The 71,940-nt window shown below is 35.6% G+C and overlaps 6 protein-coding genes across 15 annotated transcripts in view; 3 read left to right on the plus strand and 3 right to left on the minus strand.

Moving 5' to 3' along the window:
- Nucleotides 1-9,563, minus strand: part of LOC116167863 (centrosomal protein of 135 kDa) — a 66,806-nt gene extending 57,243 nt beyond the window's left edge. For all 6 annotated transcript variants that reach the window (XM_031483447.1, XM_031483445.1, XM_031483448.1 and 3 more), the window contains exons 1-5: nt 9,152-9,563; nt 8,972-9,098; nt 8,778-8,921; nt 4,691-5,204; nt 4,428-4,630 (exon numbers count right to left, since the gene is read on the minus strand). In XM_031483447.1, coding sequence (XP_031339307.1) covers nt 4,428-4,630; nt 4,691-5,204; nt 8,778-8,921; nt 8,972-9,098; nt 9,152-9,316 — 1,153 coding nt within the window. In that variant the 5' untranslated portion in view covers nt 9,317-9,563. The remainder of the gene's footprint in view (nt 1-4,427; nt 4,631-4,690; nt 5,205-8,777; nt 8,922-8,971; nt 9,099-9,151) is intronic.
- Nucleotides 9,564-12,217: 2,654 nt separating this feature from the next.
- LOC116167877 (malate dehydrogenase, cytoplasmic) lies at nt 12,218-13,575 on the minus strand. The gene is made up of 2 exons (XM_031483475.1): nt 13,347-13,575; nt 12,218-13,228 (listed from the first exon to the last, which is right to left on the minus strand). Exons 1-2 carry the CDS (start codon nt 13,347-13,349, stop codon nt 12,221-12,223), a joined length of 1,011 nt encoding a protein of 336 aa, XP_031339335.1. The 5' UTR covers nt 13,350-13,575; the 3' UTR covers nt 12,218-12,220.
- Nucleotides 13,576-15,446: 1,871 nt separating this feature from the next.
- LOC116167872 (zinc finger CCCH domain-containing protein 11A-like) lies at nt 15,447-30,545 on the plus strand. 3 transcript variants are annotated; one of them, XM_031483462.1, is made up of 7 exons: nt 15,447-15,609; nt 17,304-17,394; nt 17,447-17,566; nt 17,621-17,774; nt 26,093-26,200; nt 27,541-27,675; nt 29,639-30,545. In XM_031483462.1, exons 1-7 carry the CDS (start codon nt 15,572-15,574, stop codon nt 30,415-30,417), a joined length of 1,425 nt encoding a protein of 474 aa, XP_031339322.1. In that variant the 5' UTR covers nt 15,447-15,571; the 3' UTR covers nt 30,418-30,545. The 3 variants fall into 3 exon arrangements, with proteins under 3 accessions (XP_031339322.1, XP_031339323.1, XP_031339324.1); XM_031483463.1 differs by lacking the exon at nt 15,447-15,609 and adding an exon at nt 16,810-17,101 and having other exon boundaries at nt 29,639-30,544; XM_031483464.1 differs by lacking the exon at nt 15,447-15,609 and adding an exon at nt 16,811-16,981 and having other exon boundaries at nt 29,639-30,544.
- On the plus strand, nt 20,917-22,014 carry LOC116167878 (tubulin polyglutamylase complex subunit 2-like). The gene has a single exon (XM_031483476.1). The coding sequence runs from the start codon at nt 21,096-21,098 to the stop codon at nt 21,996-21,998; it is 903 nt and encodes a 300-aa protein (XP_031339336.1). The 5' UTR covers nt 20,917-21,095; the 3' UTR covers nt 21,999-22,014.
- Nucleotides 30,546-31,074: 529 nt separating the features above from the next.
- Nucleotides 31,075-40,845, plus strand: LOC116167867 (protein claret segregational-like). 3 transcript variants are annotated; one of them, XM_031483457.1, is made up of 3 exons: nt 31,075-31,221; nt 31,279-32,334; nt 39,713-40,845. In XM_031483457.1, exons 2-3 carry the CDS (start codon nt 31,317-31,319, stop codon nt 40,738-40,740), a joined length of 2,046 nt encoding a protein of 681 aa, XP_031339317.1. In that variant the 5' UTR covers nt 31,075-31,221; nt 31,279-31,316; the 3' UTR covers nt 40,741-40,845. The 3 variants fall into 3 exon arrangements, with proteins under 3 accessions (XP_031339317.1, XP_031339319.1, XP_031339318.1); XM_031483459.1 differs by having other exon boundaries at nt 31,311-32,334; XM_031483458.1 differs by having other exon boundaries at nt 31,075-31,217.
- A 5,648-nt stretch (nt 40,846-46,493) lies between these two features.
- On the minus strand, nt 46,494-55,304 carry LOC116169004 (paired box protein Pax-6-like). Its single transcript, XM_031485035.1, has 5 exons — nt 55,280-55,304; nt 52,195-52,362; nt 47,708-47,978; nt 47,413-47,660; nt 46,494-47,365 (listed from the first exon to the last, which is right to left on the minus strand). The coding sequence occupies exons 1-5, from the start codon at nt 55,302-55,304 to the stop codon at nt 47,280-47,282; spliced, it is 798 nt and encodes a 265-aa protein (XP_031340895.1). The 3' UTR covers nt 46,494-47,279.
- Between the last annotated feature and the right edge of the window lie 16,636 nt (nt 55,305-71,940).

Below are 71,940 nucleotides of genomic sequence, written 5' to 3' on the forward strand. Positions count from 1 at the left end.
CTAACAGGGAAATAAAAGTTGGTAGCGCCTGAAAAATAATCGCACACAATCATACCTACAGTCTCTCCGTGAGCAGCCGCAGCCGTGGTTAGGGCTATTAGTTTCCTTTTTTTGGTTTGTTTTGTCTATTTTGATTTATTATATGATACAATGGTATTATTATACAGTATGTGATACCACTCATGTATGACAAGCATGCATGGAAATAACCTCATCAGTTTATCTTGTTAGCTGCTGTTATCATTTCAAATGCTAACGCTACGCTACACTTTAGCTAACAGGGTATCAGCTGGATACGTCACATACAGTGTAGCGTTTAGCGTTAGCGGGCGCTAGCGCGCGCCGACTTTGAATTTTGATGACCCAGCTAACACATTTTTCCACGTTGTCGTGTCAGCTAACAAGTGGTATCCTTTTTTTTGTGCCATAAACTGATGAGGTACTCATTTCCATGCATGCTGATGTCATATTATTGGAGAAAAATATGATTGAAAGAGAATACATGCTCATCTTCCTACGCCAACGTTGTCTTCGCCAACTGATTTTGGATGGGAGGAACAAGGCGATAAATATATTTTCAAGTGGTTTGAAGGCGAACAGTTGCATGAAGTATTCTTTTGATTTTATTTTATATTAGGGTTATAATGTTTAGTGTTGTATAATTAGAGAATTTATAATATATAATTTATAATTATAAATAAATTATTTTGAGACCCGCTCATAGTTTGGGGATCTAAATCATCAATTTATACACGCCCGCCGTCTTTATTTCCAAAGATATTTAAACAATCTTCCACTGTTTGTCTTATTTTCTCCTTAGCTTCCTCGACCACAAGAGGGCTATTTTTTAATTTTTGGGCACGGCTTCCTAACAGGGAAATAAAAGTTGGTAGCGCCTGAAAAATAATCGCACACAATCATACCTACAGTCTCTCCGTGAGCAGCCGCAGCCGTGGTTAGGGCTATTAGTTTCCTTTTTTTGGTTTGTTTTGTCTATTTTGATTTATTATATGTCCTTAACGCACGTTACAAATTATAAAATACAATGTTTCATGTATAATATTATTATACAGTATGTGATACCATTTTACTCATGTATTCTCTTTCAATCATATTTTTCTCCAATAATATGACATCAGCATGCATGGAAATGAGTACGTCATCAGTTTATGGCGCAAAAAAAAAGGAAACCACTTGCTATCTGACACGACAACGTGGAAAAATGTATAAGCTGGGTCATCAAAATTGAAAGTCGCCGAGCGCGCTAGCGCGCGCTAACACTACGCTACACTTTGGACGCCCAGCTAACAGGTTTTGCCACATTTAAATATCAGCTGACAGTTATTTATGCTCTTTTTACATTGTACACTATTATACAGGGTGATTCCTATAGTACCTGCCACCGTTTGGGAGCGTGTAGGTGGTGCGTAGGGGAGTATTTTGATATAGGACACTTGGGGTCGGAAATCTAAAATAAGAGTGCCAGAGCCAAATTTACCTTCTGGAATTTCGCGCCTGTAGGTAGGCAACCCAACCGGCCGGCGGTGCACACGGAGCGATCTCAGGCGGCGATGTGTGGCTGACACTTGATCAGAATTTTGTTTAAACCCACGAAATCCCGTCTGCAACGACGCGTATCAAGTGAATAAACACTATGGCAATAGTATAATAATAGTTGGCTAGATGTAGGAAGTGCATTGAGAACAACGGTGGCCACGTTGAACACTTGTAAACGTTATTGCTTTTGACTGTCGTTTTCCCTCCTTCCCTCCCATGTCGCTTCCTCGCGCTAACTCGCTCTGCATCGCTCCGCGCGAAACGTCGGTCGGTTGGGTTGCCTACATACAGGCGTGAAATTCCAGAAGATAAATTTGGTTCTGGCGCCCTTATTTTAGATTTCCGACCCCAAGTGTCCTATATCAAAATACTCCCCTAGGCACCCCCTATACGCTCCCAAACGGTGGCAGGTACTATAGGAATCACCCTGTATATACCATTTTCAGCTTTGCGAAAATGGTCCGAAAAACAATTTTTTTTTACGTCTTTCGCAGTCTCTCGCCATCTTAAGCCACGCTTTTGAACCAGCTGACGCCCCTATCGTTGATAGGTTATGGATCAAAAATCTATAGTAGAAAGATGAACTTTGCGAAAATGGTCCGGTCAAATAGGACGCTACCTCCCGTACTATTTGGAAGATAGCAGAAATTTGGAAAATTGGATGGTGGAACAATAAAATCGGACCTTTTTTTATCGCCAGGTGAAAATTTGGTTACTCAAAAGTGAGTCTCGAAAGATGGTTGACGAGTTTGAATCCACAACAAACCGTGTGCCTCAAGTTTCTCGCAATTTATTAGATGAAATTTGAATGATTATTATTCTATTGTTACCCTTATCATTTAGGGTTTTGACAACCAATAAAATCAAAAATAAGTTGTCTTTAACCTTTTTGCTAGTTGCCGTTTAATGTAGATCTAATAACGCGCCGTATACACAAGAGAGGTGCACAGTTTTGATTGATAAACTGTTTTTTAACGTAACTAGCCACTCCAAAATATAGAGCAATGAAACGTTTTGCACCTTGGATCTCAACGCTTTCGTGGTAACAATTTGTTTAGATGAGACTACAAATACTACGAAACGGGACAAGCTTTATGTGAGAGTTTTGACCAATCGGGGATCAAAATGCAACAAGCACGTTATATGCGAAAGGTGAAGTGAATAAGAAATGAAAAAATATTTTTTGGTCAAACATTTTTTGTAAGTGCCACACAACCTGACCTGAGGGAGGGACAAAGTTGCCACAATAGCGGATTCTTAGAAACACGCTACAAAATAGTTTTGATACTTATCTGTATCAGCGGTGCTGTGGACAATCTCTCACCGGATCTCTAAACGATTTGGAAATTTCAATTAACCTGCAGGAAATACCCCCACATACACAATTTACTACTAATTAAAGATTTTTTGAGCCTCTGTACGACAATCAACATTCTGCTAAAAATCAAATGGACTATTTCAAATACACAAAAACCTTTAACACCTTTTTTAAATGCAAGGAAATTTCAAACGGAGAGAACTGGCAAAATGCTTGCTCATTACATTAATCTTAAGCCGCATAGTAGGTATCTATCACGCAGAATTGCCGATATATATTAAATTTTTAAGTGGGCGGAGTTTCAATCAAAACTACTCTACCAACCCAACCCACAATACCTTCCATGTCCGAACCCCAATTTGAAACAGAGACCCTCAGTATCGCAGTCGAACTCTTACTTAACTACAGCAAGTAGACTGGAAAAACCTCGGGAAAAACTCATTAACCTTCTAATAAGTACAAGAATTATTAGCATTTTTTTCTTTTCCTATTTGTTCCATCATTCTTTATTCCTTATGCCATTCAAAAAAATAGAAGAAACAAGAAGTAATTGACACAATTAGAAAAAATAAAATCTAATTTAAATTTAAAAAATCCAATTATAGTATAAAAACTCAGTACTCGGTACTGGTTAAAAATGACATTTAATTTTTTTTTGTCTCTATCGGTTGATCTGGTTCTAAATTTTTCGCCCATGCGCAAAAGCAAATTTCTTGCTTGTAGTCCAGGGAATAGAGGGTTTTAACTTGCAAAATGAGAAGTAGTTCCGATTTCTTTTGCATGTCATAGACAGTCATCTGGTGGTTAAGAATCTAAGTTTTCGACCTCCCATCCCTTGTGCTTCCCCCGTACCACCCCCAAAACCTCTGAAATTTGGTTGGTTTCTTAGTTTTTCAATCATATCTTTTTAATGGCTCACTTTAGAAAACATCTGCATACAAAGTTTAGAATTCTTCAAAATATAAGCAACTCTGAAGCTCAATATCGTTTTAATAAACACTTCACAAAAAAGTAGTGTATATCAAAGTTGTGTAGAATTTTATAGTCTACAATTTCTGATAACAATATTTTTTTGTAAAGTGAACCCGAGAGTGAACCTATAAAAAGGTAAAACTGAAAAACAAACCAAATTTCTTTGGTTTTAAGGGTGGTACGGGGGAAGCACAAGGGGTGGGAGGTCGAAAACTTGGATTCTTAACCACTAGATATTCTTCCATGACATGCAAAAAAAATTGGAACTACTTCTCATTTTGCAGGAAATGGTCCATTTTCAGTCTCTATTCCCCGGACTATTGATTTATTCAATTAATTTGCAGGAGTGTGGTGCTAAGGGTCCCTGGTTCGAATCCGGGTTTGGGCATGGATATTCGTAAATGTATAGTAGGTTGGGTTGGTAGCCTTGGCTGAAACCCCGCCCACTCAAAAATAAAGACAAAAAAAAATAAAAAAATAATTTGAAAAATGTGTTAAATCTAATCACTGATTGGACGTTTATCATTAATTATTCGTCGTGACATCCAACGACCTTGATGGCTGTACGCCATTATCTCACCTATAATTGTAAGTTGATTGAGTCGATCACTCAGTCGCTTCTTTTCATCCAACGCCGTTTCTAGCACGCTTTGCAAATGTTTCTTTTCTACCTTAATCGCATCAATGTCAGACAGCAACTCCTGTTTGTCGCGCTTCATTTCCGAAAGCTCCTTCTCCAAACTTTGTATTTGCAATCGCAATTCATGCACCTTGTCTTCCAGCCTGATTAATTAAAAAATGATTAAAAAAAGTATTCCAATGTACCATAGATTTTTTAAATACCTGCTTACTTTTTCTGTTGTGGATTTCACGGCCATATTACAATCCGCTTCGACAGTTAAGGCCATTTGATCGATGTCGCGTAACTCGTCTTCTAAATGCTTATTTCGGTCAGCCAGCGAGAGTGCGCGTTTCATCGCCTCGTGCTGTTTTCCGAGCGCCTCCTTCAAGCGAACCTCCAATTCCGCCTTCTCCTTTTGCAGAAAACTGGCTTGTTTCTGCAGCTGCGTCACCAGGCCCTCGGATTCCTTCGGACAATAATCCTTGTACACTGCGGCCATCGGACGACCGCCTTCCAGCATTTGTGTTAATCTTTCGATTTCTTTATCTCGGTTAAAAATCTGCGACTTGTGCGATTCGTTTATTTCGTACAGGTGGGATATCTCGTCTTTTAGTTTGCCAATCTCTTTGGTCAATTTGAGAATTTTTTGATCGGCGAGTGCCATATCGGTATCACTTTTAAAAGTCAGTTTACTTTTAGAACTTGTTGCAAAAGCGTTGGTCGAGGATTTTGATCCTGGAAATCGAATACAATAAAGAAATTTGCATCTTGGATAACTTATAGATGATCAACAAGGGGTGCCACACTTCAAAAACTAGATATACAGCCATAAAGTATTCACCAATTAAACAAGGACGATAAGTTAAAGTAAATTACGATAAGGTCATTTTAGTTTACGTAATTTTATTTTTATGAAAAAAACTGGGTGGTTCGTTTTCTTGTTTAATTATGTATGTCAAATAAAATATGCGAAATTATTGGTTTCATGTAAATTTTAGCTGATAAAGTTCGTAGATTTTTCTGTGTGTACAATTTCTTTATTTTTTGAGTTTATTTTTGTATAAAATGGATGTGTGCTAAAAGTTAATAGAATTGAATAAGCCAGTAATTAACAACAGTTTGTTTACGTTGATAAGTGTTTAATTTCGTGAAAATAGTGCGTCTTAGGAAAAGTTCAAATTTCAATTTTATTTTGTTGTAGAAAATGGTATATGTATAAGTACATCGAAATATTTTTGGATTCTAAAAGAAGAAACAATGTTGTAGGGAAAGTGACATTACATTTTTGTAGATTGGTGTAGAATTCATTTCTAACAGTTGAGTGATTGTTACACTCCAACATAAGGTGTTGCATTGAACCTACACTACCACACAAACATATTGGAGTGTCTGCTAATTTTATTTTATGTAGATGTGTAGAAAATCTACCATGATTGGCTCTCAATCATGGTTGTTTGGCCCGGGTCAAATTTTGGCAATTGACCCAGGGTACAAGGTCAAATTTTGGCAGTTGGTCCGGGTGCAAGGTAAAATTTTAGCAGTTGGTTCGGGGTGCAAGGCCAAATTTCGGCAACTGGTCCAGGGTTCTTTGGTAGTTAATCAGGAGTGCGAGATAGTAGGTATTCCGAAACTTGACCCTGGGAAATTTTTTGGGAACATACCTACTCTTGACCTGGGGTGCGGGGTCAAATGTTGCCAGTTGGCCCAGGGTACAAGGACAAATTTTGGCAGTTGGTCCAGGTGTAAGAATACATTTTGGCAGTTGTTCCATCAGGGTGCTATGGCAGTTGGTCGGGATGCGAGATGCTAGGTATTCCGTCACTTCAGGATGGGAAAATTTTTTGGACAATGGGAAAATATTTAGGCAGTTGACTCTGGATGCAAGGTTAAATTTTTGCAGTTGGTCTGGGGTGCAAGGTCAAATTTCGGGAACTGGTCCGTGGTTCCTTGGCAATTGATCCAGTATATGAGATAGTAGGTATTCCGGCACTCGACCTTGGGAACATTTTTTGAACCATGGAAAAATACCTACAGTTGACCCGCAGTGCAAAGTCCAATGTTGACAGTTGGCACGGGATGCAAGGACAAATTTTGGCAGATGGTCCGGGTGTATTAGCAGCTGGACCAGGGTGCGAAATAGTAGGTATTCCGGCACTTCACTGTTGGAAAATATTTTGACAGTTGGTCCGGGTCAAATTATGGCAGTTGACCATGGTGCTTTGAAAGCTGGTTAGAGGTGTAATATAGTAGGTATTCCGGCACTTCCACTTGGAAAAATTGTTTGCACTATGGGAAAATATTTCAGTAGTTGGCTCGGATCAAATTTTGGCAATTGGCCCATGGTGCACGGTCAAATTTCGGCAGATGGTCTGGGGTGCGTTTGACAGTTGATACGGGGTGCAAAATAGTAGGTATTCCTGCATTTGACTGTGGGAAAATTTTTTGGACCTGGGGGGGGGGGAATTGACGAGAGTTTGAGACGTATTTGACTTGAGAGAAACAATGAAGTTTAGAGAAACTTGATGGGAGCAAAGCAAGATATAAAAATTGAGCGAATGTTTGTTTCGAATCCACATAAATACAAGCTTTGACATATAAAGGTCTACTGATAAAATCAGTGGCGTAGGGTCTATTTAATCATATTTTGCTTACATAAACAAGCATAATAATAAGGTCCGTTTGAAAATAGTCAGAAAAACTTAAAGAATCCAAAGATTTTTTAAAGATTTTTAAACTTTCAATTGTCTCTTTACTGTTTGAGCGATACAGACAACACAACACGTTTCCTATCAAAACATCTCAGACCAACTAGCAATCGAATTCTTATTAGTTTTCGCCTTGAAACGATAATGTTGTTTTCTGATTTCAGTTTTATAATTATACATTTTTACAGTTTTCTGAATTATCCGCTCAGTCCACTCTTTTGTGTCAGTTGATTTCCTTCTTCCAAATTTCCCGAATATTTGAAATACATATTTTAAAATTTGACCAATTTTCAGAATTTTAGAGATCTTACTTTCGAAATTCATACCAGGGAGAAAGTAGTTTTCCAATTTTTCTAGATTTTCTAGATATTGTTTAATTTTTTTCATTTTTTAATACAAATCCTGAATTTCCGAATTGTTTTTAGTTTTTGGAATTTTTTAACGTTTCTAATTTTTTTACATTTTTTTTTTATTTAAGTCCCTTTTTTTGCTAGATATTTTTCGCGATATTTTTTAAATAATGTTGACTCTATTTTTAAGGCTCTTTCTGGATTTTCTCAATTCTAATCGTGCCGCCTTAGAGAATTTATTTAAATTTTCCTAGTTGTTCTGAAGTGTTTGAAATTGTTTTATCTTTACTTTTTTGCGTTTCCAACTTTTTTAAATTTTTGCCTGAATTTGTGATACTCTATATTTTAAGACTTGTTGAATTTTCCCAATTCTATTAACTTTTTTTAATTTAGGGAATTTTTTTTGTATAAGTACAGTCTGGTCAATCTAAACTGAAGAATCGGAAGATAAAAATTCAAAGAAACTGAAAAACCTGAAGTATCTTGATCTCGATCTTGATAACCTAAAATATCTTATGGATCCTAAGAAACCTGAAAAATCGGCAGAACCCAAAAAAATGAAACTCTCGGCAGAATCATAACAATTTTATTTTATGCATCTGAGAAATATGAAGAATGAAAAGGATTCGAAGAAACGGGAAGAACTCGAAGAATAAAGATGAATAATATGAAGAATCTGAAGAAGAATCCAAAAGGTCTGAAACTGGAGAATGAGAAAGCTCCAATCAAATAAAAATTTTTGAAGAATCAAAAGGAATCCAAAGTGTCTCAAACTTCTGAAGAAATGAAAGCATAATTTGTTGATATATAAAGAATCTGTACATTAAATTCCAAAACAATTGGACGCATTTTTTACCAATCTCTAATGAAACACACTGTACAATAATATAAGGTGTATGGACTCCTTATCCGCAGCACAGTCAATCCTGTTAACAATCAATCCAATCTAAGATGAGAAACATCAGCACAGTAGTCTTAAAGAGTTTTATTTCGAAAATCACAATCGCGTGCATTTATTTCAAAATTTGGCAAACTGAAATGGATAGAAGATAAATTGTAGAGGACTAAATTATCCACACAAAAAAAACTGTGGAATGGCATGTGGCTATTTTAAACCGTGCGTGTAAATGTATTCCCCTTTGAAATAGTACCTAAGTAAAAATTACATCGTGCGTTAAATTTATAGATGTACACATTTTTTTGAAGTGTTACACCCCTCCTTACATTTTGCAAATTTTTCCTTTCGGACACACCTGAATTTTTGTTTAACGACAACAAATGATCGGTTTTCTTTGCAGATTCGTATTCCAAATCTCGAATCCGCTTTTTCAATTTTTCACATTCAGCGCCGATTTCGAGACCGTCTCGTTCAAAGCACAATATCCGACGTTTTAAATCTACAATTTGCAAAGTTAATCTACGTAATAAGTACACTAGATCTAAAGACCTTTCTGTAGCTTTTCATTCTGCTCTCTGAATTGTAAAAATGCCAAATGCAAATCATTACACTCCTTCACAAGTTTAGCGTTATCGCATCTGTAAGGTTCAACTCCATACTGAAGGGTGTCACGTTCCTGAAATGAAAAAAAAATTAAAACTGACAGTTAAACCAAAGCACTCTTTGTACCTCAATGGTTTCCTTCGCAAGTTCTTTATACTTTTTTAAGCTTTCGGTTGTTTGTATTAAGTCAGCAGTCAGCTTTTCCACGAGTGGCAACGATTCCGGAATTAACACTTGCATATAGCCCAAGCTGTCTAAGTGTTTTCGAACACGCCTAAAACGTTCTTCCATTTTGTTACAATATTTGGTCTTAAGATTAAAAAATAAAAGCACAAATATGCAAATATTATAAAATAGAGTTTATGTTAATAAATCTAAAATCTCTTCTAATTGCCCATGACGAATATACAATAAACTGGCTTCGTCTCATCATACTCATTTATTTAAAATAGAATAAAATCAATTCGTTGGAATGAACAATACAAACAAAAATTTTAAATTTCTTTGGACGGTTTAAAATGTGGTTAGGTTTTTTTCGCGTCTAAAGAATCACTCTCTCGTAGCGGTGGTTACCTAAGCACACTTTGGTAGCGTCCATTGTCAAGTCCGATTTACTTACGGATGTAAAGAGTAAAAGCTATATGTCTTTAGTTTATGGCCGTTAACACAGACAAAGTTAAGCTGAGCTTAGCTTAAAATCCATGGCAACAATTGTAGTAATAATTGTTGCCAAGGATTTTAAGCTATGCGATGCGTAAGCTTTAAGGCCCTCTTGAATTTGTCGGTGCAAACGGCCATTATGCTGGACAAAACTCTATCAAAAGCATACGATAAAATCGCTCCAGCTAAAGCTGTCGGGATTTTACCACAAATGTATACAGTGATATAGGTACGTACATACTAAGTACGTAATTATTAATTTTATCAAAATGCCCTAATGTTGCGTACTCAATAACAAATTGAAAAAAAATGTAACCCGGTCGCATACTCCAAAATGGCACTTACAACACATCTTTTATGTGGGCCATTATATCAATATTTATTCTATCTCTACCAGGGATTTTCAAATGGGATGAGTGGGAGAGAAAAAGGAGTAGAAAAGAGATAGACGCAAGGAGGACGGAGAGAAAGCGGTAGCGGGTGATAGAGATTTAATAAAAACGGAGATATTAGAGAGAAAATAAAAGAGGAAGTAGCAAGACGTGAGGAGAGTGAAAGAAAAGATATCAGAGGAAACGAAGGGAGAGAAAGATATATTTGTATGTACGATATGACCAGTATAGACTAAAAATAGTACAATAAGGTCGCTACTTTTATGGTCCAGTACCAATTAGATTTATCGGATCTATTAATTGGAACTTAAAAGCCACATAAATTAGATATACACTCATATACCTAAACCTAAACATTATAGCTTGTTTAACCTTAGTAAAAATGTTTACTATTGATTTACACAAAAAAAGGGTATTCGAAAAATATCGCATTGGTCCCTCCACAGGTCGCATTTATCTACCGATTCGAACCGTTTCAAAACCAATACGCCCCAAATGTTATCCGGTTGGGGCCAATGCCTTTTCTGGTTTCTATCATTGACTAATACCCCAGTCAATATTTCTATTAAGCTTCGATTTGGGAGCTTTAACTTCACGTTTGGTTCATCCCAAAGCGCCGGTTCTGTTTACCAAAAATGGCCCACTTGGCACTCTAGATCCGATCTTGCGGTTTCGTATGTCGGGCAAGCCGGAGATCTCACACATTTCTCTATCTATTCTCCCCTACGAATAGATAGAAGGTGAAACGAAACAACTTCGACTTATTCTCGACGGTAGGCCCACGGACGTCGGTCAGAAGACCTCGCTAAATCGTTCGATCGGTAGTAGCGACGGGTGGCGTGTACAAAAGGGCAGGGACGTAATCAACGCGAGTTTCTGACTCGCGCTTACTGGGAATTCCTCGTTCATGGAATAAGAATAGAACGCCTATTTCTCCACCTGCACGTTAGAAGGGAGGTAGATATTCCATTGGAGTAAAAAGTGACGCCTCCACTTTTTTGACGGAAATACACGTCTTGAAGCATCAGGAATCAGAATCAAATAAAATCTTGATGTTGTCGGTCTGTACTCTCATTTCCGGATAAACTGATTGGAACCCAAATTGCTACCTACACATTCTTGGACATAAAAGGAAGAACTGAAAAACTTTTGGGCAGAATCGCGCATGCGCAAGTGTGTCAAACTTTCATTTCCAGCTAAACGACTGAACCAATAGGATTCAAATTTAGAACACATATTCTTAAAAGCCGCTTTACATTAGGCAATTTTCGTGCAATGCAAGTTAGAGATACGTTACTGCGCATGTTCATACGCAATTCAGGTGCAAGAAAAATAAATAGAGAAAGTTCTATTTCACTTGCAAGTTTGGCGCAAGTTCTAGTAACTTTTCTAGTAATTTTGTCAATACCACAATTTATTTGGTTTCGCGTGTGTTATTTTGTGTGTTTTTTTTAATAGCAAGCGCCACCACATAATAAGCTGTAGCCAGCTTAATTTCCTTTTGTTTGCTCATACCTAATGGTCAATTTTATTAAGTTTCAAGAATAACCTTCGGTGTAAACAAACTGAAAAGTTTCAATTTTTGAAAAATATGTTGTCAGTACTGCAACACTTTTCTGAACTTGCACAAAAGTTGCAACACAATTGCATAAATGTAAAACCGTAATAAGCAATGCAAGGCAATTTTAGATTGCATAGCACAAGCCTTGCATTGCACTAAAATTGCCTAATATGTAAAGCGGCTTTAAGGCAGGAATAGATTGGCAAGTCTTCTCACGCTAGTTGCTGTTTGACAACACTGTTCAGGTATAAAACCACTGTCAACTTGCAACACCTGAACAAAATCGCGCATGCGCAGGTAGCATCTAATCTACCCACAGCAATTTTTTATGGCATTTCTTTACAAAAAATATTGCAAAATAATACTATGTAAAACTGATTTATTCGTTTTAGAGATTAAATCTAATTATAGTAGGTAATACATAGCAATGACTACACCTCCCTCCAGCGGCATCCCGAATTGACTATATGCATAATTAATGAGCATTTCCTATTATCATCTATTAACAGCATCTACTAATAAGAAGTAAAATATTGCTGAATACCGTGTGGTTGTTTATACTTATAACTTATTATTCACTAGTCATGCTTGAATAACAGCCATTGCTTCAGCACGTTCTTCCTCAAGCTCTTTGCCAGTTGCTGCTAACATGTCAAGGTAAAAGTCATCAATCTTAAGACCTTGCACAATTTTCCATTGCCCATTACTAATAGTAACGGGAAAAGAAAATACGACACCTTTTGGTGCACCGTAACTGCCATCACTTACTACACCCATAGAAACGAACTCATCCGGATCGGTTCCCAGGAACCAACTACGCATATGATCAGCAGCGGCGGTCGCCGCTGACATCGCAGATGACATTTTACGAGCCGCAATTACGGCTGCACCTCGTTTCTGCACGGTTTCGATAAACTGCTTTCTTAACCAAGCTTCGTCCTTTACAGCTTCAGAGGCCGAAACCATTTTTCCATTTACGTTAACTTTAGCATGGCTAGCATCAGGAACTTGAGTGGATGAATGGTTGCCCCAGATGATGACGTTGGAAACACACGGAACCGGTACATTGGCACGAGCCGCAATTTGCGCTCTCGCTCTGTTATGATCAAGTCTGGTCATTGCTGTGAAATTTTCTGCCGGAATCGAAGGTGCATATTTAGAGCAGACTATCGCGTTTGTGTTTGCCGGGTTACCAACAACCAAAACTTTAACATCTTTACGTGCGTGTTTATCTAAAGCTTCGCCTTGAACTTTGAATATTTTCACATTGGCAGATAAGAGATCTTTACGTTCCATTCCCTGTTTACGGGGCATTGCGCCTACTAAGAAAGCGGCCGAGACGTCATTGAATGCAACAGCCGGATCTGCGGTAGGAACAACTTGGCGTAGTAAAGGTAGGGCACAATCCGCCAATTCCATGACGACACCTTCTAATACCTCCATCATAGGGGGTATGTCTAATAAATGTAAGATTAGGGGTTGATCTCGACCGAAGACATCTCCTTTAGCAATGATGTACAGGAGGGAATAAGCGATTTGTCCAGCAGCTCCAGTTACAACAACTCGGATCGGTTGTTTATCCAAATGAGACTGAAAATGCAAGTAGTTATATAATAAATCAATTTGTAAAGTTTTAAATGGCCATGATAGGAAATTGGAAATATGAATAAGCAAGGCCACATTAAAAATAGCATATTTACTTACTTACCATTTTTCAAAACTTTCTGAATAGGCTGTTTGCAGAAAAATAGAAACGTAACCGATAATGGTTGATAACTGAAAGAAACTTATAAAAATCTTTAGCCAACTCGACCCGACTTTCAATAATCAGTTAAAGACACTTTGAACCGTTTCAAAATTACTTGAGATTAATTTATCTTGTCAAGTGTCAACTTGGTTCACAATTCTCATTTAAAGTAGTGTTTGTGTTTGCCCTTGGTAATAAAAGGTCGTGCCGGTCCTTAAGGGGGGAAGAATGGTATGAAACGGTCATATACAGGGTGTTCTCATGTTTGTCATTCATATTGTAATGTGACATTTTTTATATTATTTTTGGGTCCACATCAACATTTAATACATTTTTATTTTTGCGTCACCAACGATAAGCGTCAGCCGTCGCACGCTAATCCGGTCTTTACTCATTTATAATGTTCCATAATTCCACTCAACTCAAGTGACTCATAAGTGCTGCGCTGCTGCCACATCGTCGCATGCACATATTAACGGGAGATCAAAAAGGAGTTGCTGTCGAGTCGCCTTTGGAAGTTAAGTACGATTTCCCGTGTAGGTAAAGAAAAATTCCAAAGGCGAGTCGACAGCAACTCATTTTTGATCGCATATAGTACATATATACTGCATTCATTATAAGAAGGTAGTAGATGGCGCGGTGTTTGAAGATCGACACACACAGGAAAAATATAATACGGCACAAAATTTGAAAAATATAAATATAAATCAAACTATATCACGCCTGGATCTTTGAAATTGACAGCTAATGACAATTGGACAGTTTAGTTCGTAACTGAAACTTCTAAAAGACAGAATTCGTCACTCGTTTTATTTTTCAGGGTAATACTGACTCGTGTTTTAACCAATCACAGTGAAGGTCAAACTGTCCCTATGCTTTCTACCGCTACCTTCTTAAAATGAATAGCGTATAGTAAGATCATTGAAATCAACCGACAAAAGTAATGATAATCGGATGCTTATTGCCACTTAGGCAACCAACCATACATTATCTAAACTGGCAACGTTGAAGCGTAAGTTTCCCGGCGGGAATTCGTGTGGAATGGGCCCGATGTAGATGTGGCCGCACAGCATCGCGCATTGTCGTGCTTGCTTCGGCGTTTATTCTTCGCTGCCTTGATATAAAGATAAACACTACAGACTACAGCAGATATAATTACGAGAATTGGTAAATCCTTTTTTAATTTTGCATATTGGTTTTCAAAATTCCCAAAATACCTACTACTCCCTCTATATCAAGACAGTGACGAAGAAATTGCTAAGAAGGGGCAAGGAGCGCCGCGTGCGTCCCATAACAATGGAAATGTTAATAAATACCTTGTTAATTACCTATTCGATAAGCAGTGTGTTCATATTATGGTTCTTCCATTAAAAGGAAATATGATTTTAAATGCCGAGGGAGTAGGTACAAATTACCACTTCATCGGTTACTTGAAAAGATTCATTGACAATAAATGACAATAAATACAATTTTTTGACTTGCGGTTTGGCTGGAAACAACCCAAATTTTTAAAGAAATAGAACATTCTGTTTCTTATGATTGAATATGCAATAAAAAAACACAAGTACTATTTAAATCATTCAGTTTTATTTTTTTACTGCGTTTACCTGAGCCTTTTTTGTCAGTGTGTAACAAAACTGGATCACTAAAATAACTAATAAGAACTTGCTCGAAGGGTTTTAGCAAATTTTTGTAATTATACCTACAAGGCAGTGACGAAAAAATGACGAAGCAAAGACGACAATGCGCGACGCCGTACGGCACATGCACATCTCACACGAATTCCCGCCGGAGAGTTACACTTCAACCATTGTTTAAATATTTAAACAATGCTTCAACGTTGTCATTTTAGACATTGTATGGTTGGTTGTCTAAGTGGCAGTATGTTCCAGATTATCATTATTTTTATCGGTGTTTGTATTATATAGTACATACAATGCGATCAAAAAAGACTTGCTATCGAGTCACCTTTGGAATGTTTGTTTATATAGCAAATCAGATTCGTCTAACAATGAGAGAAAGGGGGCCCTCTTCTCTTCTGTTCTAATGTGCGTGTTTGTATGTGGAATGTGCGACGGTCTAATTTAACTTGCATACTTATTATTGGCATTTCTACATGTAGGTACTTCCCATCTTAATTTATGGTAACCGTTTGGAGTAGAATCACGCCATTTTGATGTTTTTGGATGTACATGCAATGTATCATTTTACAAGTTGTTTTATCGTAAGTACATGTGTTTTTCATTTGCAGTTATGTCTATTGTGTTTTGTTCTGACAAATTTGTTTAACAACATTTGATTCGTTATCTCATTTTTATCGCACAATTTGATGTTGTATTTATGTGTTTTTAAGGATCCCCAGATCCTTCATAGTTTTGCATTGCTGTCCGTACGTCCGTTCGTCCGTGTGCGCTATAACTCTTTTTAAATGTGGCCGATTGTGTTGGAATTTAGTGCACGGGTACTTTGGATATTAAGGACGGAGGATTTGATTTTTAGCAAACTGGTTTAACAGGAACAAAAGTTATAGCACTTCGAGTGAATCAGGAACAGGAAAAAATGATACGGACTCAATCAATCTATATATTTCATTCCCTAGGTCATGTATCGAGTTCGTATACTTTCCTAGATTTTCCCTATGACTTAATGTGTAACAATTCAATATAACTCTTTTCTATGGTCTAGGACGTCTAGGTCAAAAGCTTTAGACCAAAAATGTACCTACTCAAAATTATTGTTTACACAAAAGTTTGGAGTTGTAAAAGCTTTCAAACGCATTATCGTGATGCCGAAAGAGTACATCACATGCACATTTGATAACCGCATGTGTGTGATTCAATTTTCAAAGATGTTAAATTCTTATTCCGAGGCCATATATATATGGATTTTGATCAAAACATGTAGAAATCGTTAATCTTGCATCGAGATCTTTGGGAAAAAGACCAAGAGTATTATCTCAATGACTAAAACACGAATTTGATGAATTTTTCCTACCGCATGGCACGTTAAAAAATCGAATGTGCACTTAATAGAGGCGCTTTCTTTCGGTGATCCAAACGCGTTTGGATTGTCAAATCACGTTCTTTCGAAGTGTGATTTTATAATCATGATTGCTAAAATCGTGAACAAACTGAACATGAAAGTTTTATGATCACAAATTCCCTATAAATGCAAGGATATTTTTGCTCAAATGTTAGGTTAGTCAATTTTCGTAACTGAAGAGGAGCATATAATCGTGCAAGTACTTCCACTTGTATTTAAATTATTTTCATAATCCAAAAAAAAATACGTAACTCGAATGCAAATGTCTACTTCGTAAACTTAACCATACTTTGATTTAAATTCGCGCGTTCTTTCGTAAAAAGTGATCCTACGAATCACGATCTCGAAATCATGATTGCGAAGTAGTCGAAAGAAAGCGCCTTAGGATTGACGTCCCGGTATGTATGTTGATGTATGTGTGCATGTGGAACCGATGGTGTCAATGGAGCCACAGTTTGACGTTTATTTTGCCGATGGTTAACTTCACGCTAAATTAATATCCGGTTTCCTTACCTCAAGACGCCAAACGGCAAGGTCAGGTTTTTTTCAAGCAGGTGAGCCGATAAGTAAAAATTTTGAATAAACCATGACATTAGTTAACGTGCATTTCGATTCGAAAGAGCATTTCTCTACTTTTAACCAAAATTTAACACGATGCCGGAAAATTACTACTGGTAGTATGATTTTTCTTAACATATTTTTGCTGCATTCCAAATTTTCTTGAACAGTCCATTTGATATTGCACTAAAATAATCAAATTTCTACGAGTTCTTTTAAAAAATCATGCTTTATCAAATGAGGACGTGTAAAAATAGTATCTGGAAATTTATAACCTCAAGTGTTATTTTTTGCTAATACTAATTTCACACATTTCAGCTATGACAATTTTTTCCACAAAGTAACGAACATGGAATCACCCAGGAAGAATAACGACTGTTATTTTTATTATTATTCTACTTGTAATAAGGTAGGTTTTCGCCGCGCCACCTGAACGTTTGCGATTTTATTTCCTATTGTAGGGTGATAGCTGCACATTTCGACATGAACCTTCTGCTTTAGGCTGTGAAACGGTGTGTTCTTTCTGGAAAGAGGGCAAATGTCTGAATGTACATTGTAGTTTTCGTCATATGGAATTAAGGGTAAGTCGGGTCAGATCAAGTGACACCTTTAGTGCGCTTTTATTTAAATTTTAGAAAAATCGGAAAGCAATACCTTGTTACTGGGAAAGTCAGCCGGGAGGTTGTTTAAAACCACACTGTCCATTTTTACATAAAGGAGCTAAGGATTCATCATCGGATACTTTAGAATCTTCCGACCTACAGTCGCCGGAACTTAGCATAGCTTTGGGTAAGTTACTTTAAATACCACTAATAATAATAATAATATTGGCCATCTTTTTTTATCTGTTTAAGAACTAAAACAACATAAGTTAGAGAAACGCCAGTAATCGTTTTTCACTGCATGGATCTCGATTACGGCAAAACATGAAATGCGGTTTCTCATATTCTGGGTACTTCGAGCAAATTATTAGAATATCTGATAAACTCGATTGTTTTTTGCAAAACGGTTTTTGGCCGTTATGGAGTGGCTAAACTCTTGTTTTTATAAGAAAGGTTTCGGTCTGAGGCTTTATTGGTCGTTTTTAGATTCAGTTGTACAGGGTGTCACATTAGTTAGTGTGAGATCTCATGACAGGGTGATGCTACAAAACAAACGAGAAAACAAAATTGTTTGCTTGTTTAATGTGCATAACACAGAAGTATTTTGTGTATACAGTGCGCTCCAATAAAAAATCACTGTTTGCATATGTCAACAAGTCTATTTCATTAATTTATATTCTTTTGTAGATGATTAGTGTACATTTAAGCTTACTTTAGGATCCTGTGATTATTTGACAATATTCTACAGGGTATTTGCAATACTGTAGACAAAACCAGAAACCTGAAACAATCATATCTCATTTCAAAGTTCGAAATTTCGTCAAAATCGGAATTGCATTGCAATTTGAGATAGGGATTTTGGAAAATTGTTTACAAAATTTGAGGGAGCATACCAGAAAACCTGTATTACGGTTTCCAAGGAAGAAACGCAAATTTTGAGACTCAGCTCCCAACGTGATTACATAAGAAATGCTATATAAAATAAGTTTTTTCGCCTACAGTGTTGGTCAATAAAGAAGACGGAATAATCAGATGTGTCGCATGTACACTGTGTTCTATTTTGGTTGAGAGTGCAGTGTATCTCAGCTGTTTTTAAAGATAGAGTTTTCAAGATCCTGCACCACAATTTTGTAAAAGTTAATACCACAAACAGAATCAATCTAGTTACGTTTGTTTGTGAGGTACAGGGTGAAAACGAAAAGTTGACTTTTTAAGATGTAATCCTATCTTACTATCCATGTAAGAAAGAAAAAAGGCTGGCATATTTTAGATATTTTATTTGACCAAATGTTGGTATTTTTTTAATGCAACATTCTGTATATCTCAGATTTTGCATACGCATGCCTTTAGTGGTGGCAAGTTATACTTAAACTATCTCATTGTATTCTAATTAAAGGTCTCAATGAAAGGAACCGTTTTCTACCAACTACTGCCCTTTTTTCTGTCCTCTTATCAAAGTACGGGGGGAGGGCGGGGGGTGGAACTAGTTTTATCCTTCATGGTACTCTAATGAAAGGTCTCAACGAAAGGAATTAATTTCTTCCAACCATAGCCCTCCTCCTCGACCTCTTATCGTGATCGAGTATATTCCCTTATACCTCAAGAACGGATTGTCGGAAGAGGGTACTCACAAAGAGCGATTGAGACGTCTGCAAGAACTATATCCATTGGTCATGTCAAAACAAAAGCTATTTCGGTTAAACAAATGCGCTTTATCTGCACAAGAGTTGTGCACCATTTATACTCGTTTAATTTTAGCTTTGAAAAGCGTATTTCTTTACTGTTTTTAAATAGTAGGCCATGGATTCATGGGGATTTTGTTTTGTTTATTGTATTCATGGTAATTAAAGCATCTGATATAATGAATAAAAATGGCTGAACGTAGAAACAATTCAAAATTTTGAAAAATATGATATAATATAATATATAACTATATAAAAAAATATAGGTTGTGACGCTTCAATGTAACCAGGAAAAATGTTGAAAAAAATTGACGTTAAAATATACAGGGTGTTGCATTTGAAATATAGCAACTTAAATTACGATTATACTCTATGTTTCTCAATTGACACCCAATTTTGTCTGGAATCTTTCTCCAACAATCAAACTACTTTATGAGTCCAATCAAATTTATTGATAGCTCTAAATCAACCCCACATTGACCATTCTTACCGTCTACTCTGTCATTGACATTCAAGGAGCGAGGTACTACACTTGGTTTGATTTGTAAGTTGCGCATCAAATGTATTAATAATACGGTACAAACGGAACGACTCCTCCCACTTAATAGGTAGTTAAAAATCACGTACCTTACAAAAGGCTAATAAATTATGTTGGTATTTGTTCGTGGTTTTATTGCTTTGTCATTACTTATTACCAAGAAATATGAATGAAGTAGAGTATCTGATTGTGTGTGAATTATCTTAAGTTTACCATTGAATTATTTTCATATTCAAAAGATACTTCCAGACAGGAGTCTTTATTTAGGAATTTTAGGAATTTTTTAAAAGTTGAATCAAAAATCTGCTCCCAAAAATTTAACCAATATATCTATTCCCGATTATCTTATTGAGGGAAAGAAAAACGAATATGATTCAATAAAAAGTTAACTCATTGATGCCCCTATCAAGAGGAGAAATAAAACATCATATTACCACTTTCTTTATTTCTAAATGCGGAAAGAATCACCGAAAAAAATATAAATTTGCAAAGAAAGTTCATTACGAAATTAATATTTTAGTTTCTGTTAAGTATTTTGAATGTTTAGATATTGCCCCACTTTGGGCGCCATATAAATAATGCTGTGGCCCCACGTTCGGCGACAAGTAAATAGTGTGTAATGGTATGCAGTCAAAAATACCATCCAAGAGACACCCACCTAGAGCTCAAATTACACCATTTACTTATTATTTATTAAACTAAAGGGGTATTCATAGGAAATACATCTAAATGAGGGTAAGAATCGAATGTTAAATATAAATGAAATATAAATCTGGAATTTTAAATTGTTAAAAAAAAAGAACGTTACACACGTTATGTGTAAGTATATGGAACTTGGTAAAAGTAAAGTGATAAAAAATAAGAAACGAATGTGGATAAGGGCCCATTTTTCAAAACCGCATGGTTAAAAAATCATTTTTAAAAACAAAAGTTATGAAATGAAATTAAATATGCACGCGGACCGTTTTTATATGTGAATCAACAAAGGTGTCCAACAAGCGCATAACATTAGGTACTAGATCCCTGCTTAAGCTGAAGCACTAGCGCGCAGTCGTGTCCTAGCAGGTTAACGTCTTATACATGTTCTTCAGCCACCATTGGCTAGAATTTCTACCAGTAACTCAACGCGCTTTCGTCTAGTGCTTTAGCTTAACGCGAGTCGCGGGTATACGAAATTCGTATTTGTCAAAATTAGGCTTAACACTTCCATAAAATGTTCCATCAGATTGACATATGACAAAATGTTTAGACATATTTGAAAGTCACCTTAAAAATTAACATTTTCAAAATGCGTTGTATCATTGAAACTATAACCGAGTTTACATATTTAGAAAACATTTTAATGGGACTTTCTGATGCTCTAAAAAAGAAATTGGGCATACACAACCTTGTATTAAGAAAATTTCCCTTGGCATCTGCCACCGACATTTCCGCATGGGAACAAAGAAACGGTGTGCAGATGCCACAAGACTTACATGCCTTTTACTCGTCGTCTGACGGTTTCAATTTTGAATGGACGCATACCTACGACGGAGATGCAGATAATACTGTTAATGGCTCAATTAAAATTAACTCACTTCATGACATGGTGCCGATATTTGGTTTTCAAACGTCGATGGAACCTGGAGTTAGATTAAATACAGAACGTTACGAAATGAAATTATCGATTGAAAGTCGATTATTCATACTGGATACAATTCCTCAACGGGGCCATGTAGTTTTGGTATATTTGTACCCTATCTACGTACCCACCATTTGGTTATTGACGGCAGATATGGCTTTGTACTTTTTGGCGAACGATGTTGCAACCTATCTGCGTATGGCCATTTCTCATTTGGGCATTTCAAATTGGCAATTTATCTACACACCGAACGGCGTCCCACAATGGACCGAAAATGTAATCAGACAACTTGCACCTCATTTGCTGCCATTGAATAAGTCTATAGAAAGAGTCAATCGTGAGCGTGAGATCGATAAGAGTGATAATTGTGCCGAAATTCCCGTAAATAGACTAGATCCGAATTTGTTTGAATCCTGTCCGCGCATCAGCACGGTACCCATACCCATTTTGTTGCCTAATGCCAGAGAATCTGAGAAGTGTAGTCCTAGGAAAAAGGCGTTATGCAAACCTTTGGATCAAGTGTGCAAACCTCGCACGAGGATGTCTTGTGTTAAAAAAAGTCCAAAATAAATGTTTAATATTTGCATTTTTTCTTTCTTATCAGATCGGTTGCTGTAACCTGATGGTTAAATAAAATTGACTAGTGGATATACCTACTTTCCTATGATCAAAAAATTCTTTTTTAATCTAAGAAATTTTCCTTTTGTGATTCTCGGGAGATGTGTATACAGGGTGTCAAACTTGCAGTCGGTCATATTTTCCAAACTAAAAAAGGTATTGAAAATCGTGCAAAACCGTTTCGGGGGTATCGAGGAGGACCCAGAATGACGTTATGAGTGACAACCCCCGTCCCCCGTCCCCCCTCTTCAAAAATCCTAAATGGCAACCCCATACTTGTGACACATAGTTGAAAAGCTAATGAAAAATGCTTTCCAGTGGTACCAATAAAGTTAATATTCATTAAGACAATTTAACAAACATTTAATAATTAACAAAAAAAATAAATAAAAATTAAGCCATGCCTATGTTCAAGATTTGATCGCTAAATTCGAAGAAACAGAATCTGTTATCAATAAAAAAAAAGAAAGCAACCAAGATTGCTTAATGAAGCAGCTCAGGTTAAAGTTCTTGGCCAATTTGCCATAAATCCCTCAATGTCAACATTAGGTTTTTTTGGTTAATTATTAAATTTTTGTTAAATTGTCTGAATGAATATTGACTTTATTGGTACCACTGGAAAGCATTTTTCAGTAGCTTTCAAACGACGTGTTACAAGTAAGGGATTGCTATTTAGGATTTTTGAAGAGGGGAGGTGGTGGTGGGGGATTGTCACTTAACCGTCCTTCTGGTTCACCCTCGATACCCCCGAAACGGTTTTGCGCGATTTTGACTGTTCTGTCAACTATTCTACCAATTATTCTCACCATAATAATAGTAAACAAATCAAAAACATCACAATGTGGATAATGATCCATGGTGAAACTTTCTGGCATCTTTTCTTCCATCCTAATTTTATTAAATCAGATTTTCCGCATTAGTTTCTTCGCCAATTTTATATTTTCAGCTTTGGGTTTTTCGATGTTGCTTTTTTTTGTTCAGAGTTACATTCCTCCTTGTTTTCCATTTTGATCTATTTTTTTATTTGTTAGGTTCATTTGTATTCATGCTTGAGTAGATATACAATGCCGAACATGGACCGGTCCAAGGTCGCACCACCACCTTACGGTGGCTTTGGGAAGTAGATCAATGTGAGGTCGAAAGGTCGCGTGCCACGTGACAATTTGCAAAGTAGGTCAAGGTGAAGCTCAAGGGCATTCGCTTTTAAGGTCATCGTAGATCGACGAGACTCCATTTTTGCGGATTCCCAAGGTCATTAAAGGTCAATGGTCTCATTTTTTGTCCAGTTCCGTTTCGCGTTCACGTTTGGGTTCGCGTTTACATTTTGGGTTCGACTCGCGTTTCGGCAGGATTCCACAAACGACTGTACGTTTTTGCTGATGGCTGCAATGGTTTGCACTCCACGCGAAAATGAAATAGAATATGACAAAATTGAGATAGTTGAATTTTGATCATCTTGAAAATGAAATAGAAGACTACTAAAGTGGAGTCGTTGGTCTCCGATGACTTTAGAATTGAATACCCTTGAGATTCAACTTGGCCCACTTTCCAAGGTCATCGCCTTGTGGCACGCAACCGCTCAACTTAACCTGCTTACTTTCCTGTCCTGTCCAGGTTCAGCATTGTATATCTACTTTGTACACAGGTTGAAAATTTCGTCTGGAACACTGAATATATATCTTCAAACAACCTTTTTTTTTTTAATTTGTGGTCAAGGGGGGTACTTGCACAAATGTGATAAACTGAAAAATTTGAAGAATCTAAAAAACAATCAAAAATGAGACAAGTTTTAAAAACCCAAAAAAACTTCTAGAAACCCAAACATTCAGAGAAATGAATTTACAGAGATGAAATTAAGAAGAATTAATGTGTCTATACTTGAGGGCTAATTCAAAACTAATTTGTGTACACCCGCATAGTTTAGCTGGATTGATTTCAAATTGCCAAGTTAACTTAATATTTGTATTAAAAACTGGTTTGTTAGTTTCGAGGTTGATTACATACCTAATTATTTAATGAAATTATTAATAAACAACGTAAAGTTTAAAAATTAATTTGAAAATTCAGCAGCAAGATTTTTGAGACAAATAATAAAATAATAATAAATAAATAGCGCAACTAGACAACAGTTTAACATAACTGCAACATGCAGTTTTTGGGCTTTCTAACGAAGAACCCCGAACCAAATGGAACCTCGCGAAACTCGAGACACATTAGGAGCAATTTGTAACCACAAGTATTTTTTTTTCTTGTGAAATTAGATCATTTTACAATCTACGATTTTTGGGCTTTCTGATAAAATAAACTCCAAATCTATTGGACTGTCTGAGAAAGGTCCGGAAACTTTTGTTTCAAACTTTTTTTTAAATGAAAAATTGATTTTTTGTCTTAGTAAAAACATTTTTTCTGTTGAATTTTAAATTTTCATTCAATTTGCGATATGCGATTCGAATTTGAGCAGAAAAATTTCTTTTACAAAAAAGTCGTAAATTCAGATTCACACAGGTACAAATTTAATTTTGTGAGTGCACAATAATCTTTTAGTCGAAAACTATATATACAGGGTGCCGATTGTATATATTTCGATAAATAACGATTGCATAGAACATTTTTCTATATAAAACTTGTATAATATTTTATTTTTTATAAGGTAGCATTCAGTTCTTATCATTTCAAAAAACAAATGAGTAACGAAAAACAATCGAATTTTTTTAAATAGCAATGGACCCTTTGACCCTTAGAATTTAGATCATATATATATATATATATATAATCAAAGAAACCTTTTACCCTAAGGTGTAAGGTACATTTAGATCATATTATATGCAAAGATATAGCCTCCCATTTATTTCTAATAGGGAGTATCTGTGCCAACATATCTAACACAGACAGAGATATATTTTGCACCCTAAGTCACATACGCAATAGCATTTACAATGTGTCCAGTGTTATTATGCAACGAGATCAAGATCAAGATCACCAAGGATTTAAAGCGTGCCCAGTTCGCTTTTGTCACCAATTATAAATTCAGTCTTAAAGCACATCTTAGCATTTAACATTTGGCATCGATCCTGGCAAGGATTTAAAATGTGGTCAGTGTGATTTTGTCATCTACAAATCCAATTTTAAAACACATACAAGACCAGTAATCATTTCAAATGCGCCTGGTATGAACTCCAATACCATAAACCCGCCTAGTGCATAAGGAAATAACACGCCGCACGCCAGTGCAATGCTGTGAAACTCAACTCACTGCACATGATCGGTTTTCTACTGTTGGTGATATCTCACATGTTTGCACAGATTTAGTGGCTGTAGGCTATATCTATGGAATACATATCATTTCGTGAAGGGTGGCGCAACCCGAAATTATTCTGAATCGCTAACCAGCTAACCCACTGGACACTATTATTTTTCATTTTGGAAATTTTGTAAAATCTAATCAGTTTTAAGCTAGTTTTAAAGTCCATAGTAAGGAAAATGGCCAATATGTTGAAATTGGAAGATACTCGAAATCGATATGAGATTAAAAAAATTATAGTGTCAGTGCCTAATTTTCTGCTACAATCACAAAAACTCTAAACTGTTGAACTTAGAAGTATTTGAAATGGAGAACACCCACTAAGCAATTCTATTATTAAGATATTTTGAAATGCTGTCTATTTTTTTATATAGTTTCAGTTAACAGCTGTTCTCATTCAACCCACTATACAAACACAAATACTTATGCGCCGCCTGAGATATGAATTGTGAAAACAATGAAATTCTTAGAGCTTTCCCCCAGAATGCATAGGTTTGAATCTATGGTGAAGGTGTAGGAATTTCATGGTTTTACCATTCGCCCCATTTTGAGATATCATTAATTTTGTTTAAAAATTATTGTTCGATTACCGACAATGTTACATTAATGGCGAAGATGCAACAAAATAAAATAAAGTAGAAATTCATAAATAAATTATTATTAAAGCAATTGCAAATGAGAATTAATTAAATATTGATTTAAAAAAATCGAATTGATTTTATTTTAACTGATTTTTTTCTTTCAGGGCAAAGTGGCTCTAAAAGTAGTGATAATGAGCGAAAATCCAATCAGTTTAGCGAAACAAACTTCGGAAATCCAACAGTTGATCCGCTGGTCGTAAATTTTGAAGAAGGTATGCCGATTTGTAACTAACATATTTATTTATTATAGAATATTATAATATTTGTTATTTTTCCGCAAACGGTTTTTTTTGTACATTTTTCATTTTATTGTTGAGAATGTTTTATTTAAATATTTTATTTTGCTTTGTTGTTAACTCTTAACCATACTGTATTCACTATTAATTTGTAAATAATAAACTTTGATTTAATTAATCGTGTGTGCAAAATACTTATCATTTAAAATGCGGCGAGCACCTTCGAGGGTGTTGGTGCTATTTGAAAAACATCGTGAAATGTATTTTTAGATTTTTAAAATTTTTAGGAAAGAGTAGAAATACATCTTTAATAATAATAATTGTTAAGAATTATCATTTCCATTCTATTTTATTTATTTTAAAGAAATGTGGAAGACACGGATCAAATTTACATATTTTCTTAATATTTTAAAAGAGCAAAGATCATTTTGCGGATGTTTACAGTGGTTGTGTTTTAAAAATTTAATTTAAATAGTGTATATACGATTATTATTTAGTGCCTTAATGGTAATTTATGTACAGCGTGCACTCTTAATATATGATAAAATACGGAGTGTGTCATACATACGATATACAAGGAACATCTAAATGCTTCTTTGGAAATGTGTAAATTTGGTTTTAATTTTATATAAATAATCTAGAATTAGGAGATATGGAGCAATTGTGTGCATGACGATCCTAACCAATAACAATAACTCACTTAGTGCAAGGCTTACAATAAGTCTAAAGTTATGAGATTGAATATTTGGCGATTATAAATTGCATTTTGTAGAGTGTCTGGTCGTATCATTAGATAAGTAAGTGTAACTATTTACTTAAAAAAAGAAGGAAAGAAAAATGGTGTGTTTATACTAAACGGTTATAACTTAAGTGATAAGTAGCATAATATAAATGTATTAAATAATATTTATATAGTGTTATTGCTGTGTACATGAGAACCGTACTCGAATGAGAAAAATTTTTGCTATACTACAAAGACTGTATAATTATTACTTATTTATAAAATAGCTAGAATAAAAAATTCGTTTGATATCATACGCAGATCAATAATTCTTCTAGTCTGATGATAAAGACAATTTTTTGTTTCGATTTTTTGAGGTGGTAGATAAAATTTTTTGTTATAATTTATTCTAATAAGCATACTTTGTTGAATATTGTTATTTTTAGTATTGATTTTTGTAGCCATTAAACTGTAAAAAGGTTTTGTACTTTTGTTATCTTACACTGCAAGAATGCACTGCAGATTAATTACATTCTATTTAATTCTAATTACTTAGTAAAATTAAATTCATAACTAATGTGGTGTATTCTTGCAGAGTCTGACAATGAATCTGCTCCAACCAATTCTCCCGCTAAGCCTAATCAGACGCGAGTAGTTAAAGTGAAAACGTTAGAAGAAATTCGCCTAGAAAAGGTTCAAGCGGAATCTGCCGCGTACTATTTTTATCCAGGTAAATATTTTTGCGATCATTCTAATGGTATAAAGAGGGTACTAGTAGTGTAGATTAAAGTGCCTACTGCTCGAGCAAATTTGTGATATTTTATTATTAGAGATGTGTGCTTTCAGGGAAGCTTATATTTATCATTGTGGGAATTTTACATGAAAAATTGATTTTTTATAAGGGAATTTGTAGCAAATGTCTAGTGAGTGAGTTAGCAGATTCTTAAGAATTTTGAATTGCGCCACAGCCTACTAATTTCCACGGCGAGTATCAGGGAACATTTTTGTAACTCAGTGTTGTCATATTTTTAATTTTTTTTTTAGTTTATTTTTGAGCAATAAAAATGCTACACTAGATCTCGGAACTGGAAGTACTAGAAAGCAAGTCTTCCTTGATAGATAATGATACAAGAAATAATGTTTGCGTACTAGTTCGATGAGATTTTCAAATTTGAGCAAAATCTTCAATTATGCACCAATTTCGGTGGGAAAACGTTTTGTGGGAGATGTTACATACTTTCCATCTTTCTCGGGATTGGAGACAACGTATGTGTATGCTGTACAAGCTACTGGATCCAAATGTGTTTTATTTTTGAAATGTGAGAGTAAGTTTGTTTTTATTTTTAAGCAGACATTAACATTTATTATTGAATGTATTGCGCCGATACATACAGGGTGAGTTTTTGTATCATTTTCACTATGGGGATCTCGTAAACCGTAAGTAAGAGATAGAAAGTCGCTTGAATCTGCAAAGATACGCAGAATTTTATGCTAACTAATTTTCCCTTTCAAAGTTTCTTGTAGCTCCACCAATAGTGAAGTTATAACTAAAAAAAACCAAAAACGAAAAATGTCGTTTCCCAAAATGCCCTAGCGTTCAACAAATAATTTTAACAAACCCATAGTAATTTTTTCTCGGCTGTCTCATTTTTATCACTTGTGAGACGTCATATTGGATTTTTACGTCATTCGATAGAGAAAACATTACAAAATCAGCGATACTAAACACTTAGTGTTTGATTTAAGAATCAATTTTAAATTTTTGCCTTTAAGTTTACAATGTATTTGTTATAGCAATAATTCCATGGCTTTGTTGATGGTGACTGTGAGACAATAAACAAATGAATTTGGTTTCAATCACAAGCAGCTATGCAATAGGCCCTAGGGAGAATTCACATTTTTAGATTTTGCTATAAATGGGTTCTACTCACTTTATTAATACATATAGCACTTTTAAAAAAATCGAAAAAAAATTATTAACTACTTAAGAGGAAATTTCTGATCGCCAACTGCGAGAGGCTAGAAAACGTACCCTGCAGCGAGACTGCTCACTCTGACGTCAGTAGCGCGCTATGTAAAGTTGCTTATAATAAATGAATGAAAGTCGTTTAAAATGAATATATTGCCATTCAATAAGTGCAAGTAAATGAATAAAGAATGGTGCAAGAGATATATGATCGCACCGCTAACAAAAAAAAAGGAAATTCTATTTTTTCACGTTAGTTACAGGACGTTACGGTTTAATATTACTTACTTTAAATTCAATTTATAACTATTGCGGCCCATGTTGTTGGATTAACTCTCAATGGGGTAGAATCGATCAATGAATGGATTGTTACGGTTGTTTATAATAATCATTGACTTTAAATTTATGTAGTTTTGGTCACGTACCTACGCAAGGGGCGGTGTTGGGCTAGTACTACGTACTTCATATGACATACCTTCATCGCCAATAAATATGGCCTGCAATAAACCTTAGTTTACGAAATGATGAAGATATGAAATCTGCTCGTCGTTCGTCTAATCGTTGCTGTGTAGCTACCACGCGTGCGGCTCAGGTTCGATTCCCGCCGATTCAGAAATTGGTACTGCTTTTTTTAAAACGAGAATGTCATTTATCTATTACTACCCTCTTTTTAAGCATACCTTAATATCTTTGATTTGATTTAATATAACTGATTTCTTTTTTTAAGGGTCAGACGAATCGCGATCATTAGAAATGGAGAGTGCAGACGATCTTCGGCAGAGAATATTGAAAAGGCTAAATATTAAAACGGACGAAGTTCCTGCGCCCCCCACCTTCGAGATATTGAGTCTGGACGAAATTAGAAAGCGCAAAAAAAAATACGGGGACACAGATTTTGAAAATCCGACAGAAGGTGATATCGGCATAAAGGTGAAAAGGCAGAAGGTATTCCTATCAAACAAACCGTCAACCGACATAACCGACATAAAAATTAAAACCTTGGCCGAAATTCGCGCCGAAAAAGGTAAAGGTGTCACTGCGGACGACGGTTGTTTTGAAGTGAGCAGCACCTCAAACCCCGAAGAACTGCAGGAAACGACCGAAGCGCCTGCGCCTCCAAAAATCATTCCAGAAAAACGGCTAAAACGAAAAGTCTCAAGTAGTACTGATTCCAGCAATCCTACCAAAGTTAAATTGAAAAGGATCAAGCTTGCCGCCGATGACGTGGAAAGCACATCACCCGAAGTTCCACACGAGAATAATGACGAATTAGAAGCAGAGAAATCACCGCAACCACAGATACAGGATGCCAATGAAAATGAACGCGACGATGCGATAAATGACGATGTTTCAGAAAACCAATGTGATAAATCTAGCTCAAAGGGTGACATGTCTAAATTGGACGATATTCTGTTATTAGACGATGAAGACATTGAAGATTCTAGTATTAATTTAAAAGCGGAGGAAGACATTTTAAAAGATATAGATGAATTGTTGAATGATTGAATATTTTAATTTAATCCGTACAGAATTTTATAAATATTTTATCTTGTATATTTTGATGAGAAAGATTGTTTTTATTAGTATTATTATCAATTGATGTAAGTAGTCATTACCCAGTAGGTAGGGTACATAATTGAATTTTTTTTGCAAGTGTTTATACCTACTTACAATTATAAATAAATTGCATATTGGAAATTTTCAGTTTATTTTAAATCATACATAACAGTATAAGGTATAGTAAATTGTTGTATTCACAATCCAACCAATAGGAAACGGTAAAGGTACTCGCTGACGCAATTACGGATTTCCATAGCAGATTTTTAGGTGCTAACTGTTGTACATTTTCAAAACGAGTATACTAAGCGATTTAATTTTCTATCTTGCTCTTGATAGGAGGCGTTTATTGCACCAAAGATGAGTCATCCTGTGTATTTCACCATTTCTCAGAATTTTTGGTACCTGCTTACCTGACCTATTGTTTCCAAAACTTGTTTCTAACTTATATATCTATATTAAGTGTTTAATAGCACTAAATAAAGGTAAAAAATCCTTATTCCGATTGTTGACACAATAACTTGGCATGTAGCATGTATGTATGTAGGTACCAGAAAATAATGGCATCTTAGCCACTGCCAAATTGTCACACTCCCGTCAGTGGCGTTGGCGTCAGTTCCATTTACAATTTGAAAAGTAACGAACTTTTAATTTTACCGTTTGTTTGAATCATTTTAGGTAGCACGGTTCTAATGCAAATGGTATTAATAGTGATATTAATTGCACTGACGCAAGAAGTAAATTAATTGGTGTGTAAGTATTTTTTAAAACTCGTAGCCTAGTATTTCTATGTAAGGTATTGTGTTTTAGGGAAACTGGAGATTTAACCACCCACTTTTCAGGGCATTATGGAAAGAACTCGAATCCCGGTCTCTGCTAACAAAACTGTTACGCAACGACCTGCCAGAGGGGGCTTATCTCGTCGCTCAAACTCTTGTATGGATCTTCGCAACTATGGCACGACGCCTCACACAACGCCCCTGTCAAATTGGAATGCTCAATCGACAAGTAAAATTAACGAAATTGCTAGGAGGCAGGTATCTGTAAAGCCTACTTTGAAATCCGTTCCACAAAGAGGTGCGACCACTGCTTCGACAGTAAAGGTGGGAAGTAAGAGGCCAGCACCCCCTGTATCGGCGCCTACCAACGCGAAGGTGTCACGACCTCCAAAAATCCCGGCCTATGATTACAAGGCACGGTTCAATTCTTTGTTGGAAAAACACAAAGTTGTACAGCAAGCGTCCCAAGATAAAGATGCTGCACTTGCCGCTGCGCAGAGCCAGTGCGAAAAATTGACAGAAAATGAAAAGATACTTGAAAGTGCACTCGATCAATCAAGACGGTGGGACCTAGAAAAGGTGGCGAAGTTAAACGAATTAAACTCCACAGTGGCTGCTCTTCAACAGATTGTGCTAGAAAAGGATGCTGCATTTGCCGACGTCCAAGGTCAGTGTGAAAAACTAGCAGAACAAAACAAGAAGCTTCAAAGTGATTTGGATCAATTAAATCAAGATGCCACAGAAAAAGCAGAAAAATTAAGCCAATTAAATTACATAGTATCTACCCTTGAGCAAACCGGACGTGAAAAAGATGCCGCGCTTGCGGCTGCCCACTGTACATGTGAAAAATTAACTGAAAAAACAAATGAGCTTTTAAGTGATTTGGAACAATCGAAACGAGTTGGTGTGGACAATGAGTTAAAAATTAAGGAATTAACTGCTACAGTGTGTGCACTTGAACAGGATCTGTTGAAAACTCGGGAAACTAACTTGGCCCAAGAAAAGTTGATAGAGTTTTATGGGACTACTATCCAAGAACACGAGGATGTTCGTCGTATTATGCACAACCAAATTCAAGATCTGAAAGGTACTATAAAAATAATTTTTATTATTATATTAATCTCAATAACATCTTAAAAAGCTATAGCATTTTAACAATACTACTTTTCTAACACTCTCCTCTAATTATGTCCATGAACCTAGCAGAGCAAGGTCAGCAGATCACAAGCAAACATATTGCATAATTAGGTGCTAATTAAGTGCCGTATTCCCGAATTAAATGCTCCTTTTTTTAAAAAATTATTACATGTTCTGCCAGGTTCATATGAACTCAGCAGAACACTACCTTTAAAACCCAAGAAAATGAAAAGTGAACTAACTATAATTAGGTACTAATTAGGGTTTTTAAGGTAGTGTTCTGCTGTGTTCATATGAACCTGGCAAAACATATGTAAATAATTAAAAAAAAAGAAGCATTTAATTCGGGAATAGGGCACTTAATTAGCACCTAATTATAGTTAGTTCACTATTCATTTTCTTGGTTTTTTGAGGTAGTGTTCTGCTGAATTCATATGAACCTGGCAAAACATGTAATAATTTAAAAAAAAGGAGCATTTAATTTGGGAATAGGGCACTTAATTAGCACATAATTAGCACCTAATTATGCAATAAGTTTGATTGTGTTCTGCTGACCTTGGTCTGCTAGGTTCATGGACATCCTCTAATTGAATTACCTACATGTTTCTATAATTCATCTATTTTTTTAATTATAATAATGATTTGAGTACATGTAGTAGGCAATCAATCCATCTGTCATTAGACAAATGTAAGCGCCTTGCACAATAACATGCGAATCAATTATTATTATTATTTAAACAGAACTTGAGACCTTTAACAACATTGAACTTAAAATTTAAATTGCAAAAAACAAACTCTGCAACCAAATTTACACTTTAAAAAAATGGATATTTCCTCAGATATTTCGCATACAGGGTGACCCATTATCTCGCCCATTGTTATTATTATAAGATACGAGCCTAAACAAAACGTCTGCATGACGTTGTTTACACAACATCTACAATCTTGAAGCATATATGGTGAACCATAATTCGATTTGAATAAATACACAGTTCGAAAGTGAATTTGAGTACTTTCAAATTGTATGATTTCTAGTGTATTTTCTCATATGTTGGATGCGCTGTTGCAGTTACATTCTCTGTCTGCTTGCCGCTGTGAGCGCCGCAACGGCATTTTGTTTTCAAATAGTAACGCAACATTTTTATTAAATTATACGAAACAGTTTCACAATTATTAATTATATGTTGCCCTGTGACATTATAATGAAATTTAAATTTTAAAAAAAGACAACGGCGCCTGGTGTTCCCGCCGGACGTTACTTAACTTCGGTCATCAGACGGCAGACAATTGTCAATTATGTTATATGTACCAATAACAAATTGACCATAATTAATAATTGTTTAAGATATAACTCGAGATATAGGTAACATCCAAATTACATTGAATTGATTCTGTAAGGTTGCTGTGAGAATTTCAACAATTTAGTGTTTAATTATAAAGCGGCGCATTCAAATATCAGCAAATTAATATGACTTTTGGCAGTGTACATTAGGCATAAAGAATGTAAGACGACTGTCAAAAACTTTTTTTTTAATATTTGGTTTGATCTACGAAGCTGTTCTTTCAAGAATTTGGCACCTGGTTTTTTGTTTTATTTTTTTACTGAATTTTTATTTCATTCTGCTCATACCAGCGTCGAGTGCTATTATTTTGTATATTTCCGTATTTCCGTATTGTTTTCATTTCGCTCGAAATATGATTGCCCCATCTGCGCCGAGCGTTGCTTTTTTCTTCAATTTTACTTCTTTATTTTTTTTATTCCGCCGAGCGCTGTTCTTTTTTTATTATTTTATTCCGCTTGAAATGGAATTGCACTGGCAAAAAGGCTTAAAAAACTCTATACAAAAATTCATTACAGTTTTTTGCGAGTTTCTTAGTTTTTGAGAAGTTTTGAATGGAAAGGTTAAACTATTTATTATATTTTTCTAAATTTGTATTTTTCTCGAAAAGTAAGCATCAGAGTGCAAAATGTTAATTACGTGTCTTGATGTGATATACAAAAAAATCTTTGTGTCGGGTTCAAAATAAAGGCGCCAGAGGGCATTTTCTAAATGTTATACTATGACCAAAGATAATTGCAATGACTATCTTAAAAGTAGTCCGAAAGTCAGGAGTTTACCTGATAACTAGTTTTATTTCTTACAGTGGGTTTCCGATTTTTAAATTTCTTTTGATTCCTCTCAAAATGGGATTGTCCCACCAGCGCCGAATGGTACTCTTTTGTTTAATGTGTATTACTTTTTCTCGTTTTGTTTTCATTCCGCTTGATATGGGATTGATGGAGCAGCTGCTCATTTTTAATTTTTGCCAGCGCTGCCGAATGTTGCTCTTTTGTTTTTTTATTTTTTTTTTAAATTCTTTAGTTTTTATTTTTTTTCATTTTGCTCGAAATGGGAGCCCTCTACCAGCACCGTATCTCCATCTTAGACAAAATACTTAAAGAAAATCAATAAAAAAGTAATTTAGTGTTTTTTTTTTAATTTTTTTATTGTGCTTGCATATGGCGGTTTAAATTTATTTAGCAGAATGCAAGACTGGTCCAGTCCAGCAAAAATGTGTACACCTACTTCGAATTCTGCGAAGTCCTCACAGTGCTGCCTATTTTAGATATTTTTACGTAAAATTCAGTGGTGTAGTCAAAAAAATGTTTGGACCGCCGTTTCTGAGATTTGACCCAATGTTGGTATTTTGTATGTATCACATCAGCATATATCTCGGCTTATATTTTTTTAAATTTTGGCGATGAAAATCAATAAAATCCGTATTTTTTACTGTTTTTAAATAGTAGGCCATAGGTTCATGGAGATTTTGTTTTGTTTATTGTATCTATGGTAACTAAGGCACCCGATACTAATCAATAAAAATGGCTGACGGTATACATGTGTCATTTCAAAATTTAAAAAAATATAATATTGTAATATATATATTTATATAAAAAATATATAGGTTGTGATACATCAAAGTAGTCAGGAAAAATAATGCACATAAATTTACGTGAAGATATACAGGGTGATGCATTTAAAAAAGACAAAATTTCTACAAGGAAGCACCACCCACTCTTTTTAAAATAAATCCCACTATATGATAAAGTTGTTTAACTTGTTGTCGTTAGAGTTCACCACCTGCAACCAACAAGTATTTAAAAATAAAATTAAAAATTTCTTACAGGATAACACGTTTTATTCTCACGTTCATGCGGCTAGATTCACTTAAGCAATCCAACTCAATGTTGTTTGTACCTGCACGTAAAGTTTGTTATTTTTTCCCTCTGTATGACGTTTCAATGGCTGTAATACACAGTTCTAAGAATAAAGATCTTTATTATTATGGTCGGTGTTTCTTGTGAGAACTCAGGTCTAGCCTGGTTAACTAATCGCACGGATTAAAATCAAGTAACGATTAGTGTCTGTGTCTAGTGAAGTTATGTAGGGTTCTAAAGAAAAATAAAAATTAAAAAATAAAATAAATATTCGCACACTCACATTGGACATCTAGGGATAGTATGTAATTCGTACTTACCAACGCCAACGCTATCAGGAAAGAGGAAAACAAAACAAAACAAAAAAAATCATTATTATAATTCCTGTAATTTTATTAAATGGAGTTTATTGTGTAAGTGTTTCTTTGGCTTTGCGTTTGGGTTGAATACGAGTGGGTTGTGATAACGTGGTGTGTTTCTGTGAAGAAGGAGTTTTGTGTTTTTTAACTGTGCTAGGACGTGTAACTTTATTGGGTGGACCTGTCTTTGTAGTACATGTTGCGTTACTTGTATTTATGGTGTTTCTTTGTTCTTGAGGTTGTATTTGTGAGGTTGCTTGGGTTATTGATGGAGATATTACAGTATTTTGTGAGCTAGTAGTGCTGTATAGGTTTTGCGTTTGGGTTGAATACGAGTGGGTTGTGATAACGTGGTGTGCTTCGGTGAAGAAGGAGTTATGTGTTTTTTAACTGTGCTAGGGCGTGTAACTTTATTGGGTGGACCTGTCTTTGTAGTGCATGTTGCGTTACTTGTATTTATGGTGTTTCTTTGTTCTTGAGGTTGTATTTGTGAGGTTGCTTGGGTTTTTGGTGGAGATATTACAGTATTTTGTGAGCTAGTAGTGCTGTTTAGATTTTTGCGCTTCGGTTGAATACGAGTGGGTTGTTTCTGAGAAGTAGAAGTATTGTGTTTTTTAACTGTGCTAGAGCGTGTAACTTTATTGGGTGGACCTGTCTTTGTGGTGCATGTTGTGTTACTTGTATTTATCGTGGTTCTTTGTTTTTGAGGTTGTATTTGTGAGGTTGCTTGGGTGTTTGGTGGAGATATTCCAGTATGTTGTGAGCCTGTAGTGCTGTTAAGGTTTTTGCGTTTCGGTTGAATACGAGTGGGTTGCTTCTGAGAAGTAGAAGTATTGTGTTTTTTAACTGTGCTAGGGCGTGTAACTTTATTGGGTGGACCTGTCTTTGTAGTGCATGTTGCGTTACTTGTATTTCTTGTGTTTCTTTGTTCTTGAGGTTGTATTTGTGTGGTTGCTTGGGTTATTGGTGGAGACGTTACAGTATTTTGTGAGCCTGTAGTGCTGTTAAGGTTGTTGCGTTTGGGTTGAGTACGAGTGGGTTGTGATAACGTGGTGTGTTTCTGAGAAGAAAGAGTATTGTGTTTTTTAGCTGTGCTAGGCCGTGTTACTTTATTGGGTGAGGACGTCTTTGTAGTGCATGTTGCGTTACTTGTATTTATTGCGTTTGTTTGTTCAGGAAGTTGTGTTTGTGTGGTTGGTTGAGTTAAGGGTGGAGATATTACAGTATGTTGTGTGTCATGTTGTGAGTCTAAAGTGCTGTTTAGGCTTTTGCGTTTGGGTTGAATACTAATGGGTATTATTATTATTATGGTCGGTGTTTCTTGTGAGAACTCAGGTCTAGCCTGGTTAACTAATCGCACGGATTAAAATCAAGTAACGATTAGTGTCTGTGTCTGGTGAAGTTATGTAGGGTTCTAAAGAAAAAAAAAAAAAAAATATTCACACACTCGCATTGGAAATCTACGGATAGTATGTAATTCATACTTACCAACATAGCTATTAATGGCCACAATAGTCAACGCTATCAGGAAAGAAGAAAACAAAACAAAAATATCATTATAATAATTCCTGTAATTTTATTAATAGAGTTTATTGTGTAAGTGTTTCTTTGGCTTTGCGTTTGGGTTGAATACGAGTGGGTTGTGATAACGTGGTGTGTTTATGTGAAGAAGGAGTTTTGTGTTTTTTAATTGTATTTATGGTGTTTCTTTGTTCCTGAGGTCGTATTTGTGAGGTTGTTTGGGTTTTTGGTGGAGATATTGCAGTATTTTGTGAGCCTGTGGTGCTGTTAAGGTTTTTGCGCTTCGGTTGTATACGAGTGGGTTGTGACAATGTGGTGTGTTTCTGTGAAGAAGGAGTTATGTGTTTTTTAAGTGTGCTAGGGCGTGTAACTTTATTGGGTGGACCTGTTTTTGTAGTGCATGTTGCGTTACTTGTATTTATGGTGTTTCTTTGTTCTTGACGTTGTATTTGTGTGGTTGCTTGGGTTTTTGGTGGGGGTATTACAGTATGTTGTGAGCATGTAGTTCTGTTAAGGTTTTCACGTTTCGGTTGAATCCGAGTTGGTTGTGATAATGTGGTGTGTTTCTGTGAAGAAGGAGTTTTGTGTTTTTTAATTGTGCTAGGACGTGTAACTTTATTGGGTGGACCTGTCTTTGTAGTGCAAGTTGCGTTACTTGTATTTGTGGTGTTTCTTTGTTCTTGAGGTTGTATTTGTGTGGTTGCTTGGGTTTTTGGTGGAGATATTGCAGTATTTTGTGAGCTAGTAGTGCTGTCAAGGTGAGCCTCTAGTGCTGTTAAGGTTGCTGCGTTTGCGTTGAGTACTAGTGGGTTGTGATAACGAGGTGTGTTTCTGAGAGGAAAGAGTATTGTGTTTTTTAGCTGTGCTAGGCCGTGTAACTTTATTGGGTGAGGGCGTCTTTGTAGTGCATGTTGCGTTACTTGTATTTATTGCGTTTGTTTGTTCAGGAAGTTGTGTTTGTGTGGTTGGTTGAGTTAAGGGTGGAGATATTACAGTATGTTGTGTGTCATGTTGTGAGTCTAAAGTGCTGTTTAGGCTTTTGCGTTTGGGTTGAATACTAATGGGTCGTGATAATGTGGTTTGCTTCAGAGGTGAATCTTATTATTATTATTATTATTATTATTACCAACTTTGAGTCAAATCTCAGAAAGCGTAAACCAAAAATTTGTTTGACTGACGAAGTCAGGATTCTACCTAAACATAAGCCCATCAGCCCTTATATTTCAAATTTGAGCAAAACATCTCAAAAACTGTAGGAAATATAGAGAAAGAACTTAAAGCAATGTTGAAATTTTAGTACTCTGTAGATGGGTAATGAACTAGGTTTGGCGAGATACTAAAAATTTGTCAAATATAGTTTATATATGTGACATTACAATCTATCCGCTCGCATATTGAAATTTCCGGTATGACTTCCGGTTTATCCGGAAATTGATGCAACAACCAGTTGTCTGTGCAACAACATAAAATATGCATATTATTTTATTTATTTATTTTGCCTTTATTTTTATTTTATATGGTTGGTATACAAAAAATGGAGAAATTCGTGATGCAATATTTAGAAAATTTATGAAATCTAGCATTCCCTGTGCCATATCCTTAGACCATATAGTACATGGACTGCTATTATCCCTATGCTTTCAATACAAAATGGGTGGTCACGGATAGAGGGCACTGTAGTCGTGGGTATGTGAATCTCAGGGTAAACTAACGCCGTATGAACACCACTCGGATCGCGTAAAGAGTAGCTTTTATGGGAACCGCGTAGTACGGGAAGCTTTAAATACCCTTGATTATCTTCTATACGTCCACAAATACGGATAGGTTTGCTTTTTTGGCATATCTAGGCGATTAATTAATTGACGTTTGTTAATTTATAGGTTGACAGTCTCAAATCGTATCTAATCGCACAACTTCGGACAGACTCGTTTACCCTGAAACTCACATACCCAGGCGATGTCCTTGACCATATTTTCGTTACAATTAGCAGTCCATGTACTATATGGTCTAAGGCCATATCACACAGCCAACAATAACTTCAATGTTTCGATTTGAAGATTTACTTTTGCACGATACAATGTCCTCGTGCAATGCAACAGGAATCGCGCATCCTGATATTCATGTAATTGTTTCCACTGTTGGAATTTTAAAATTAAATCTAGCATTGAGTACAACAAGGAAAGCCAGCTGAATATTTGATCCAAATGCAGCAAACACATCTTTTAATATTCTATTTTTTTTTCCAACAGGTACAATTCGCGTATTTTGTCGTGTTCGGCCACCATTACCATCAGAAGAAGAGAAACCTTTGTACAGTATTGCATATGTTGATGAAGCGACGTTGGAAATTAGAAAAACAAAAGACCTTACGCACAATACCAGCAGCAAGACAACGGATGCTCCTTTGGAATTCGTGTTTGACAAAGTTTTTGAGCCGGAAGCATCACAAACTGAAGTGTTTACGGAATTATCGCAGTTAATTCAAAGTGCAATGGATGGATATCACGTGTGCGTCTTTGCGTACGGGCAGACTGGTTCTGGTAAAACCTACACAATGCAAGGTGGCGACTGTTCGTCTCCAGGCATAATTCCGCAAACTGTCGATTTAATATTTAAACTTATTGCAAAATATGAAAAAATTGGTTGGTGTTACACCGTCCAAGCTAGTTTTTTGGAAATTTACAACGAGACTATTCGAGATTTGCTCAACATTCACAACAAAGAGCAGTTGGAGATTCGTTTCAATGAAGGTAGAGGCACCACAGTGACAAATTTGACGACTAAACCTGTCCACTCTCCGCAAGAACTGCACACTTTGATATCGTACGCCACTCAAAACCGTGCAGTTGCAGTTACCAATTACAACGAGCACAGTTCTCGATCGCATGTCGTCGCTAAAATCACTTTATCAGGTGTTCATCTCGATTCAATTTATAGTGGCTCGGTGAGTTTAGTGGACTTAGCTGGATCTGAAAGTGCGAAGACGACTTGTTCCGAACGAATGGCAGAAACTAAAAACATTAATAAGAGTTTGTCCGCTTTGGGATCGGTTATGAATGCGTTGCAAAATAAGGACAGCCACATTCCCTATCGCAATACAAAATTAACGTACTTACTTCAAAGTAGTCTGGGCGGTAATTCGAAAACACTCATGTTTGTTAATATTGCCCCATTTCAAGAGTGCTACGGTGAATCAATTAATGCCCTAAGGTTTGCTTCAAAAGTCAAAGAAGTTAAATTAATGATGAAAAAAAATAAAACTACCATAAAAAATTGAGTTGTGATAAACTTAATTATATGCTTCTCATTTTATGTTTTTGTATATTTATGAATTTGTGTTATAATAGCTTTTATATTAAACAACCATTTTGTATTTTTACTATTTCATGTGATAAATTGGGATGGGATAGACCTCTCCTTGACTCCATTTTTTCTGATCAACTTTAAAAGCCAATTTAAAGATGTGGGCTGATTTGCAAGTAAATTGAAAGTGCCATCAAGTGTTTCAGTTAATAATAATAGCCATTTATTGAGTTGCACATAAAACAGAATGGTTTAAAGTTAAAATTAAGATGCATATTATACATTCAGGAATGTCAGTCTGAAATTCAGTAGAATAGAATATTGGCACTTTCAATGCATTATTATTGATTCAATAAAACAGACACTAAATTATTGTCATGTCTCTGTGGGTATCTACTCCTAGATGTCTGATGATTCACTCGGAAAGTGCTCCGTATTTCAAATTCTACCTCCTTGTCATTTTTTTTTCGTTTTTTCCTCATATTTCACATCAAAATTAAGTTGTACGAACTTAATGAGCACAGAAGATGTACAATATGCCCTAATGCCAAATAACCTTTGTGGTAATTATACTTAAGTACTTTGCATGAGTCATTTTCTGATTTAGTGTTTAGTCTACGTTGCCTCCAGACATACGTAGTAGCCGTGGAACCTCGTGGATGGACACAGCTACTCCCAAAAGGAAGATTGAAGGGCACTATTTTTTATTGATGAATATAGCGGTTTATTTTTGGTTACAAAGAGCGGCTGTTTAGGATCGAGGAATAATTATTATAAATCATTTACATATTACCTTAGTCTATTCTTTACACTATGATATTACGTATAAGTATAGGGTCAAGGGCGAGTGTCCCCAATTTTATGATGAGAATATCTCCGAAAGTAGGTATCAGGGAAAGTATTTAAACAATGATCAGGGCCAGAGTGAAGAGGTGGGATACTGGGAATATTTCCATGGTGTCCTTCTCTTCGGAACCCACTTCAGTGTTCTTACATTAAGCAGTGTAATCAAATCGAGTGAAAGAATGCAATCTTGCAGAACGGCATCATTTTCATTCATATTATTTGCTCTTAAAAGTTCTCAGCTGTTAATGACTTTAAAGTTAATAATTAACCCTAAGTTATTAAAGGCACTCAAAGATATTAAAGGCCCTTAGGATATCATGGAAACTTAAAACTTTTTGAGGATGAGATGTCCGACTTCAAATTTCAAACGACCAGTAGGTACCGTTGGCGTATATAGAGATACCGTTCAAACGACAAGTACCGTTGGCATATAATGAGACACCGTTCTATAGGATTTGCACGTGAAACATACTGTTTAAAAATACAATAATTTTTGATGTCAATATTTTAAAACAATGTTAGTCTGTATAGGAAGGAAATGGTGTGTTGAATTAGCTCTGCCAATGGAAGTTACAGTTTACAATGGTTTTAAAAGATTTAGTTTTACGAGTTTTCCCAAAATGTAGGTATAATATACCTATATCATACTTAGGTACCTACTTATTTTCAATAATACCTAAGTTTTCTACAATAAATTTTGCTTTATTAATACATCTTGTGTGAAGGAAAATAACAAAAGATGGTCAACTACAATTTTCATAAAAAACTTTTAGTTGCAGCGCAGTCTAGAGACAACCGACTGGCGGCATTGATTTCTACTTTAAAAAGTGTCTGAATAATGCTATAGTATATTGAAAGACAAGTGTTACAATGCGACCTATTGTAATACGACTATCTTGTGGCACGAGTGGCGACGCGAAGCGTAGGCACGAGTGTCCGCAAGATAGGAGTATTACAATAAAGCATTGTAACACGCGTTTTTCATACTATTTTTTCTATTTCGGTGCTTTAATTTAATTAAAAAAATCATTATCAGAAACTATAGAGAACATTAGAACTAACATGTTTTATGTTGGGAACACTTTTTATGCCGTTAAGTTTTAGGTTGGCAGCGTAGTAAGACTGACATTTTGAAGTTCAAACATGGAAGTACCCAACGAAGTACCTACTTGTACTAACTAGTAACTGCCAACTTAAGAAATGAGTTACCAAAAAAAACGACTATAATCACTGTCTTTGTACAACTGTTTTCGGCCTAAAACAGTTGTACAAAATCATCATTGTGACACCGAAATAGAAAAAAGCCATTTTGTTCTAGCTTCAAAAATAAAGGAAACAAATTGAAGGAATCAGCCATTTTTCAGTTTTTCTCTAGGGAAAAAACAAAAGACGACAGCTTATATCTGGCAACGGTAATAGAATAAGCATGAAAAAAGAGGGCACGAGTAGGTACCTAAACCGTTTTCGTTTTGTGATAATCCACCCTTATGGTTAGGCAACACACCTTTACATCTGAAACAAAAATATGATATGCTCTGTATATAACCAATCGACCGTTTTGCTCAGATGCCGAATACTAGGGGATTTTCGTAACGAAGCAAGGGGAGAATGGGGAAGATGGCGACGAGGTCGACGGAAGGCATCACGCGTTCCCGGTTATTTTATTCTTGATTATTTTGGTTGTGGTGTTTTGAAGGTGTATTTACAGGTAGTAACCATTTTATTCTTTCTTGTACTAGCTATTAATAATTGAATTTCTTGCCACAATTTGATATTATTTACATTTTTCTGATTTTGCATAAACTACGATATCTGAATCATGGCGTACTCCATGCCTTTGTTTTGAGTACCGTTAGATGAATCGTGTTTGTTATACTGTGCAGGTGATTATGCCATTGTTTTGTTTAATTAAGTATGTATTCCTGTATTCACGAGGAGTTGATTATCAGTGCGATGTTGCTCTGTTCGATTGATTCCGTGAGGGAAGTACCTAATACAGTTTGATTGTTTGCTGTATCTGTTACTTTCTGATTCGTGGCGCGCTGCAGTTCTTGTGCGTTAGCTATACGAAGGGGGGCTCTCTTATTTGATGTTTCGATGTTTGTGTGTGCGAGTGGGTCATTCTGTCTCCGTGGAGTAGGTACCTAATACAGTTCGATCTTTCGCTGTATCTGTTGTCTACTCGTTTCGTGCGGATTGCAGTTCGTAGCATCTTAGCAATGCGAGTAGGGGCCTTCTCATTAACATTTCCACTATTTAAAATATGTTCTGCTTGAGCGATAATCGATTTTCACACGAATACTTGCTATTGGCCATTGGCATTCTCACATGTACTTTTCGTGTTAAATTAAATTATGTTAATGGAAGGCTGATGGAGTAGAGCCACAACATTTACGTGTTTCCTATGTACATGCAGTTTATTTATTTTACGAGTTGTGTTGTCTCAATTGATCGTACAGGTATTTTGATGTGTTTGTGTACTGAATTGATTCATTAGGTTTTCCACTGCATTTAGAATGTCTTGTGTATTTTGTTTTTATGAACTTGTTTAATTGCATTTGATTTGATTATCTGATTTTTATCGTACAATTTGAGATGTTTTATTTATGTGTATTTTCTCTTGCATTTTATTGCTGTAGGTGATTTATTTCATGTATTTGTGTGGCCCATGCCAGGGTTTTAGTCCCGTAGAAGGTTTCCCTGGCAGGGTCTTGTTGTGTGCGTAATATATTTATTTGTTGTTGTCATTTCTTACGCACTGTTAAAAGTTCTGTCTTTTATTTAATTCCCTTTCCGATGATGTCTCACGTGATGTCTGACGTCCCAACTGATTACACAACGTAGGAGTTCATCCATATCGAGCTGACTGCCATCCAAATTCAAAAGTGCCGCGAAACGTCCATCGTTTCGACTTGAAAGGTAGGAGGCTCTGCTTGTAGTTTTTCCCAGAGTTGCCAACGGTAAGTATAGGGTAAGTCAACGTTTTCAGTGTCGGCTTGATAGACCCCTAGGAACATTACTGTTTATCTGCGCTAATAAGAAAGTTACCCATTTAATCCCATCGAAATTGGACCACATCTGTATTTGCTTTCAATGTAAATGTTATTCCTATTTTGATTTGTCCGAGATTGGCCAGTTATTAATTTTAATATGATTGATTAGGGCAGGGATGGGGAAATAAATTTAAAAGAGGGCCACATAAAATAATTTCATCATGTCAGCGAGCCAAAGAGGAGAAAAAAATCAGCTTGACAAAAATTATTCTTTCGATGTCCTGAGTGTGCCAAGGCAATTTCGACTGTTCATTAATTATAGCGTGGAAATTTGGCTCTAAATTAATGGAAGAAATTCGCAAAATGCTCTCAAGATGTTCCTCAGTCATCCTGTTTATCAATTTGTTTTTACGAATATAGACGACTGGTATTAACCGCGGGCCGGATCCAATAATGTCGCGGGCCAGTATTTCTCCATCCCTGGATTAGCGGTTTCCATTCTTTGTGTACGAATCTGCCTTTTTTGAGTGTCATTAACCCTTTCCCCCCGCAGCGAGATAGATTCCGAAGTGGAAACATACTTAGCGGCATCAATCTCCAAATACAACTTTAGTACAGGGCGTTTCAAAAAGAATCATCCGATTTTAAAAATTTATTGCTATTCATCTATAAGTCCGATTTGATAGAACAATGTACTGTTAGTAAGAGGAAGCTCTCGAGTTTCGCGTGGTTTTCGCTAGGTAGCAGTAGCGCGCTTCTGTCAACGCCCAGCTCAGTTATTGTCAAAATGCTAGCTAAGGTGTGGGACGAATTTGAGTATCGCATAGACATATGCCGTGCATCTCAAGGGGGCCATATTGAGCACCTGTAAATGGTGTATAAAAAAACTTTATTAGTTATAAAATTAACCTCATGTCCATATTATTATTAGTATTGAAATTATAAACCTACAAAATCGGATGATTCTTTTTGAAACGCCCTGTATAATAAGGCTACCGTATCCAGGACTTTAGATATCTTCTTGATTGGAGGAGGTCCGGCTAATTAACAATGCATTTTATGTAAGAGATTTCTGAATGTATTCCTTCACAAATGGGAAAGAATTGGAGGTGCTTTTAAATCTACTGGAGCTGGCCGCTCTAGCTCATCAGATTTTTATTAAATTAACGTCAGATTTAAATTATTCAAATTCAAGGGTTACTTCTTCGTTGTGTTGAGCGTTTTCCACAGTTACGTCTCATGCTCCAGATTTTCCCTCTATATTTAACCTCTGTGAACAGTGATTCGGAATTTTCTTTAGCGCGCGCGGTTCTCTGCCCGTTGAGTTCTAGGGGAACACACGGCATTCTTTTGGCTTTAAATTCGTAGCAACTCTTTCGGCTTTTTGAGTATATTTGCGATCCACCTTTCCCATAATAAGTTTGGGCGCGAGTGAGGTTTTTTTCACAACGTAGGGATCCGGTCATTGTTATGTGCGAGATTTGTATTACTACCCTGGTGGTCCGAGTTCGTGTTATTCCCGATTTTATGAGCGCGGGAGCTGTCATCACACTTTTGGTCTTGGTGCCACCGGATTATGTCAGGTTGTTTGTTCTTGTCTTTTGTTACGCACAAAATTCTGCGTTTTATTCAATTCTCTTCCCGATTATGTCTCATGTCCACCGTGCCACCCGGTCTTAGCCGACTACTACCGAGATTCGAAAGGCCGCGAATGCCACGCCACATATTTCTTCATTGAGACTAAACAACTACTAAATGAGAAATGATTTGTGTATTCGAGCAAACATTGTGTTGAATATTGGATACGTTTAGCACCTTAAGATTGTATTTACGTCAATTAAGAACACTTTCTGAAATTTTTAACCGTGAATGATTTATTGCAAATTAGCTCTCATAATATAATCTTCTCGAAGTCAGTTTCTTCATTTTTTTCCGTATTTTATTTACACACAGTAAAAATGAACTTTGAAATAACTGTAATTATAAATATGACTAACTAAACTAATATTCACATTAAGTCTTATGTATAAAAATCACATCCACAAATGTTCTATTTCAACAAAATTTTTCCGGTTGATTCACAATGGTATGTTGCTACAAAACAGAAAATAAACATAATTTAACAATTGGGATCACAATTACAAAAATATCTTGTAACATACGAATTTCGAGTTCACTGACTATTTTATACATTAGTTGCCATTTTTTCGTCTTTTTGAAATCGCCCTCTCGCGTATAAAATTAGAGTTACACTATTTTGGATTTGACCAAATCTCTTATTCAAATTGCTGACTATGAGTAGGAAACATTGATTTATTTAAATACATAGAATTTTCTATCACGAGTGGACTGTTTGCCTAAACCTCAATTGGGGTATTTTGACTATTGAGGGACGATTTAAAAAAGAAGTGTATTTTGTTACTAGTTTCGCTTTTAGTGACTATCGTTTTGTTAATTGCGTTGATAGACAATTATGAATTTCGTGGCGTACTTGTAACCATATTAGAAATAAACTTAAAGAGAATCTTACTCTAATTGCCCCTGTCATTTATGTACATAATCACATTATTAAATAAACCCAAAAATTTTTGGAAGTATAGATTTCGATATTACATAAAGTGATACATATATTTAAATTAAAGCAACATTGCAACTGTCTTTACATCCACCATGGTCACTGGAGACGTGGCCAGTACTGTGCTGACATATCTGCTTGGCCTGGTACTGCAATCGGCACCGATACACCGGGTGATATAAGACCTGGTGAAGTTTGGCGTGAGTAAGTGTTAATCATGAGAAGGGCTTACCAGTGGACGAGCTTCCGTTCGTGTTGTATTGATGGCCGTTCATTTGATAAGGTTGTGTCGGACTACAAGGCGACGGGCGTGAACCATAACCAATACCTAAATCGTAGCTAGGAGGTCTACTCATGCAGTATCCTGTCATCGACGTAGCCATTCCCGGACTATCCCTCTGTTGAAGACAGGAAGCCGGAGATGGACCCATTCCACCGCTTAAACCCCCGTGACCGAATGTCGCCATAGAAGACATAGAACTAAATTTGAATTAATTATTATGAACTTGTCACGTTTTTTGCACTACCTGTATGAATCGGTCATCGCAACAGGAGGCGGAATAGGCGAATACATTGAGGATGGATTGTTAAAGCTGTGCAATCGCGGCGGAGAAGCGGACGGCGCCGGGTGTTCCGTCGGACCGGGCGCTCCTCGACGTTGGTTTCGCAGTTTTTCTTCCCTTCTCCATTTCGCTCTCCTATTAGAAAACCAAACCTGTATCCGAGCTTCTGGCAAACCGATTTTTGCGGCAAGCCGTTCGCGTGCGAATACGTCTGGGTAGTGAGTTCTTTCGAATTCTGAAAATAGGTTCAAGAACTGACATTTTTCTACTAGCATAGCACATTTTTTTAAATTGAAAAGATGCGCTAAAATCGATTTGGCTCATTCTGGGCCTGTGAACACCCGATCATATGTACACTGGTTCCAAAATAAGGCTGTCTATCATGGGGATCTCCGAAACCATAGAAGAGAGGGAAGATGCACAATTAAAGAATTAGTATCGTGCTTTAAAGAAAACCATAAAATTGCGATTAGGTACTTCCGAAGACATGCCAGAAAAATCTAAATTTGCTGATTTCGTTTTTGTTTTACCAAAACTCTCTCATTGCTATATTTTGAGCTGTAATCATTATCAACTTTTTGTCTTTATATGCTCCATAAAAAAAGTACACGCTGTATTGAGTACATTTTTTTATTACAAATACAGCAATATAAGCACACACAAAAAAACAAAAGTTGGAAACTGTTGCTTTCACCAGGATGGTGCACCCGCGCATAACACCCTAATCGTCCGAGAATTCGTATAGGACAAATTTTCCACTTTTCAGGAAATTGCTATTGCTGACATGTAGTGTAGGCACCCACCTTTGAAGTTTGACTATATGCAATAATAGAAATACTCAGAATACTGTAAAATAAGTGGCAACGCCGCCGCACTCTTGCTATAACATCAAAATTTCACAGATTGATAGTATAAGTAGTTTTGATTCAACTAACTATTTCTTTTGTATTTTAAATATGTTAGATTCGAAACATTTTAAAAATAAGAGGGGGTACTGTAACGGAGGCTCGTTTAGGAATGTGAGATTTATTGTTATTATTCATTACAGTCTATATATTTTGTTGCTATTCAGATGCATATCTCGTATATAGGTTGAAATGTCAGCGTGTTGTGGTTATCCAATTGCATTCACATCACGGAACGCATTTTTGGTACATGAGAAGGCATTATAGAACTTTCATTAGAACAAGTCGATTGAGACAGCTTGCGTATCGTAGCGGAAAAGTATCTCGATTGTAACGGGGGCATTAAACAGCGTTTAATTTTTTCTTATTTTTATAGAGATAGGGAAAACTGGACAGGGTGAGATTTGAAGTATTACAGCATAAAGGTATACAGGGTGTCAAAATTAAAAATTCGATTTTTCCCAAAAGTATAAAAATAGCTTTCAAAAGTTGGTGGGCGATCACTTCTCAGCCTGTGCACTTATTCCGTCAATTTGTGATTTGTGGCTGATGTTGTCTTACTGAAGATGCCAACGTTTTTTATTGGACAGAAGAGTGTTCGACTGCTTTTCAGGAGTTGAAAAGGCGTTTAACGACTGCGCCGATACTGTGTTATGCTAGATCGGGCGCGGCGGATAGTGACACCAGCATATATTGTCGCAATTGGAGGTGCATTTTCACAAAAGCAAGATGGAGCGGAAAAAGTTGTTGGATACCTACTTCAGTAAAGTGCTTTCTAAGCCAGAACGAAATGTTTCCTTTATTGTCTATGGAGGTAATGTAAATTAAACTTACTTGATAAGAATGTTTTCTAATATAAATATTCTAATAGAAATAATGAAATTTGAAAAATGGAATTATCCGAATTATCTAAAATAAAGTGGAATTGGAAGAAATATCCTTGAAAAGTTGATGAATCCAAAAAGTAACGATTTCGAAAACACAGAAGAATCTAAAGGCCGTTAGCATTTTCGATAATTTGAATACCTACTTTCAAAATTAAGAAATTGAATTATTAAAAGGGTGTGAAGTTTTGATGATGAATTTGAAGAGTCCGAAAGAATCATAAAAATCTCAATACTTCACTTAAGGAATTCGAAGAAACCCACGAATCTGAAAAATCATAATACTCGTAATAATCTGAAGAATCTTATGGAACTAAAAAATTTCAAGACTAAGTATACAAGATTTAAATAAATTGAAGGAACAGAATAATCGGAAGAATTATACAAAGACGAAAGAAGCGAGGAAAAGAAAAAATTAACTAATCAAAAGAATTTCAAATTGATATATAAAAAAAGGGTACATAACGTTGTTAAGCCCCCCCAGCAACGACAATGAAATTAATAAAAATGTGTAGAAGGTACCTTTCAACAAGAAAGTTTGCGGGAGAAGCCCAACCGTTTGCACAATTTTAATTAAATGTTCACTTTTAGTTTTAGAAGTGACAGCTCCATTTTTTGTAAGAGGTTATGTTAATTTCTTCGTCTACTAAATTGAAATATGCTTGGTTTAATGTATACAGGGTGGCAATTTGAAAACTTCCCCCCCCCCCCTCCCATGTCTTAGTAAATAAACGCGATATTTTAAAAAATCAAAATCCGTTTCGGTAATTCGGCTAGGGAGAATCACAATGACATAGTTTGCGACGCACCCCCTCCAACCCCCTGCGCCCCAGTCACCACAACTTTTAAATCTTAAATAGTGACCCCCCATGTGTGATACGTCGTTGGAAAGCTCCGAACAAATGCTTTCGAGAGGTGCCCCCCTTTCGCATTTTTGATAGGCCGCTCTTTTTGATATCGACTGCCTTTTCCTTATCGAACGCCTTTTCCGTATCAACTGGTTTTTCCGTATCGAACGCTTGTTACCCCCGAGAGGGGAAGGGGTACCTGTCGCATTTTCCATAGGCCGCCTTTTTCGTATCGACCGCCTTTCCTGTATCGAAAACCTTTTTCGTATCGACAGCCTTTTACACTCGCAAGGGGAAGGGACACCTTTCGCATCTTCCATGGGCCGCCGTTTTCGTATCGAACGCCTTTTTCGTATGGACCACCAAACTACACAATTATGTCATAGTATTCATCTACAATGGTACCTATTTAAAATTTGTTTCATAGCATTTACACACACACACAAATCGAAATCTAAATATAAAACACGACCCTGATCGTATAGAAGCACATTAGCAACCAAACGCGCTGTTTCTTTGAAAACAATTCCACGAACTTCCCCCGATTGTTTTATGTTGCAACGATTCCATCTTACAGGATTTAGTGCTCCTCATTTGTTTATTAAATCGTGGAAAAATAACATAACCTCTTAAGAAATCGAAATCGACCCTCAGGAATGTTACGCACTCTTTTATTTATTTATTAGATTAGCAGCCAGCAGCAATTTCCAATAACAGGCTACATTAAGTATAAACTAAAAATCAGGTATGTGAACGTTGTATTTAGATTATGACAAATTTTGAGGTTTTTCCGCAAATTTTTTTGTTGAACACGTTTAATTAAGGTACCTTCTGACCATTTTTATTATATTACGAGTATAATCGTAGCTCGGGGGCGTAATGACGTCATATAACCAAAAATCCAAACAAACGAACTGAAGAAATCGGAAATTTTGGTTTGATGGAAATTCCAATGTTTACCAAATTTCAAAACGTCTAGAAAGGTTTGTCGTGTGTACGTTTGACAGACGAATATGCAAAACTATAAAGAATGGCATGATCCTTAATAAATTGTTCATTATTTAGTAAAAGTCTACCATTTGCCACAACCAGAGCTGGGATGATTACTCAAAAAAAGTACTCGAATACTGGTACTATACAGGGAATTTTTCTTAAATGTATACATATGGGCTATGCACATTTTAAAAAATTGGATCCAATGCATTGGTTTGGGGGGAGGGGGGGGGGGCACATATACACAATTTTCCAAAATTCCTACTCGACGATGGCACACTCCTAACAGGAGTGCGAAAAAAATTTTTGATCCTGAACAACTTTGGTATCTGTATTCTTGGACACATATAATAATAATATCGAATTGAAAATGAGTTATGGGTGGACCTGGTTCCTGGGCAGCTTCTTAAAGATTATGTCAATGGTGAATCCTAGATGCATTTCTTCAGTTTTCATTAGAATTAACATCTTCTTTATTTTACAGGCCAGGATTCATGTAACTAAAATGTTTGTGAATTTCGTGTCTGGGTGAAATTTACTTAAAAATGAGGTTCTTCCATGTTTTTCATAATTCATCCAAAGTGTGTAGGCGAATATTACACTTTAGAAGCATCTGCAACGAAAAATAGACCGACCATCAAACTTTCACGCAAACTGCTGTATGGCAGATGTTTTGTATATAGAAGTTTGACGAGTTGCCTATTTTTCTGTATATACTTTGAAGTTTGAATATAAAATACAGTACCAACCAGAAAGTAAACCAAATTAGTCGCAGTAGTTAGTTTAAATGAGTGAACTGATAAGAAAGAAAAGCACTTTACCTTTCTCTAAATTATCTATTTGGTCGTTTGTAAATGAAGTTCTATTCCTTTGAAGTTTTCGTTTTAGTCTAAGTCTGGCTTGATCGTCATCCGCTCCGGCACTGGATCCAGCATTAGAGTTGTCTCCCGAATTAGTTTCATCGGAGTGGACCCCATCAAGATCGGTAACTGTAATAAAAAAAAAGATAACTAAATTAAAAGAGTAAACGTGCGACTTTTGGCTAAAAGGATAAGTCTTCCTCTAATCTTGTTCATGTGATGCGTAAAGTGTGCGCCTACGAATAAGAGCGAATTGTAGGGGTATATACGTATAAGGGTGGACGCCCGCTTATAGGGTTTGGGTTGTTCCCCTTAAGATAAGACATCCCGATCTGCGTTACGGCGGACGCAGCCAGCCAGAAACTCCCGATAAGGACCTCTGGAATGGGTTCGCTGTGGAGAACTCTATGAACTAGGCGTTTTACCTTTCGACGACGTCCTTTAAATTCGGTTATAACGAGTAAAATTTTTAGCTGTAAATTTTAATAAATATGGAAAAGAAAACATATAATTTAACGACAAAAGCTCGACGAGAAAAGATCTTTTTTAAATGTCCGCGTCAACGCACAATAAATTATTTCAAAAACCCCTGCTCATATTTAAACGGCCACCTTTTTCAATTATATTTGCAATCTAGGCGTTTTCGCCTCAGTGCGTATCCTGAAAACAATTTTTATGCCGACCCATAGGACATGTGTTCGCATTTTTACTGGCAAATGTCGCATTTGTAAGTTTTGTTATGGCAATATTGTATATTTTGTATGGATTTAGATAGATTACAATGGGAAACCATTCAGGCACTCGACATTCTTGTAGAATGTCTTAAAACGCGTTTCAAATATAATTTCATATCCCGTAACTAATATTCATTGTAGCCGCATAATTTCCGTTAAACGAGAATTCTTTTATGGGATTCATCGGGACTAATTATTACGAATTTGAATAGAATACACAATTAGCTCGATCTCTTCTCATCCACCTCTTAAAAACAAATCATTAGTTTGGCAAGGTCAAAACCAATTAGGTAAATGTAGTGTAGATGTTTTTCACATATCTTTCATATACAATACATATTTGATGTGGATAATTATTGTGTCTCTATCTGACAGTACCTACCTAGGTAACTTTATCAACAATAAAGGGGTGGCAGTGATGCAATCGACAATAGCTTGTACTAATGTAAAACATTAATTTTTTGTAAAAAGGGGTGTAAAAGTAATTTTTTCTTCATAAAACATGTAACTAACTAATGATTGTTACGTTGGGTATACAGGCTGCTACATTTGGCTTGTGCCAAAAAAAAATGGGTGATAGAGGGTCAGTTTCTTTCAAATAAACCGGTGGTACGTCTTTGGATAGGATATTGGGTAGGTGTGTATTTTTACCGCAATTCAAAAAATTAAAAATCTGCAATTGTTTATCATATTGTAGCGAATATTATAGAAATCTCGATGGACATCGAGGTGCCATAAACGATTAGTCATCGGTGATAAGAAACGAAAGTGGATGTGACGCATTTTATTCAGGAAAGTTGGTGTTTTTGTTCGAGAACATTTTAAAATACTCGGGAGCGTTTGGAAGCGTTCGCGAATTTTCGAGAAAGAGACCCGTTTGCGATATAAGTAAATCGAATCGCGTTTCAATGGGTTCTAACTAGTGATGTGGATTCTAAAATAATGATTTCTAAATTACATAAAAAACTGTTATATTACGCGTAACTTACAAGAGGTCGGTTTTTTAATGTATCTAATTTATGTCTCTTATGAAATTTACGTAACTTACGTTTTTTATTTAAAAAACCGTAATTTTTGTACAGTTACGATTCACCGTTGAATCTAGTTTGGTTTGATGAAGATGATACAGCATGTAATTCGCGATCCGGATCTTCTCCAAACGATGCGTGATGGCGAAATACCTACTACTTTGGTATTTTATTGAATACACCAAAATATATAATTTAACAAGTGTTTTTATTTTCAAACACTCACAAAATTCAAAAAGGTTTATGGAATATTTAAAAAAACATAAAAAAACATAAATGACAGGTAATTTTACAAAAATATTTGTAATTTACGTAAAAAACATAAATTACTGGTAATTGTACTGTAAAATTAAGGTTTTTTTTTTAAAAAATGGTAAGTTACATAAATTACATAAAATATCATAAAAAACATAAACAATTGGTAATTTTACACTTCAAATATTCAATGATAAAGAGTTCGCGCTCGAGTTATGTTATAAATTGTAAGTGATAACTAATAATTGATAGTTATAAATTACTGCCACATAGGCATCAACTAATTTTTTTTCCTTGCCGGTGCAAGTACTTATTGCAGATTGCAATTCAATTGAAAAAATAAGAAACAGCGTACTCGAAAACATAGTAAATCCGTTACAGTTACACCCCCATGGACCAGAAATCTTCCCTTCATCAATACCGATCTATGCAAATATAAAAAGGCAGAAATTCCTAATTCAGTACATAAACAGTCCTTTCTCAACCTGATAAGTCACTTAAACTCGGACCGTATCCTATATACTGATGGGTCCAAAGTAGATGAAGATGTTAGCTGCTCAGTCACCACAGAAAAGACGACTATAGCGAGGTATAGACTTCCAAGTTTTTGCAGTATACATACTGGGGAACTCTACGGAATTCTCATGGCCATCAAAACACTCAAGGATGAAAGTCAGAAGGTCATCATATGCACAGACTCCCTAGCATCAATCCAGTCTGTAGAGAATGTATATACAGAAAATCCGATAGCTCAGCGTATCCAAGATGAATGCAGTAACCTTCATGCCAGAAATATAAATATAACCATTGTATGGACACCATCCCATGTTGGAATCAGAGGCAACGAAAAAGCGGATCAAGCTGCGAAAGAGACCTTTACACTCAACCTACCAAGAGAAAAGATACAGCTTAAGAATGACCTCAAAAATCTTTTCAAGGAAAAAGTAGTTACAAAATGGCAGAATATTTGGAGTCAAGCAAAGACGAAACTTTCAAGTATAAGACCCGACGTGTCCAGTTATGACCTACCTAATATGAGCAGAAGGGACACCATGATAATTCGCAGGTTACGGATGGGGCACACCAGATTAACACATGGCCATCTAATGGAAGCTAAAGATCCACCCGCATGTGAGCATTGCAACACAGTCCTGACAGTAAAGCACATCCTTATAGACTGCCCAGAATACGCGGACATTAGAAAACGACACGACCTAAAACCAGAGCTTAGAGAAGTTCTAACAAATAGTTTCCAGAACGTTATCAATTTCCTTAAAGATGCTAAATAGTCTAATGTAAAATGTAAATTTTTCCTCAATTTTCCTTTTCTGTTAATTTTTGTGTTTTGTATATATCACTACTGTTCTAAATTAATTACTTATAACATGTGCCAATGGCCTATGGTTGTCGAGGCACTCAAACCAAATAAAATAAAAAAAAAATCAAACCGCGAGTAAATAAACGGATATTAAAACTCATTTTGATAAAAAGAGATTTTTAAAAAAAGCAAGTGCTTCAAAGTTGGATAGGGCCTTGTGCGATAAATAAAATGTACCCAACGGCATGGAATTTAAAGACACTTAATCGACCCGCAACAAAAATAAGTGATAAATTGGACAACATTAGTATCAACCTCGAGTGTTATTTTTCTAGAATTTGAAACCGGTTTGTTTAGATTCGCAATACGTATGGACATTTTTCTTTGCATTCATCACGGAGTCATCTATACCATCGAACCGACGTGTTTCCATATTCCTAAAGGAACCGACATCTTCCCGGGAGAGATAAGACCCATTGTATCCTAAAAGGAAACTCATCCATCAGTTACTGTAAGTCACTTTAGATTCGTTGATTTGTATATAGTAGTGGCCGATTATTTTTAGAAATTTTCGTATTAATTTTGTTTGAAGTAATTTGAATATTCCTAAAGGAATCGACCTATGAGAACCATTTGCATGAACAGACGTTGTATTGTACTTATTGGTAATAATCGAATCTAAAAAAAGGATTTTGGTCATTTTTTTTCATTGATAGGGGAGAGATAAGACCCATTGTATCCTAAAAGGAATCTCATCCATCAGTTACTGTAAGTTATTTTAAAATCGTTGATTTGTATATAGTAGTGGTCGATTATTTTTAGGAATTTGCGTATTAATTTTGTTTGAAGTAATTTGAATATTCCTAAAGGAATCGACCTATGAGAACCATTTGCATGAACAGACGTTGTATTGTACTTATTGGTAATAATCGAATCTAAAAAAAGGATTTTGGTCATTTTTTTTCATTGATAGGGGAGAGATAAGACCCATTGTATCCTAAAAGGAATCTCATCCATCAGTTACTGTAAGTTATTTTAAAATCGTTGATTTGTATATAGTAGTGGTCGATTATTTTTAGGAATTTGCGTATTAATTTTGTTTGAAGTAATTTGAATATTCCTAAAGGAATCGACCTATGAGAACCATTTGCATGAACAGACGTATTGTACTTATTAGTAATAATGGAATCTAAACATAGGATTTTGGTCATTTTTGCAGTTAAACAGGAGAATGTACCAGTAATTCATTATGTAGTAAAGATAAAATTTAGCATGGACACGTGATCATAAAATATATATGCCCTTTTTTGTATTTGTATTTGTTTTTATGAATCAAACCAATATTTTACATCCAGAAACGGGTAAAGAAAAATAGAATTTGACTGTCTTTGATTTTGCTAATATATTTAATCAACTACATAGACATGCGTATTTATTCGAGGGCAATCAAATCAGAGCATTAGACTTTGGATTTCAGATTTTAAGAGGAGATTAGAGGCCAAACTTCCGCAAGGTAAGAGGTATAAGAACATTTTTTATTACTGAGCTAGCCGTGGGCAAATTAAAAATTAGTTGTCACAGTAAAATTTGTGCCAGTGCCGTAGAGGTTCAAGTTTATTTTATGGAAATGACATCTTCGATGCTTGTAAATGTAACTAATCCTTATAGGGTTTACAGAAAGAAGACATTCTCAACACTGACGGCGTTCGAGTTGTTTGATTGACGTTTTGATTTATGTTAGTTATTCGTGATCTTACTCGCGTTTTAGTTTCGAGTTTTTGGATTTTATGCCGTCAAAGTGAATTTTTGTGTTTTATCGGTGTCCAGCTTCACAGTCACCCAAGTTCGACGTAATAACAGTTAATGTCGACCTAACCTAAACTGCACTAAAAAATCACTACCACAACAATTAAAGAACTAGCTTTTAAATTTAATAAGAAGACGTAGAGTAATTTTACGACCTGCGTACAGCGGAAAAGGAGTAGGTAATGGTGGGGAAAGTAAGGGTTTAATTTTAAATTTAAGGTTTTTGTTATTGTTTTAAAAAAAAATTTCACGTGTGTTTACGAACACAGTAAATGTTGAGTATCATTTCATTTTGGGCAAGCCGAGTGGTTATTTCGAAATTGTTTACTCGAACTTTACACTCAAACTGTGGCCATTCATCGCGAATTATTTACTTTTTAAACCAACTTTGCTCTTGCAGTCATTAAAATAGCGTACGGATAAAATTTACTCTACCCGTCTTTTTTCTTTGTGCTTCGCTATTTATATTGTCGTAGAGAAAAAGTGAAACGAAGCCAACGCAAATTTTGTGGGCGCGTCTCTTTTAAACCAATAGCAAACCAGCATTTTTGTTTTACTCTGCGTTTTTGTCTCGACTAAAACGGAACCGCCGAAGCAGTAAACTTCACCGCTACCTTGGAATCCACGCGTTGTATAAATGCGCACGTTTATCGCTAATAAACAGACTCGAGAGTCGAGAGTATAATAATTATGTGTTCGCCCGCTCGTTTTTAAAACAAACTTTTTTCGGTGCGTGCTGCTGATCTGAAATTTTAGTAGAAGGAGCATTCCAGTGGTGACCAATTTTACTATAGGCGCAAATACAAATTAATTAGGGGCCAAAGCAAATTTATTTTGCCATATTTGTTGCAGAAAGATATTTTTTTTCAAAAAGCATTTGTTATCACAGAAATACAATTTTGTTAATTTTTCCACGTGCCAATGCAAAATTGTCTCTCTGTCGATCTTTAAAAGTGAAAATTGATATTGTTTCAAATGTGGCTATCTCAACAATTATTTGTTGTTCGATGCCAATGAAACAAATCTTAAATATGATTAATCAAAATATCAAATATGTAATAAAATACATTTTATTATTATGTCTCCGAATAGTCGTAAAACGCACTGCCACATAATAAACAAGAGAAACAAATGGTATAAAAAATTAGGACAAAAATTGGTCGGCAGTAAAATTTATTGCAATCACTATATCATAATTAGTATCGACTTTTCATAAATATATTTTTTTATTTCACGACCAATATCATTTATTTTATTAATTTTAACATATGGAACTCTCTGAATAGGCATCTTCGCTTTTATTTGTCTAGATTGGAAGCTCAACGAACCACGAAATTGTTTTTTGTTTATTATAATTAATTATCGATATCGATATTTTTGTACTTTTGCAAACTTTTCTGCCAATTATTATCTTTGTCGTAATAAATGTATTCAAAAGCTCACAAATTCGGGTACGTGAGTATAATATCCATAACAGTGTATAACAATGCAAGCCAAAAAAAGAGGGAAGGAACTTAACACCAGCACCCTCAGTTAAAATTTATCGTATAATTTAGTCTAAAGAGTGCTAAGTATACCTATACTAACTATAAAATATGGCAACCCTCATAATAATAGATTATTCCTATACCGAATTAGTATTGTCGGTGACAACTCGGTGTGAATGCATTTACTAATAAAGCATATAAGGGTTGTTGTTACAATCGGAAATATGTCGAGTTGAAATTGAGATCGCTGTTAAGTGACCTTAAGTTGGTAGTACCTTTTTCAAAGTGAAATATGAAACTATATTGCGCTAAATTGCGTTCAAAGAGACCCTTAACTATAACAAAAAGCTTGTAATTTATCCTTTAGCAGTCAATTTGGAGTGAAATTAAATGCGACTATTGTCGTTTACGCTCGCTTTCCCTTGTTTTCTTAATTAATGAAGTTAAAGTTAATTCCGAACAGAGTGAAATATCTACCTTTCTGGCGGCACTTGAATTTTGGAAAGAATACGCGCGTTTTCAAATAGCAAACAACCTCCGGATTTATTCCCATTATTCTGTGCAAAGATGATCTTTGTGTTGTGTCCTCAGTATCTACTTCCACCTGGTATCCAAAAATATTCTGAACCAGCCGAGCTCTCAGTTAAATGATGGTATACTTAGCGTTTCAGATCGTCCATATATAATTTTAAAAAAAATCTCAGTCGTTTTCAGTTGCTCAGTTACCATGATTATATTACGGACAATAAGATCAAGTATAAATTGTGCACAACTTTTGTGCAGATAAAGCGCATTTTTTTTTAAACAAAATGGTTTTTGATTTGACATCATCAATGGATATATTCCTTGCATTCCCTTTCTGAGTACCCTCTTCCGACAATCCGTTCTTGAGATATAAGGGAATGTCCCCGATCACGATAAGAGGTTGAGGAGGACGACTATGGCTGGTAGAAATTAATTCCTTTTGTTGAGACCTTTCATTAGAGTACCATGAAGGATAAAACTAGTTCTACCCCCCCCACCCCCTCGTACTTTGATTAGAGGATAGAAACAAGGGCAGTAGTTGGTAGAAAACGATTCCTTTCGTTGTGACCTTTAATTAGAATACAATGAGAGATAAAATTTATCCTTTAGTGGTGCCAAGTTAAACTTTAGAAAATTGGGGGGGGGGGACACATGTTCTACCCTTCATGGTATTCTAATGAAAGGTCTCATCGAAATAAATTGGTTTGTACAAACTATTTTCCCGTGCGACTCTTTTTCGACATCAGTGAGCGACGCGGCCTGAGGAGGGGGGAGGGGGTTAAAAATTAATTTTATCTGTCATTGTATTCTAATTAAAGGTCTCAACGAAAAGAACAGTTTTATACAAACTACTGCCCTTCTTTTTGTCCTCTTATCAAAGTACGGGGCGGAGGGGGAATGGGGGGAATGGAACTTCATGGTAATCTAATGAAAGGTCTCAACGAAAGGAATTAATTTATACTAACCATAGTCTTCCTCCTCGATCCCTTGTCGTGATCGGTTATAATTCCTTATATCTTAAGAGTGAATTGTCAAAGGAAAGTATCTACAAAGAGCGATTGGGACGTTTGGAAGAAATAAAATAATAACCCATTGAGCATTTAAATTAATAATAAAAAATAATAAATTTTTCGCTCTCGCAATATAGTTTATTAAGAGCGCACTGCAAAACCCGACCGAAATTGATTTAAATTGTTTCTTGAAACTTTTGCTTTCGAAATGGAATTTTTCTAAACCTCTGATTTATTCGTCGGAAAAGTCCACTCGTACTTTTAGAATTTTCCGATAGTTCTAAATACTAAATCCGCTGGTTTTAACGAGTGTTTGTTTTACTGAATTTACCTTCCAAACGAAACTTCTGCGTTCGCAAAATCACTAACTGCGTTAAATATTACTATCGTAATGTTTACTTACTAAACATAAATGAACAGTACACGTTACCACGTAGATATCACGTGTAGTGTTAAATTTTCCAGAAAAGTTGGCCCCTTAGAAAAATCCTGTTTTTTTCCAGAGAAAAACCGAAAACATTGGAAAGTTTCAAAAAAATTGGCAACATACATCTTTTCGTATTTATACATACACAAAACTGCATTTCAATACATTTATGATCTAGGCCCTAGGAAATAGCTGATCACATGCCATCTACGTGCCTGCAACCCTGCGGATCATGGGAAGTCCTCTGTGGTGTTGGCTTAACTTATGAACATAATCTTTAGTTCTGTTACTGAATAAACATTAAATTTTTCCCAAAACAGCCAATATTTCCTTGCCCTAGAGAAAAAAACGGGCGTTTTTTCTCAAATTTTCCGGCTTTTTACCCACCCTTTAAAACACTGGTCAGGTTACGCGCAACATTTCCGTATTGAATATTTACGCGGTGTTCCCGAATTCGTTTATTTACTGCCCTTCGATTTTGGATTGGCTTTGACTTTAATTACGGGTTCATTTACTTGAGCTCCACCAAGGCTCACACGCGAATTAAACTGGACATGTTCTTCCCACTTGGTTCTGCCAATTTCACAAAACCGCCTACAAAATGGCGCTAATAGGTTTAAGCGGTCATTTTTAATATTGAACAAATAGACTGCGCCTACATCGCGCGCATATCAATCAAAACCCACTAGATTTGAAGATTGCTGACTTCGCACGTCTCGCGCTGACATCACTATGAGTAATTCTGATTCAGTTATTTTGGTAATGTGAAAGATATTAACAATTTTTTTAAAGAGCAAATAAGGCCTTTTAATTTTATCTATCGAAAGGCCTTTTTTCTAAAACAATTTGATTTCGATTTACAGAATTTCTTCTTGAATGATTGCACACTGGCGTCAAATTCATGTACTCGCATCTCCTTTACGCCAATTCGACCGATGCCATGTGTTTTATTAGTTCCGTTTCAACTGTTCAAAACGCCAAAAAATTGTACGTTACAAAATGCATGTAGGCCAACGCAATTAGGATCGTTATCTAACCATCCATGATGGAAATTGACGGATAGCGATAATAATGATTTTACCTTTTTAGTAAACGAAAATTTATAATTGCTTGAATGCTCTTTATATTTCTCTTAATTTAATGGAAAAGGACGTTTGCTTAATTTCAATTCGATAATTTGTATGTAAACGATTTAATGGACTTTATGTCGAGTCGATGTTTGTGGAGAATAAACTACCGAACACTGATCTATCGACAGTGTCCGTGACTTTTCCTTCACCTTCAAACACGGTCGACTATAGTACAATCATCACTTGAAGCGACACCGTTGTCTTTTGACCTTGAACCAGACTCCAATATTAAAACTCCACTGTATCGAATTAGGAAAGCAACTGCCGTTGCAATTTGTCGCCTAACAACGAGGCACAAATAAAAACCCCTGAAATAAAGAATCCGATTCCCAAAAATAGTCCAACTGTATTATATTTAGGTTAAATCGAGTGTATTTTGTACATTTCAAAGTCTCGGAAACTTTCGCGAGTTGTTTCTCGGTGCCCCGTAACGGTGTATCTCATTTATCTAACAAAAAATTATAAGGGAGCACAAAATACCTCAAAGCTATACTTTTTTATCAGAAGACGTCTATCCATAACATTCTTGGGTATGAAATGTGCCACGTTCAACTTTCTTTTTCATCTCACATGTAACGAGATAAAGTGCGCCGAAAAAGAGCACTCACAAGAAAATACTAACTTCGTTACGTATATACGTAAAATAATGGATGCGAACAATGTTCCTTACGTCAACACTACAAGATAGAATAATTTTAGCAGTTCTCTCAGCACCTCACAAAATTCGATGATCGATACTAGGGTAGTGTACCGTGTCCTATTTTGGGTGTGAAATTTTTCATACCACTAACAAAAAGCTACGTTTGTCCTGAGCTAATAGGGTGAAAACCAAAGGTTTGATTTTTTGGGAGGAATAGTAAACCTGCCTGCATCCCCAATACAGTTTTTGTTATCGTTTGTTATCGCCTGACATACTTTCCTTCATGTTCGCTATGAAGCGGTAGGTATATGTGTAAATTTTTCATAATATAAAGCAATATTTAGCATAATATAAATTCAAAACGTGTTACATACTGCAATAGTGTTTGATGGTTGTTCGGATGAGACCTCCTAAAGTACAAACGTTGGAGAAAGAGCTTACCCTACTCCACTCTACTTATGGATTACTTTTACTAAACCTGGGTAATAATAGAAACAACAGCAATGAAACTAAAGTGCAGGATATAACTTACACACAGATATGAGGATGTAGATCATCCTCATGTTTCTGAAAGCCCTACAGAAATGTCTACTTATTCGGGAACAGTGTTAGAGGGAATGCTCACCTAATCATATTTAGCAACTTCATGCGTGATATTCTGTTTTTCTCACTTTCCAAATTTCCCACGAACTAAAAAATAAGAAAAATGGCAGAACATCTCGGAGAACATATGATGAAATAATCTATAATCTTTAAACAAACTACATTTTGGAAACGAGCCAACGGTTTCTGGTGGCACTGTATCAAGTCACCAATGATACTGAAATTTCAATTGGTCATAGCCACCTTTTAAAAATACGAGCCTCATTTTTCGGAGTTTCGGACACATCTCCAGATGCAAACGCGCCTGAATTATGTCACGTGGTACTGCCAATTTGGGAGGAGGGATCGTTTCTATCAGATTGACACGTAATAGTAACTTCCGCAGGCAACATTTCACTATGCACATTCCAGAAAAGATTATCCAATGGTCAGCAGGGACAATGTGCTCCAACCTTTGCAAAAGCTGATCGGTTAACCATGTTGAAAAATTTAGCTGAAGCCGGTTTTGCGATTGGTCCGTTTCTGGTGTAGGATTTGGTGAAGACATAAGTAAAAATCGGGTAGGAGAGAGGAATTCTTACTCACACTTTCGAAGCATTTTTCAATAGCCAAGCCTTCAAGGAGAAACTATGTTCGCATCGACGCCGTATTTTTGAAGTTTAAGCAAGATTTGTGAGCCGCGTTGTCGTACGTGATATTTTAATGTGAGAGTGGGATTTTAAAGGAAAACTGTCCCGTTATTTCGACTCATTGGAACTTCGTCGTGTAGTGGAAATTAACGGACGGCTGATTTAGGTTCAACCGTAAATACAGTGCGAATAGCGTGTTATTGCATTATTGGATTAGCGTGCTCGCATTTTAATAATTTGCTACCACGAAAGCGTTGTGGTCCAAGGCGTAGAGCGTTCTTGCAGCGGTTAGACGATTAAACACAACTTTCTTAATCAAAACTGTCCACCTCTCTTATGTATACGCGGTGTTAAATTGAAAATTAAACGGCAACCGGTAAAAAAGTTTAAAGACAATTAATTCGTGCATTTACTATTTGTTAATCCCTAAGTTATAAGTGATCTAATTTTTTTTGACATTTTCCTACTGGTGAACATTGGTCAATTAATCCAGTCAATAAACAAAACTTCAACTATTAAAGTTCGAGAAGCTTAAAATTCAGTTTGTTCCGGATTCAAATTGTGAATACATCTTTTGAGATTCACCTTCAGCGAGCAGTCAAGTTTACCAGGTGATACAAAAGGTCCTATTGTATTGCGCAAGACGGTTTTGAATGTCGGCTACCTTTCAAAAGGACAAAGACAACTGTCAATGGGAGAAAACTTTGACATCCATAAACGTTAGATATTTTCAATTTTTATATTTCGTAAAAATAGGAGTCGATCGTTTTGGGTATTGTGTATAAATGATTTATGCTTAAAGTCAATTTAGAATTCCTGAAGAAGTCGACCCACGGGAATTTATCCCGTAAACCCAAACCAATGATTTTGGAGATTATTTTCTCATTAATTGTGAAATTAAATTTTAAGTTCATTGATACCATCCTTTTTTTATGCCATTAATTAGATTTGGACGTGATCCCGAGATAGACTCGAAATTTCAATTTAAATTTGTGGAATGAATTATATTACTATTTTAAATTACGAAAAATGTAAAGAAAAGTGGAGAACGATTTTATTTGTACCAATATATGCAAACAAGTCAATTTACATGAACATCAGGTTTTAATTTTCAGATTAAGAGTGGAGATAAAGAACCAACCTTCTGCAAGGTAAAAATCATTAAAAGTTTATTCATTACTGAGCTAGCCGTGGTATTAATTATTTCAATACAAGAGATTAATTGTTACAGTAAAATGTTTACCAGTACCGTATAGATTAAAATTCATTTTCTACGAGTGGGGTTTTCAACCCTTGTTAATATAACTAAGCCGTTACATCCTATCTGAGCTGGAACGTGATTTAACCTCAAATTAAAACTAATTTTTCTGCCACTCGCAAATATTCTACTAAAATGTCAGATAAATATTACTCTCTAGTTTCTACGAATGAACGGGCCGAGTTTCAACACCGTAACCTCTTTAAAGGAAAATTCACTAAAACTAGAGGAAATTAAACATTTTAATGCGAAACCGATCGTAGTGAATCGTTGAACGCCCGCACTAATTTTGATTTGACGGTTTTATGTAAATCGAAAACATAAATCCGCACGTATAATTTTGATACTGTGAAAGTCTGTAAATTAAAGCCGGCAAGATTAAAAAAGCAATAGATTTTCATCTGCACCCTTTTATTCATTTCGTCTAGAAAAATGAGTGTACGTCAATCAAGGTATAACTTTTATAAAGGAAATCAAAAATTAAATAAAACACGCGGTGGCGGTATTCAAATTACAACCACAATGCATCCACCTATACTTTGTATATTATTGTGCTAAATGTTTACGCTATATATATACGTATATATGCATGATGAGGAATCGCGTTTTCAGTTTCCCTATTGGTTCCGTTGCTGAAATATCTGATACATGTATCTCCGAGCGAACGGCAGCCCTTCTTTTGTCCCGATATTGAAATGGAATCATTTGACTGTAAATAATTTGCTTTGGTACCCCTGCTCTGCTCCCCTGCATTGCTGACAACTTATTAGTAAAGAGTTTCAACAGCCGTCTGTGTATTTTGAAACCTGTCAAGAAACGGTTAAATTCTACCACATTATTTTTATTCTATTTCATTTGCATATTGAGGATCATTTCAATTTATTTGTTTCACAATTCTTTCGCACGATACAATTATTCATCTTTAATAATCTTATAATCCCATTCAAATCTCTCTTCCTTGCACATGTTCATTCAATTTGGTGCTTTATTAATCTATGGCGTTCCGTTTATATTAAATGTAGACAGTGCGTATCTTAATTTAAGAGAGTATGTCTGAATATATTTTAACATTGATATTATATTATTAGGGTTTCATTTAAATTTCCACGAGGTTTATTATTATTATTAGACATTATGTCTGGTATCACTTGTGTGTGTTTAGTTTATTTATTTGGGCAACTAACTACGTTTCCAAAACTAAGCCAAAGTGGGAGTTCTTGAACGTTGAACCGCCGATCCCAGCGAACCTCTTATACAGTGCTATTCATTTAGAAGTAGAAATAGGGATTTCCTATGTCTACTTTTACATGACAAAAATTCTTCTGAAGCCCCCTATTTTATGCAACCGAAATAACATGCGCGCGCATTTTGCATTGTCATTCTAGATTTTAATAAAACGACAGTATGCTTTTAGGTTATGATTAAGAGATATTAAATTCGGCCGCTATTTCCCTTAAGTTTCTTATGGGATTCTCTTCCACAAAAATTAAAACATTTAGTTTCATATCCTCCGTTGAGGGTTGTTTACGGTGTTTTATGTGGATCGCATTTAAATAACTACTAATGTTAAAGTGATCAACACAGAAAATAAGTCTCTTACGCTCCTTTAACTGTTACCGGCCCTACACCAATTGACAATATCAACTTTTTTTTTCAGTTGACATCGCACACGGAAGCCAAAGGAATTATATTCCAATTAATGATGACAGCAAAATCTTCATTTGTTTTAAGAAGTTATTTTGGTTGCATAAAATTAGGCGTCCTTCAGAAGAGTTTTTCTCATTTAAAACTAGACGTAGGAAATCCCTATGTCTACTTTTAACTGAACATCACTGTATATGGGTACATCAACATTGCCATTACAGTGGATTTTAAATCCTTTGAGGTTTTGACGTAGTGATGATGTGTTTCAAAATCACACATTTTAGATACTTGAAGGTATTGTGAGTTAACACATGCCTACTTAACTTTCTGGTATCGGCACATAAGAATGTGTAAAAATATTCATTGCAGACGCAAATGATGTCCACATTATTTTTAGGAATCAAATCGCTAACCAAAACGCTTAATCAGAGAACACGTGCTCACGTCTATTGCGTCTTGTCTGCCCTCTCTCGCCAAATGGAGTGTTTGGAGTTGAAACTTTGGGGAATGGTGGGACGTAGGCTCGCGAAAGTTTCTGAGGTAGTAAAACCCTCCAAAATTCCCATGGGAACGGGAACAGGAATTTTATGTTTTACAATCCAAAAGAAACATGACATTTTAGAACGTAGATTTTCCAAAGGTAGTACGAAGTTCGCCGGGACTTCTAGTCTTCTCTTTTCGTTTGCTATAGATATACCAAAATACAAACCCTCTTGTTAGTAATTTGGGATAATGTTGTAAAGTTTTTTAAAATTCAGTTTTAAATGTTCTTTAGGTGCCCGTTACGCCATCTGTATATTTTCTTTGTGAGCTTGTGTAGGTTAGATACATGTTATTGATGTTATTTCATAGTTTCATATTCTACCGTTAGAGGTCTTCCAAATTCCCTATTATAAATTTCTTCAATTCTCTTCTTAACGCTTATGTACAAGCTGTACAAGATTCATTGTCGCTTCCACAGACCATCAACGGATAGATACACCTCCCTTTGTTAAAACTTAGAAATAATAAACGCTGCGATGCCATCTGTTGAACTGATAGGGCCCATAACATTACATGTGTCAATTTACACACAGATTCAGGGTGTGTTTGGTTGAAACCACACATACGGTCTGTACCCCAGATCACATCGACGTAGGTGCTAACTGCTTATTTCGGCCATATTTTACAATTCGCCCCATTTTAGAGTAAGCGATAAGATTTGCGCAATATTTCAATTAACATTGTAGGTATATTTTGTAAGGACGGTTATTTAATATATTACCTTACCTTCTAAGGCGCTATCATAATTTTTCGTGCAAAACTTCCTCCAGTTAAGTACTATTAAAAACACAGGGAGTAATGTACTTAATGCCCTTGTAAAAGCGGGCTTAGGGTTCCACTCCTTTTCAAATTTACTTCCTTAATTCGATAAAATAAAAATTATTAAAACCTAACAAAAATTTCTACTGCACTCCTAAGTGTTACAATATCTGAATTACAAAAAAAAAGATTTATTATTTTTATCCGCAGAATCATCACGAATTTGTAAAACGGATTTAATTCGGTTTTTTGTATCCCGACGTGAAATTTTGAACACGGTTTGCACGGAATTATCTTCAACTGAATATCCACTTCACACAGATTTACAAGCCAACGATATCTCCACAAGAACAGTTTGCCAGTCAGAACCCTAATCCCGGATCATTTGCCCAAAAATACGACAAAAATAGTTTTTTAGGCTATCATCACAAAAACGTTGATTTTATGGTCGCTTTTGCGGCCATAAAGTTTCACTTTATTGTACGCTTCTGTCAAACTTTACTTTATTGTACACATCTGTCAAACTGTAGGTACTTATTTGAAACTGATGTTTGAGAAACAGTAATCTGTTTGATACAAAGCGTCTATCTGGTCTCGCCCCATCAAGGATTAGGCCATCCACGTGCGTTTTTTTCATTTTCGGACTTGTAGGAATGTTTCACACCATTTTGCATAATCACAATGTTCACATTTAAAATTATAGTTTGACGTTTCAATCTTTGCTGCTTGCAGACCGTTTTGAAGTGTAGAACCAAAACATGAGGAAGATGTTGTTGCTTACATTATTATACGAAGAATCACCAGCAATTAACCGAAAACACAAGTAGCTACCTATACCTACCATCAAAGTAGGTTTCTAATAATTGTACAGCATGTTAACTATAAGGTCTTGGAAGCCACAGTTACGAAGGACGTATTGCATTTGACATTATTAAAATCTTGTGCAGCGGAGGAAGTTGCGATTGTACTTTTACTCTCAAACGCCTGCTCTTATATCATATATGACATAGGGTCGCAACTAGGGATGGGCGATAACTGTTTTCACCTATCGATAAGTATCGGGTACTTACCTATCGATATATTTTACTTATCGATATGTCGATAATTATCGAAATATCGATAGTTATCGATATGTCGATAGTTATCGATATGTCGATAGTTATCGATATATCGATAAAGTTATCGATATATCGATAGTTATCGATATTTCGATAGTTATCAATATATCGATAGTTATCGATATATCGATAGTTATCGATAAATGATTACTATCGATAGGTGTCGATATATCGATATGTCGATAGTTATCGATATATCGATATGTCGATAGTTATCGCTAGGGATGGGCGATAACTGTTTTCACCTATCGATATAAGTATCGATATATTTTACTTATCAATATGCCGATAATTATCGAAATATCGATGGTTATAGATACACCGATAACTATCGAAAGATCGATAACTACCGCTATATCGATAAGTATCGGTATATCAATAGTTCTCGTTATGGCGATAGTTTTTAATATATAGGTATCGATATAATATTACCGATAATTTTTTTGAAAGCGTGTCTAAAAACTGCATGAGTTTACTTTTATATTTTGGCGAAAGAGCCCGACAAGACAAGAGGGCTCTTTTAACAAAATATGAAAATAACCGAATGCAGTTCTTGCAACTTTATTGGAGTTACCATATTAACTGTGCAATTATCGCAGGGCTCTTTAGCTTTCTACAATGCAATTACCGCTGTAAATAAGCGGTAATTGCACGTCTCATTTGAGAGAAATATTCGACGTATCGATAGTTATCGACAGGGATAGTTATCTTATCGAGTTTTATTAATAAAATCCATTTTCCGGTTTATTCTCGTGTAAAGTGACTATTAATAGTTACTCGACGTTTCTTTGCTACCTTTATCAAGAGTTTTTTTGTTAGATTTCGTAAATGTCAATCAATTGAAACTGTATATCTAAATTTAAAGTGTTCTTAGCTTTTTCTGTTTTTTTTGTGACTGGTCCTCTGTAACCATCAGTCAGATACCGATACATAGGCCATGATTACACCCTTTGATTGTCTTCTTTATTTTACCTAAAGAGTAGCCATTTTGATGCAACATTTTGTTCAAGTTTTTGAAGTGCTTCTTTTTTTGAGCAATCGTCAGTAAGACGAAAAGATCTATTTTCTAAAGATTTTATTACTGCGTTTATTTGGCATGGATGATGATGTGACGTAGCGCTTCTCTTGAGAAAGGGAGCAAAGCTAAGTTTCCGAAACGTCGAGCGACTAAAAATAGTAAATTTACACGAGAGTAAACCCGAAAATGGATTTTATTAATAAAAATAGTAGCGCTCGTTGAAATCTCAACAATAACATAATTTTATCGTACAGTTATCGACATATCGATATATCAATAGTTATCGACATATCGATATATCAATAGTTATCGACATATCGATATATCGATAGTTATCGACATATCGATATATCGATATATCGATATATCGATAGTTATCGACATATCGATATATCGATAGTTATCGACATATTGATATATCGATAGTTATCGACATATCGATATATCAATAGTTATCGACATATCGATATATCAATAGTTATCGACATATCGATAGGTATCGATATATCGATACTTATCGATAAGTATCGATATATCGATAGTTATCGATCTATCGATATATCGATTTTTTTAGCTCTACCTATTGTTATTCGATATATCGATAACTATCGATACCTATCGATATATCGAAAAAAATTCCCATGCCTAGTCGCAACGCTTGCAGCTTCCAAAATTTCATTTTAGGTAGGTATCTGAACTGTCGCTATCGCCCATTTTGATACGCACAAAACACACGCAAAGATGCTAATTATAATTTATTACATATGACAGGAAATGCTTTGTTTTTAATTGTCTAAGATAACTATGATTTTCAGAAAAAATATGTTTATGAGCAAATTTTTGAATTCTTTTTTGATGATTTGTTAGGCCTCATCGGCTACCGCCTCGGCCACAAACAGCAGCTTCGGCCAAAAAAGATCACTTTTACGGCCTTGGTACACAAATAACTATTTTTCCGATTAAAAGGTATCCTTATCTCTAAATAATTACATTGATTTTTTATAAAATAAACGAAAATCCAATACATCAATTCTGAACTGTCACAAATAAATTAACAAAACAAAATTGAGGGAAACATTTTCCTATCCTTAGTAATTCTAGGAACTAATCTTTTTTACAACGAAACAAATAAACAAATACCTTGGATACAGGCTAGATGCGCAAAATCGTTTTGTGTTAATCCCACGAAACTAATTAAATGAATTAAAAAGAGCATTTGATTAGTAATTAAACCACCCGTATTCACGTCAGGTGCCAGGACCTAAACCTCAACGTCCAAACCGACATTTTTTACACAACAATGTAAATAAACTTTAATTAAGGTTTTTGTTTTTATTTTACCACGTGTTCTAAAGCAGAGGTGCGACGATTTAAATTTTTTAAACAGAGAGAAAAACGTCGATTTTCCTAGTTTGTTTAAAATTTCCGTTATGTTGAGTTAGTTGACAATAAATCTTTGCAAGAATGTAACATTATTTAAACCGAATTGGCACATCTTTTAAGTAGCCCCACAAAAGTGTTAGATTTTGGTGGAATTAAATCTGCATCCTATTTCGATTGTTGTTTGATTTGTATAGCATGTATAGCATTTTGTTGAAACCGCACGTATCCATATTATCAAAAATAGGCTCTAAATAACCAGTTATCATGTCTCTTTAGCGACTGTAAGAGTGACCTTCATTAAAAAAAAAATAGGACCAATGACACCTTCACACCACAACTTACACCTGTAACGGGAGTCTGCGATTGTTCGTATTGTCTATTTGTTTTATCTA

This window comes from Photinus pyralis, unplaced genomic scaffold, assembly GCF_008802855.1.
Source record: "Photinus pyralis isolate 1611_PpyrPB1 unplaced genomic scaffold, Ppyr1.3 Ppyr1.4_LG4, whole genome shotgun sequence".
NCBI classification, from domain to species: Eukaryota; Metazoa; Arthropoda; class Insecta; order Coleoptera; family Lampyridae; genus Photinus; species Photinus pyralis.

What these genes read in the sequence shown, in the direction of transcription:
- LOC116167867 (XM_031483457.1), top strand. Translation starts at nt 31,317, where the DNA reads ATGGAAAGAACTCGAATCCCGGTCTCTGCTAACAAAACTGTTACGCAA. An exon ending in CCAAATTCAAGATCTGAAAG is followed by an intron (nt 32,335 to 39,712) that starts GTACTATAAAAA and finishes TTTTTCCAACAG; the next exon opens with GTACAATTCGCGTATTTTGT.
- LOC116167872 (XM_031483462.1), top strand. Translation starts at nt 15,572, where the DNA reads ATGTACATGCAATGTATCATTTTACAAGTTGTTTTATC. An exon ending in GGAACTTAGCATAGCTTTGG is followed by an intron (nt 17,775 to 26,092) that starts GTAAGTTACTTT and finishes TTTTTCTTTCAG; the next exon opens with GGCAAAGTGGCTCTAAAAGT. An exon ending in CGCGTACTATTTTTATCCAG is followed by an intron (nt 27,676 to 29,638) that starts GTAAATATTTTT and finishes TCTTTTTTTAAG; the next exon opens with GGTCAGACGAATCGCGATCA.
- LOC116167878 (XM_031483476.1), top strand. Translation starts at nt 21,096, where the DNA reads ATGCGTTGTATCATTGAAACTATAACCGAGTTTACATATTTAGAAAAC.
- LOC116169004 (XM_031485035.1), bottom strand. Translation starts at nt 55,304, where the DNA reads ATGGTGTCCCTTCTGCTCATATTAG. An exon ending in GTCCCTTCTGCTCATATTAG is followed by an intron (nt 52,363 to 55,279) that starts GTAGGTCATAAC and finishes TTTTTATTACAG; the next exon opens with TTACCGATCTTGATGGGGTC. An exon ending in AATAGATAATTTAGAGAAAG is followed by an intron (nt 47,979 to 52,194) that starts GTAAAGTGCTTT and finishes ACCTATTTTCAG; the next exon opens with AATTCGAAAGAACTCACTAC.